This window comes from Aythya marila (genome assembly GCF_965140915.1).
Source record: "Aythya marila genome assembly, chromosome: 5".
NCBI classification, from domain to species: domain Eukaryota; kingdom Metazoa; phylum Chordata; class Aves; order Anseriformes; family Anatidae; genus Aythya; species Aythya marila.
Window position 1 is genome coordinate 54,849,736 of NC_139046.1, and position 72,089 is coordinate 54,921,824.

At 39.5% G+C, this 72,089-nt stretch overlaps 1 protein-coding gene across 10 annotated transcripts; it reads left to right on the forward strand.

Annotated features, from left to right (window-relative positions):
• The first annotated feature begins 5,070 nt into the window (after positions 1-5,070).
• Positions 5,071-59,282, forward strand: ANO5 (anoctamin 5). Of its 10 annotated transcripts, none has more exons than XM_082762743.1 (22): positions 5,071-5,253; positions 14,218-14,262; positions 16,934-17,004; positions 22,722-22,772; positions 29,140-29,253; positions 35,210-35,278; positions 36,448-36,732; positions 37,081-37,194; positions 38,638-38,804; positions 39,688-39,822; positions 41,060-41,165; positions 41,259-41,319; positions 42,453-42,604; positions 46,334-46,408; positions 47,065-47,287; positions 49,929-50,098; positions 50,343-50,440; positions 50,714-50,844; positions 52,337-52,542; positions 53,675-53,856; positions 55,005-55,110; positions 55,562-59,282. In XM_082762743.1, the coding sequence occupies exons 1-22, from the start codon at positions 5,193-5,195 to the stop codon at positions 55,781-55,783; spliced, it is 2,844 nt and encodes a 947-aa protein (XP_082618869.1). In that variant the 5' UTR covers positions 5,071-5,192; the 3' UTR covers positions 55,784-59,282. The 10 variants fall into 10 exon arrangements, with proteins under 10 accessions (XP_082618869.1, XP_082618874.1, XP_082618871.1 ...); XM_082762748.1 differs by having other exon boundaries at positions 38,689-38,804; XM_082762745.1 differs by having other exon boundaries at positions 22,725-22,772.
• Positions 59,283-72,089: the final 12,807 nt, after the last annotated feature.

Sequence of the window (72,089 nt, forward strand, 5' to 3'; positions counted from 1 at the left end):
TCCCCGGTACCTAACAATGTAATTTTTTCCTTGTGGTCTTTTTTGTGGTTTCTTTGTGTTATTTCAAGAAGGCTTTGATAGCAGCTGTAAACCGGGGAATCCAGTTATTGGAATGCAACTGCAAAATGACAGAACTACATGTGCTTGTGTGTGAAATGGGATACGGGCTTCTGTTAAAACACCAAAATACAGCTTTCTGTTAAGATTACCTTGGTCTCTTGCAGCTCTTTCAAAACATCTGTTACTCATGCAAAGGACACAGAACTGTTGTTCCTGTTTCATGCTTTCCTCCTCCCGGAGCAGTCAGCACCCTGCAGAGATGTGGCTGGGCTTAGCTGGGACCACACCCATGTAGTTTCCTTGCCCTAGGGTAGAGAACAAACCAGGCAGTTGATTTTAGCTCTGCTATTGTAAGTTTGCAGTAAATCAGCTCAAGGAAAAAGTAGATTGTAGTCTGCAGAGATATCTGTTTGTTTAAGTATTATAGGTGTTATCCTTACCTGCGCCACTTAATACAAACAGCTGACTAACTGAAAAGTGTGAAGTTAGAGAAAATGCAGTGAGTAACTAAGTACATTTGCATACTATGTTAAACTTTCTTTGAGAACTGCTTACATTCTGCCACCTAATACCGGAACTGTTTATAGCAGCCTCTTATCATTACCATTTCCTGATGATTTTTAGGGTTGCAAGGCAGCATGCAAATAAAATTAGCTGTCTTCGTATACAAATTCAAATGCCTGTTCCACCGGCAAGCATTGCTGTATTTCCTAGGTGCCTGACCCTGGAGTTTTCATACAGCTGTGTTTAGCCTGAAGAACTACATATGGTGCAAGGAGAGTCAGATATCAAACAGCCTCTGAGTAAAATGCAGGAAAAGTTTAGGGAACCCAGACTGAATCTCCAAACAGCAAAAATCTCCCTCAGGCTTTCTCTGAGATCAGGGGCTACTACATTCCTTTCTTTACTGTGGCAACTGTAAAAAAAAAAAAAAAAAAAAAAAAAAAAGCCAAGAAAGTTACAAGACTAAGTGGTAACCGGGTAACCGAATTGTCATGTTGGGTTTGAGTATCTAACTTCCATCTGAGTTCAACTTTATCTTTCTAAACCTCTTTGATATCTAGTTATACTGGTCTCTAGAGGATTACTTTCTTTCCAAATCACACTATTATTTATATTCTAAAGGGCTAATTTAAAGACAGGGAAAGAAACTGGTTGGCTCTTGTAAAGCCTCAAAGACATTTAATTGCTTGAAGAAGTGGAGGGAGGTGGTAACATCGGTTTCTGGGATGCATTCTGTGTGAACTGAAACCTTACAGCAAAGCAATCCGCCATGGGTTGCAGACTGAAGAGACTGGGAAGGAGATAGGATGTTTTACCTTTTCTTACTGTATCTGTTTCAAACTTGGGTTTTCTTACTCTTATCTGTTTCAGACTTATGCTCACAGTCTGATGTGAGAACTTACTAAAACTGAATATATACAAAACTTTCCTAAACAGAAGGAGTATGCACAATACACATTTTCAGTGGCAGAAAGTTACTGCACCTTCTGAGACTGTGACAGGGATATATATGTGGCAATCACCAACAATATGAAGTTTGACAAGAGCAAGAACTAGATTCTGTACCTGGAATGGGGCAGCCGTGGATATATGTACAGACTGGGGGATGAGAAGCTGGAGAGCAGCCCCGCAGAAAGGGATCCAGGGGTTCTGGTAGATGGCAAGCTGAATCTAAGTCACCAGCGTGCCCTAGCAGCCAAAAGGGCTGACTATATCCTGGGGGACATCAGGCACAGCATGGCCAGCTGGTCGAGGGAAATGATGGTCCTTCTCTGCTCAGTGCTGGTGCAGCCTCATCTTGAGTACTGTGTGCACTTTTGGGCACCACAGTATAAAAAGAATATAAAAATATTGGAGAGTGTTCAAAGGAGGGCTACAAAGATGGTGAAGGGTCTAGAAAGTATGATGTATGAGGAGCAGGTTGGTTTGTTCAGCCTAGAAAAGAGGAGACTGAGAGGAAGCCTAGACTAGGCCTACAGGTCTAGGTCTCTGCAAAGGGAAGGCCTGCTTGGTCTTCACAAAGAGAGCAGAGGGGCAGGAGCTGATCTCTTCTCTCTGGTAACCAGTGGTAAGAACTGAGGGAATGGCATGAAGCTGTGAAAGGGGACGTTCAGGTTAGATATTAGGAAAAGTTCTTCACTGGGAGGGTGGTCAGGCACTGGAACAGGCTCCCTGGGGAAGTAGTCACTGCAGCAAGCCTGTTGGGAGTTCAAAAAGTGTTTGGACAACGCTCTCAGACATATGGTTTGATTTTGGGGTTGTCCTGTGAGAAACCAGAAGTTGGACTTGATAATCCTCGTGGGTCCCTTCCAACTCGGGATATACAGTCTTTCTATGATTAACAGATATAGAATCTTGAAAGCACATGGCATCTTAACATTATAGATCCCCAAGTGGTAAAAACAAACAAACAAAATTGTTTATATTATATTCCTTTATGGTGGGTAAATAATAGAGAACATTTTTTTTTTTCAAAGCATCTAACTGCTATACATAAAAGCTTTATTTTCAACATGATTTAGGACCATATGTTTCAAAGATGCTTCGGTGCCAAAACATTTAGTCCTCTATCAGGACTTTTAACAGCTAGGATCTCAGAATGAAAATTGTGCTTTTGAACAGATTATGGGGTACTTATCTAAGACAATGATGGAAGCAGGGATATCTTTGAAATCTGGCCCTCCAATCCTCCCAATGTTCTGCACTTAAATAAGTTAGAAAATATGATGGCTCCTAAACCAGTTTCATGCTTTTGAAAAAGCCTTTATAAGGGGTAAGAAAAAAAAAAAATAAGGGCTGCAGATTATCTGCTCTCCTTTAGTGCACATAGTTAAAGATTACATTTTGCTGCTGAACATCCCAAACATAATCACTACTAGCAATTTCTGGCAATGCATACTAACTACACCTCAAGTCTACTATTTTTATTTTTTGTTTTATATATACACAGTATTAGAAACAGTGTTTGAACCCCAGACCACCAGAAGCAGAAATACGATGGCATTCCTGGTCGTTTTGATATTTAAGGAATAAAATAGTTCTGAAACTGAAAATAAAATAGTTCTGTGTGGTGCCCCATTTCTGTCTCTGTGTTAGCAGTACCTGTTGCTTGCAATGAGTCACAGAACTGAAAACCCACAAGGAAAAAAAAAAAAAAAAAAAGATCAGCTTAACAGGTTAACCTGACTCACTGCCTTACGAACGGCAGTGACAATGTAAGGTAAGAGTGAAAAAGGCCTGTGCCTTTTGTAGGAAGTTTGGTCCTAGATCACTTTGGCATACTCTGAAGCCCCTGAGTAAAACAATGGCTGTTTAAACTCAGAATATCCAAGAAAGCTAAATGCTTTCATGTATTGCATGTACCTCCTGTATGCCTGCCATGGACACAAGGCCTTTTGTACCTCCTGGGAGAGCAGATTTCTGTCCTGTCTCTGACATAAACCACTGTGTAATTTACATAAATTCAGTGCTTCAAGAAACCATGTACCCGACCCAATTACAGAGATCTGCAAAATCATCTCTGGAGTACTTACATAGCTTTAGATATGGTCAGCTTCACATGCACATGCTGGGTGGAGCTGGGAAGAGAAAGCATACAATTAGAAGGCAAAACCTAGCCATGGCCACTGAAATTGTTGCTGTTTCTGGCTCTTGTTAAATGGTGGAACTCTAATTGCATCTTCTACAGGCATAAAAGCATTTATCCTATATTTAAAGTTCTGATAAAATTAAGGGCTTAGAAAACACAGCCTTTAAACTGAACATTCTGGCCTAGTGAATTGTATGCTGTTACAAGTTGTTTAAATGCTTCTCACTTAGCAGGCCATTTCTGTAGGCTTTGTTCCCAGTACCCTGCATCTTGAGATTAAAAAAACAACTAAATGTTTCAGACTTTGGAAAGCAACCAGATATGTTTTTAGGTCTTGCCCCTGACTAAAAATATACTTCTTGAAGCAGTAATGCCATACAATAAAATAAAGGCCTAGTACCGGACGTAGACTGGAGTGCAGGCCCAGCACCTTAACTGAGGGACTTGCTTTACTTGATTAACTTCAGGATTGAGAAATTCTCCATGAAACTGATGTTGCATGCTAGTTGCTCAAGTAACAAAACCTGGTATGTTTGTTGCATACAATTGTTACATTGTCAGTACACGCCAAATAAACAAAAAGGTTAATCGGTAAAAAGGCCTCAAGATCTGCCTTGAGGGAGTGCGAATTAATAAAAACTATGTGAAAACAGTGTACTGGACAAACAGTGGAGGACAAACTACTGAAGAAAGGAGAAGATGGGGCTGTTAGGGACATAAAAACGACAGCAGCCCCAGGGCAACGTGCAGCAGCCGCCATCGGAGCCTTCTCTGAGGGCGTGGGGAGAGGCCTGGTTCCGAGCCCCTGAGGGAGGCCAAAGCAGGCTGGGCCAGACCGAGGGACCCGGACCAAGCTGGCGTTGCTTTTATCTCTTGATCCAACACCCAGAAGGAAAGGCTTGAGTTTCGTCTGCCACTTTCCATGCCCCGTTTTCCCTTCCTCAGGCTTTGTTCTTATTTCTGTCAGTTTCTCACCTACGACTTTGAAGACCCAAGGGCAGCTAGCCAAAACAATGCTTTTACTAGCATTGCTGTGAATCTGCAGTCAGGACAGCCGACAGGGATAGCCTTTAGAGCCTGATCCCGCAGAGGCAGGACGAGGAGAGCCAGCCCATCTATCCCCAAGGAGGAAAAAAGAGAACCCCCTGAAGTGCACGCTACTCTATCGCACTTCCTTCGTCTTCCCTCATAAAAGATCCGTTGTGATAAAAGACCCAGAAACAAAGACAGCCCCATCGCTGTATCTAAACCAGCAGGTCACTATCTGTCTCTTCAACCGTGAGGGGAAGGCGCTGGGCTGGTGACACCCTCAGCTACCACCCCCCCGTTCCCCGTCAGGGAGCCCCCGCCATGGAGCCCCGGCTTCCCGGGGCGGTGGCCGCCCCCCCCGTCCCGCCCCGCGGGCAGTGCGCATGCATGGCCGCCCGCCCGCCCCCTGACTCACCCCGTTCCCCACCGCCCCGCTGCGCTCCGGGAGGCGGCCAAGCGGCCGGGTGCGGGCGAGCAGGGGCCGGGAGGAGCGCGGGGAAGGCGAGGCGCCATGAACCGCCTGGGCAGGAAGGCGAGCGAGACCCTCATCGAGATGGCCCCGTCTGCTGACGGTAGGTGCCCGCCGGGCTGGGCAGGGCTGGGTCGGGCCGGGCGGGACGCAGCCGCCTGCCCCGTTCCGCTGCTGCCGGGCGCTGAGGGGCCCCCCGGCTGGGGCTGGGAGCTGGCGGTGCGGTAATGCAGGAACAGCCCGAAAACCCACACGCCCCGAATAAACCCCGCGACCCTTTGGCCTAGGAGAAGTCGGTGGGAGCCGTGCTGTGGCAGCAGCCGCGGAGGTGCGGCCCCCGCAGGAGGGAACCACCTCCTTGGGATCCGTGCCGGGCTTGGCAGCTGCCTCCTCTCCTTCTTGTGCGTTTGTTTTAGGAAAAAATAAAACGTAATGCTGTTTTAAACAGCTTAAGCAACAGTGTACGCTCGCAGGTTTCAAAATACTTGACTGATCTGTTTCAGACAGCTGGCAGCAATGGATAAGTGCGAAACTCGCCCAGTTGCGGTGGCAGCAGCGGTGATGCCCCAGCTGTGCCAGCCCAGCCCAGACTTGGCCTTCCTCGAGGAAGGCTCCCGAGCTGGCAGTCTGGCTGCAGAGCTGGGGCAGGCGGGGTATGGCAGCCTCCCGGCCTGCCAGCTGCTCTCCCAGCCCTGCACCAAGGCCAGAGTCACGGCCCAGGAGTGCTCGACCTGGGCTGCGGTGCTGACCGGGGGCTGCTCGGCTGGCAGAGCTTGGGATGGAAAAAGAGTTACAGAATGTGTGGTAACCGTGTAGGGAGTGATGTTGGAAGTCTGGTATGTAAACTGAACGCTGTAGTGCTCATTTTTCCCATGAGCATCCTGTGGGGCTTTTTTTGGTTTGTGTTTAGTCATAAACACTGAATGTAAGGGGTTTCAGTGAACAAGGATGACTTATTAGCTTATACTTTACAGTAGCACATAACTGTGCATCCAGAATCATGTCCCAGTTTAATTCGCTTTTTAATCAAACGTTTTCCTAAAACAGAAAAAAGAATTTCATACGGGCTAAGAGAGTAGACTTCTACAAGTTTGTTAATTGGTTGTGCAAATAAAAATCTGGTTTAGAATAAATGAGGTCTTCTTTCAGTTATGGCCTACAAAAGCTAACAACATGTATATATCACCACTGGGACATCTCAAAGATCTAAACATATGCTTTGTGCTCTGAAGGAGAAGGTGGTCTCTTACAGAGGCTTCAAGCCATAGCTGCCTGATGTCCACTCACACACAGTAGGGTCTGTGTACATAAATAGGAACAAGGCAGAAGAAAAAAAAAGTGCTGTGTCTTTTCCTTAAAGACACATTAATATCTGTAATGCACGTGTGCATTTAGTTCTGGTTTACTACAGCATTTCATTAAACTTGAATGCTGAAAAACAAGTCAGGGGAATGAAAAGCTACTTACCAACAGCAGTAAGTTGAGCATGCAATCTGTGTCTGGAGTTCACATGCCAAATCCTCTACCTTGAAGGAAGTTTTCTGGCTTCCTGTTGAATTACACCAGTATGAGGTAATAACTTCCACTTTCAAGTGCGTGATTTTGCTTTTTGTTGAAGCTGTGTGGAACCTACCTAAATATATAAAAACAAACAAAAAAAGTAAATAAGCAAATTCAACTTTGAACAATCACATACAAGTATCAAAGACCAGTCTGTTCTTAGGAATATTTCCTTGTCTATGCTGTTGTTCAGCATTGTTTTTTCTGCATGAGATGCTCATGCTCCTGCATTTGTGTTGGGGAATACACCCCAAGACCACAGATGTTCTGGAAGCCTGCATTTGGCTCGGTGCCGTGTTTTGAGCTGTACTGCCTTCACTTGTGTGGTTCTACAAGAACGTGGAGCCTGTGTGGGGAGGCCAAACCAGGCTTGTCCTCTGCGAGGCAGAAGGATCATTCATGTCTCCCTTCAGTAGCAGGGGCGTGCACTGAAGCCATAGCTCATCTTTCTAAGATTTACCTGACTGTTCTAAATTGTAATGTGCTCTAAATTGTAATGCCCACCGAGGTGGTTGGTCATCTTGCCTGTGTTCCCTCTGAGAAAGGTACCGAAACACCAGGAGAAGCTGATGGCATGACTTCGAAAAAGTGCTTGTGACAGTGTTGACTTCTAGTAATGCATTGCTATTTGGGATCAAGTGTTACTATTGTTTAAGAGCACGTTGCTTATTTAATTGAAATTATGATTTATACTAGTAATTTAAAATCAAAACATAGGCTTATGTTCAAAACTACATCTGTCTTTAATTACTGAGGAAATGTGTGTAATAATTTCCACTCCATTTGTAGAAACAAAGATGGGTTATCATGCTCCCACGGGACTAAAATGGAAGATGTACCAATACAATAACTGTTTGAAAATGTATTTGCAGATAATGAAATAAAAGCTCCAAGAAATTTGGGCATAATTCAGAATGTAACAGGCAGGTGAGGCAATACGCCATTAGCCCCACCAACCAATGTGTAGCTCCTAAATGGAATTTCTTTCCTGCCTGGGATGTGTCCCTGCAGTGGCACAGTTTAAGTATGTATTGGATATCCAAAAGGTAAACTTCGTTTTAGAAGAAAACTACAGTTTGTGGTAGGCAAGTTTGCTTTTTGGAACAGATCCCCATAGTTTGCACAATATTGCCTTATACCTGAGTGCACGCAAAAAGATAGTTTGCTGTGTTGCTTTTAATTAAAAGCTGAAAACTTTAACCACTGTAGAGGAGTGGGGTTGAAAAGGAATTTTACCCAGAGATTGTCAACTGGAAAAACAAAAAAAACAAGTTAGAATGATTTGCTCTTGGACTGGTGAATGAGACCTAAACGCTTTTCTTTTAGTTCATGACCCTGCGTATGAGAGTAAAGTCACTTCTGTCAACTTTTTCTGACTGGCAAAGTGGAGTAGCTCCAAAGGGAGCATTAAGTGCTCTCGCCTGCCTTCCTAACCCACTGGCAATTATGTGGGATGTTCAGGCCGCTTTTCTGAGAGCTGGGGAATACAGCTGAACTCTGTCAGCTAGAGGAGAAAACTGAGCTGGTTTTGCCATCTCAGGCCAATGCTTTTTAGCCTTTATATAAAGCAGGGTTACTGCTTCACCTTTGCAGGACTCATTGAAAAGCAGGTTTCCAATGCATAGGATTTTGCTTTGTGTCTGTCTTTTTTTAATAATAAAAAATAGGCTTTAGATTTGACTAAAATTCAAAATTATGAAAGTACATCTACAACTGGAGACTTAGTCTCTGCTGCTGGTCCATGAAATTTTATGACCTAAGTATGATATTGCATGCTGGAAAGTTTTTGTAGGTAGTTCTTTTCAAGTTATTAAACAAAATTCAAAGTTAGTTTGCTTTTCCAACTCCTATTGTACAGATAAATGTAATCTGCCTGGCATTACCAGCACCTGTACGAACAGAGAGCTTAGTTGAAATGCAAGGTTTTGTTGTTTGTGCTTGAGAGAAGTCTGTACTCCAGAGAAATGAGATAGCTGTCCTAAATTGGGCAAACACCTCAACAGCTATGTGCAAGTCATTAATAATTACTGAGACTCAAGGAAGAAACTAAGATAAGATGTAAGAGTTCTGCTGAAAATGGACACTTAAAATTAGGCTCAGAAAACTGTTGGCAGATATATCATCAAAATAAATTGTTCTGGCTTACTGTCTGTATATTAATTAGTGAGTTGTGCATGTATGCACATGGAGGAGATGTACAGGTCACCTAATACAAACATATTCCAAAAGTATTGGAAACATGATCTGGCACACAACACCTCTTGGCACCTTTTCATGTTACGTGGCAAGGTAGTAATGCAGTGAACTTTCCTGTGTGTTGTTTTATTGTTATCTGAAGGTGGAACTGAAGAGCAATATGATTGCAGGGGTTGTGCTTTGCTATCTAGCAGTACCTCTGTACTAGCAGTAGTTATGTTTGGGGGTAGTTTTTCCACGGGTGCATGTGTATAAATGCACCAAGGGGAAGAATGATCTTTGTGTTGTATTGCTAGGGGTGCTTCTTGCCATTACAGTTCTGTAAAGAGTTTTGAGGTGTTAGCAATCTGTAGAAAGATGAATAACATGTCAGGAGTTGTTTTTGAGGACTAATACTTCTTGGAGGGGTGGGGTTGACTCCAGTCTGGGACGTGGCTACTTGGATTATACTGTAGACACAGACATTTTTCAATGATGAACCTCCTGTATGGACCTATGGCTGTTAACACGTGCTCCTTGCTTTAGCCAGATGCATGCCAAGAAGAGGTGTGCTAGCAGACAAGTTGCTGCTGTAGGCCTGGAATAAGGCAGGTATTTGGAACCAGAGCTGAGAACTGGGTGCCCTGTGCAGCTGTGCTGAGCAGCGTGGTAATCTGTAATTACCTGTGCTAACGTAACCTAATACCATTCTGAATTCACCAATCTGGGCAGGGCGAGGGATGCAACATAAATATCTGCTTAAGGGTATTTCTCCAGAACGGCTGAGAAAATAGCTTAATTCTGTACCTAAGTTAATTCAGTATTGTGGTAATCCAGTAGAGGATTCAGAATCTATTTATATGTAGTTTGAATACATCCGAGGGTGAGCTGGGATTACTCTTTTCACACTGCATCAGGAGGGAACTGTGGAGGATGGTTCTGACTGTATCAGAAGATCCAGGTGAAACAAACAGGATGATGACCAGGAGAGCTAATGAAGTTCCAAATGCATTTTTTGGGGAAGTGAGAGTATCTTAAGGTGAAGTGCAGTTTTCTAACTGGAAATCCCACGTGACCTTACTTAGCCGGCTCCCAAGGGTAAATGTGAAATCTGAGGCCTTTGGCAAGGCAGCAGAATGCCAGCAAGCCATGTGGGTAGGGCTCACGATGCAGACCTTTAATTTTCTGCACTAACCCTGTATTAGAAAAGGCCCTGGGGTTTGTTATTCCAAAGGCTTTTCTTAATTATCAGGTAGGAAATCAGAGAGCCTATATTTGCCCAATTTACAGTGTGCTAGAAATATACCATGTGGAGAAGTAATGTCAAACAGATGTGGTTTTGAGGCTGCTGGCAAGTTAGTTGTCTTGGCTTACTTGGGTCCTGTTCATTAGCTGGTGCTTACATCAGAAAGTGCCAGCTAAGTGCCGGCAGCCCTGGTCTATTGCCCTGCACATTTTGTTGGTTGGTGGGAAATGGGGTGGGGGAGCTGCCCAGTGAAATGAGACACTGAAATGAGGTGTCCAGGTCACAAGCAGCTGAGGAATCCTGCCAGCGGACAGCAAGGCCTGGTTTACCATGGAGTGCTTTTTACTTGCTTAGTAAATACTGACTGAGTAAATACAAGTCATACATGTTCCTCACTTTTGCAAATCCAATCCCCACTCTGGTTTCCCACTGTTGCTCCATTTTGAGCTCCCTGTTGATGTGTTGCTTTTCTCTTACAGTCTCTACAGAAGATTTCTCGTGCAAGGATGGGAACATAATGCCCATCCATAGAGCAAGCAGTGTGTTGAGCCCCCTGCTGCTTCTAGTGCATGGCAAATGCTGGAAGAAATCAGAGATCGTGTTGCTTCTCTGTTAAATCAATGATTTCAGTGAAAGTCGGAGCAGTGCATTAATGAATAATGCTGTGAGATTTTAAAGGGGCCTCTGGGAACAGTAGGAAAGCAAGTCTGTACATAGCACCTTTTGAAGTGCTTGCCACTCTTGGGCTGTGATGAAAAGCAATAGCGCAGTTCCCCTCTCTTCCTCTTCTCTGGAGCGAGAGGGGCACGCACCTGGCATTTCCATGTATGCGCACAGCAGTTGCTCGAGCTGTTTGTCCGCTTCTGCAGTCAATGAAAAATGGCCCTCGACATATAAATAGTCCAAGTGCAAACAGGCACGGCTGTAGTCCCTCTCAAGTTGCCAGGACTTCTGCAGGCTGGCATTTTTCTACCCTGCTTTTCTAAGGTTTAATTGCCATCCTATTCACCATCACTTCTATGCACCTAAATGTAACCCAATGTAAAAACACCTCACTTTATCCAACTATCGCTCGTCTGGGCTTTCTCTTTCAATTACATTTGAACCCATTAATCACTCGGCATGTGCCATTCTGCAAAATGATGGGTCCCAAAAGGTATAAATGCTACCTTGGGTGCTCAGAGCACATTTGATGAACTTACACAGACAGTACTTGCAATACAGTAGTGGTTATTGCCCTAACCACATGAAAGTGTCATTCAAGTTCTGTGTTACAACACTATGCTTGTGGTTTTTTGCTAAAACTGATTTACACAACTTTTAGTTTTTTAACCCAGTCCCTTCTAAGCAAAAGGGAAGGTTTTATGGTCTTTATAAAAGGAAGGCAGCTAGGAGTTAACCTGATGTTCTGATTTAAAATACACATTTACTGTACTAGAGATTAGAGGTAAGGACTGCATCTTTTCCAAATTGTTATTGTTAGCATAGATTTTTCTTCCATATATTCATCTGTTTAAAATGCTGCTGTTTTTTATTTTACTACCGATGTGTTGATAAATACTCGTTCTGTGCAATCACTCATTAATAATAAAACAAATATTGTAAATTAATATGGCCATGAAGCAGGTTATAATTGAACACATTTTTTTCTTCCAAGGGGATCATGAAGTTCTTTTAATATGTTCCTAGTAAATGATCGTGGGTTTATGGAAAATCGAACGTGTTCATTGTTAAGGAATAGTTTTAAATTTGAAGGAGCAGCCCTGAGTGGGCATAAAGTACTTGAAGCATAACCTTGAGATTGAATCTTTGGCTCAGGAGTGCAGTTGTTAATCTTCGGATGATGCCAGGTGAAGTAACAGTGTTTATTTAACTTGCTCAGGAGCCAGCAGACTAGGTGGGACCTCATTTCCCCCAGGCAACGCAGTCATCGAGCTGGGGAGTCTAGTTGGGTCGTGCTGTGATTCCCCTCCAGCGTGTGATCCCAGGCGAGCAGGGTGCAGCGAGTCTTGCTTCACTGCACAGCTGGGCTGTGTCGTGTCAATAGGGTGGATTTGGTCAATATACGCATAAATTTAGTTAATAAGTTATTTTAAAGCCATGCTTTTCTGAGATATAGAATTTCTGAGAGATAGACTTAGAATAATCATTATAAAGCTTATGTGGAATAGATGATGTTATTTCAGAGCAGTATTCTTCAGTATGCATTTTTGTTAGTGATTCATTGCTGAATCAGACTCCCTGAGAGCAGAAATCAGTCAGAGTACGTCCTAGTCGACCATTACAGCACTAATCCCACAGCGATCTTGTGGGAGCACAGGACATGGTGCCATAAATAAGGTATTGATTTAGCAATATGTAATCATGTTTTTAAATTGATTCCTCTTGTCCCATCAGACAGGCAGACATATTGAATAATGGCAGGGCTTTATTAAGATGGTATCTTCAGGATATCCAGAAATAAAGTTTTCTTTCACTATTTGGTAAGGGTAAATAACTGTTTATTTTCCTTGGGGTCACATTAATTTTTAGTTTTATAAAATCGATATTAGCAGTATAATTAAAGAGAACTTCCCACATCCTATCATACGGTCGCAGAAGGTTAGGTCAGTTGAGCATCCAGTCTTTCATCCATTTGTCTGGTCTTAGACTTGCAGTTGTACTTGAACAGATTGCTTGCTTCCCTAATTTGTGGATACAGTGGTACCTTTGAGAAATTGTAAGCATGTCAGTGTCCAGACCATTAAGGCTTTTTTGTCCTTCATCACAGAATGAACAGACAAGTTTTGAAGGACAGCTTTTTGATTCCTAAATACTAATCATATTAAACTACTTTGTTTAACCGATAGGTTCAAATGCAGAATTAAATGGCTTTAATTATTTTCCCTAAAGTGCTGGGTTTGCTGTGTAGAGAAAAGGAAGTGATTCAGGCGCTGTGGACAAACTCAGACTATTCCAGAATGACTCACCCGTTCATTACACCCCGAGCCATTTTTTTCATGCTTGTGGAAATAATAAGATTGCATTAGTAAAAGTACTTTTCTGTGTGTGTGGAGCAGACTACAGTTATCCTAACAGGCCAAATCAGTCATGGTTGGATTCTCCAGTCTATTCTCCAGTATCCAGTTCAGAACGTTGATTTCTGTGAACTGTTTTGGATTACTGTTGATTATCCAGGTCTGTAATTGACGTAGACGTGGTCTGTAATTGTTCAGGGTGGCATACTGAGAGTTTATAAGTAGATTCCCTTGTGGTCGGGTATAGTTCAAGATAGCATATGTTAATAATACTGTGAAATTACAGGCATAGGAAGCTCACTCATTTCCAGCCATGTCCAACTCCCAGGATGCATATGTTTAAGGAATTAGAAATAGCTGTGCGCGGAATTGTAGGGCTGTTGGAGACCAAAAATAACATAGGGAAGGCAGCATTTCCTTCAGATACGACGTGCACGCCCATGAAAGGCCAGTAATCTGAGTAAACATTGAAACTATTTTAATAGATCTTGATAATCATCGCGTGGTTCTCTGATAAATTTTGAACAAAAAAAAAAAATATGTGGGCCCTGACCACAATTCGTACGAATGAATTTTGAAGGGCTGTGTATTTAGCAGATGTCATTCCTCTTGGTGTGCTGATGGCTTTCGATCTTTTTACATAAACTAGAGCGTGGAGTGTCGAAGAACAAGGCAGTTCCCTTAAAGATGCTGGTTTTATTGGGGTTTTATCAGTATGTATCTTTATACTTCACCTTTAGATAGGAGGATGCAATTTTTTGATTGTGTTTTAAAGGCCTTTTCTTGGCTAGGGGAAGCTATTAATGCCCTCCCTGCTGACGATATGGGGAATTGACATCCTTGCTTCTGTTGCCCAATGAAGGGCCTGGACAAAAGGGCAGATGCAGAGGTTTCAAGAGGAGCCTGCTGTGTGCTTTCTGCCTAGGTCACAGGCCTTCTTCACTGCTTGGTTGGTTATTGGGCCCTTACTGTAAAGGGTGGAGGAGATATATTAAATGGATTCATGTTAGAAGTGGATTGTTCTTAAAAAGGCTTTTGGTTCTTACTGAAGTGTTTTTTCCTTTTAAAGATGACATTGCGGTTCTCACCAAGTTCAAGCTGTTGCAGTCAGAAGGTATTGTACTAGCCAGCGTCCCGCCTTCCTTCCTTTTGTTTGTGCCCTCTGTTGCTTTTTTTTTTGTTTTTAAAATTCCAAGAACCTCTTGGAAATCAGACTTCAGTTTGAGTCGCTGATGTCATACACAGGCCATTTTAATTTTTTTTTTGCAGTGGGATTTACAAGTCGGTTTTTACTTATCCTCTTGGCTAAGCGCTAGCCTGGCATCTGCATTCGTAGTGCTTGTTGCAGTTCTGGGTTGCGGCTCCCTTACACCTTCCTACATGACATGGACATGCATTTTCTTGTACTGCTGTCTAGGAACCTGCTTATATGTTGTTCAAGGAGCAAACATTTAAGTATGTTGTATTTCTTGGCTTATGTTTTGCATTCTCTTTCTGCCTTCTTGTGTGCTGCACCTGCATTAATTCAGTTTTATTCCCCTGGATTAGAGCTACCAAGAGGATTTCTTCTCACACCTTTATTAGCTATGCTACTAGAAGAGCATTTCCCAGGAAAGCTCATAATCGTGCTTGTTCCCATGGTTCAATTTTCACAGCTACAGAAATCATAATCCAGAAAATACAACTGCCAAAGCTGTTGTAGGCTGCAGAGTCAGTTCAAGCCCTCTCAGCATCACTGGCAAATTGAACGCCACTGCTCTGGGGATGAGGTGCCAGGCTCCTGCTGCCACAGAAAGTTGGGTGCTAAAACCCTTGGGCTGTCTGCCTCCGGGCCCTGGGCTTGCTACCTTCAGCCAAAGCTGCAGCAGGCAACCTGCTTTCCTGTGTGATGGGCAAAGCAGCCATCGGAGTGCCGTGGTGGTGCTGCTTTTCTCTTGTTTCAGCAGTTCTAGGCAGCTGCCAAGTTTGCATATGCTTACAGCCAGTCCTGTATCAAGGTAGAGCCTCTCTCCAGGGATATCCTTGCAGAAACAGTTTCTCAAGCAGCCTGTTCTGGATATTTTGACAGTGGCTGTCCTTTGAGTAAAGACTTTGGTATTCTTATTATGATATTCTCCCATTTTGTGCCTTGTGTTTCTCTTGTATTGAATGTATGTGCTGTTCGGGAGGTAACCTGAATTCAGTTCTGTGCTGAAGCTGTTTCTCAATGCCTTTTCTGCGTTTGGTGTTCCATCTTGGAGCATAGTCCCTTTAGCATTTATGATAAATTTGAGTAAGAAAAATGAGCCTAAATTAGTTAGTTCCACATGCTTAATGTTGGTCTCCACACTTCTGTCAGTATATACAAACACCTTTCTCCATTTGTCTAAATAAGATTTATATTTTCAAACTACAAGATACCTACAAACACAGATTGTGCAGGCATGTTTTCTATTAATGAAATAGCATGCAACAGCTGTAGGTTTAGTATAACTGAGATATTTCTGCTGTTATGTATCATTATACTCCATTGCCCAGTTTCTCATTGCATCAGATGTACGTGAAGTTATGAAGACCATTATTGCTAAGCAAGCTTCCATACAGCTTGAGAGCATTTTTTTTCCCTTTATCTCTGTAGTTTATTAAAAACTTTTGAAGAACTGATTTTTATTCTGCATAGATGTGATTTTTGACAGGAAGTATTTGCAGCCTCTTTTTTGTTGTTTTTAAATAAATAAAAAAAATGGGCTCCTGTTATCTGTAGGAGTAAAGTAACTGTAGTTGTCTGGAAGTGCTCTGGTGTAAGCTGTGGCATTCTGTCCAGTCCAAGCTATGCCCATTGATGGTTCCTTGCTCTTTGATGGAGAGAGGAGCATGATAAATCCTTTTCTGGAAGAAAGAGGCACCTTTATTAGATTCCTGCTGTAGGCTGTGATGAGCTGTTTACAAAACCACTTATCCTTTTCCATTGGCGGGGGAGTTATTTAAATGACTGCTCTGTCTGACCAGCAAAAAGATGGTTGTGTACAGAATCTGCTTAGAGCAGGAGCTGAGCTTATGGGCTCGGAATTGCTCTCCAGAGGAAACTGTTGACAGAGGAGGTTCAGAGCCACAAACCCAGCCAACCTCTCAATATGATTTAGGTATTTAAAGATGCTCAGTGTAATTTCCTCTATCATGTTAACATTAAGTAGTAGTCTCCTTGGCAGACTGACTTTTCTGTGGGAAAGGCAGGGCTCAATGCTGCTGTTAAAATTAAGGAACTTTTTTAAGAAGGTTTGGTAACTTAAGTTGATATTCTTGATTCTATCATTATTATCTCCATTACGTGAGCATCTTTAATCATGAGCTTTACCATCATACTTTACCATCATATCATTAATCCCTTAGAAGCAAAAAACAGTTTCTAGCAAACAACCCCAGAGATAACAGAACTTTGAGAAACAAAGCAGCAAAGCTCCAAGTGTTGGATCCTCTTTAGACAGTAACTCATAAGACATTTGAGGCGAGAAAGAATTTTATCCTCTCAAATACGTGATTCAGCTGGATTTCGCTTGTCACAGTTAGAACTGTTTGTGTGACTGTGAGGTTACAGCCAGTTGGTACAGGCTGAGTGTCTTGTGTCTCAGGGTGTTCTTTTTTCCTTCAAAAATCATTTGTGAAGGTTTTATGCAGCTGAGTATCACTTTCCAACTGTTGCTTTTGCTTGTTCATAGCTCCGTGCCTTCAAGTTTCTCTTCGCTTTGAAATACAAGGTATTTTAAAAGGCATGTACTTATGTGGATGTTTCTTTGAATATTTTTTAGGGGAAGAAAGCAATGGACCTTTATGTGAAACACTTTCAACTGCAGGATCAGAGGTCCCAAGCAGCACAGAGGTAAGGTACAGTACAGGTAGCATTAACACTGCTGGTAAAAAGAGAGAGGAATAGTACTGTGAAAGATGAAATTAGTTGTGGAAAATAATACTGCTGTTAGATTCTCTCATATGTACATTTTTATCCGTGTACATGTTTTTTTTTTTCCTTTCTCCAGTGTTTTGAAGGAGCAAAAGCAAACAAGTAATGCTGCTACTCACTGAGTCTTGTAAGAGACTGCAACACAATACGACTAGCAGTAGTGGAACAGTCTGGGGCTTAACAGCGCTCCCAGTGTCAATCTTGAAAGAAGAATCACAAATTGCAGTGTTCTGATAATTGGAAAAACATAATACCTTTCCACAACCCCAACGCTTGGTTTTACATTATGTGCTATGCTTCTAGGAAATCAAGGCACTCTTACACTCCTGTGCTCTAGGTACTTCTTAAATAATGCAGTTGTTTATGAGACAGCCAATTAGAAGGGTTATAAGAATACCTCTTCCTTGCAAGATATGCAACCCAAAAGTTGGGTAATCCAAAAAGCATCAGCTGCTTGTTTTTCACAGTACCTCATTGCTTAATACATAAAGTATGCAGCATCTTACATACAGGTGTACGGATACTCTTCAGTTAAGAAATGGATCTAAAAAGAATAGTGAAAATACACGATCTTGAAATTAGTGTTTTAATTTCTGTTGTCTGATTTCTTCTTTATTATTGTATGTTTAAGGAACATATGAAGACTTTTAGTTAAAAATAGAAATAGCTGCTCTGTTGAAATGTGGTGTCTTATGTTTGCTAAAAGCATCCCCCAGAAATTATACTGTTGAATCAAGTGTTGACAAAACATAGTTCTGTTGAACAGCGAAAGCATAAAACATTTCCTCATATGCTTTTAAGAGGCAAATTTAGAGACAATCCTGTCAAGACAAAACTCTAAGTTCTTACATTACACAGATGTTTAGGTCTGCTAGCGCATGCAGCCCGATCATCCAGATGCTTTTATAAATCTACCAAGTTCCATCTTAAAGGACTGTTAGAGTGTTCAGCCTGGTACCTCTCCATCTACTGTGTGATGGACGTCTTTTTCTCCTGGAGAAGTTTTGAGCAGACAACATCAATTACTTTACTGAACCCAGGCTGACACTATCTCAGGTTACAGTGTATGAATCATCTTACTATGATAGGCAGCAGTTTGGGGCTGATTCTGGGTTCGTGTTGAGTGTCACTGTTTAGGTGAGGATGACGTATTTCACCAGGGCCTGAAAGAATTCACTTCATGACTTAGGATGTGGGAAAAGACAGGAAACATGGGAGGAAGGGTGTGAGAAGCATTATGTGTAGGGGCATGGGATTTGAACCTTTATGAAAGGTGGAACATTCATGATTCATAGGAAAGGAGGCTCTGGTCTTCAGGGTTTTCTTGTTCAGGAGGTAGTCTCCTTATGAAAAATGGGTCTGGTTATTGACTCAGAATCTCCTGTTGGTAAAATCATGACGCGTTTTTCTCTTTTTTTAGTTCCTTACACAATTACTTTTTCTTAATTTGTTCTTAAGTATCACAGAGAAGTGTCCTAGCATCTCAGCAGTTGACTTTAATTTTCTTCCACACTCCCCTTCTAAGAGGAGACAGCATACTTGGCTTTAGGTAGTTTGTTTCTTCAGGTCAGTTGGCCATCTGATGCTTGCTTACATTTAAGTTAGCGCTTTCTCTGTGTTTCACATCATCCTACCCCACGTCCCTTAACACGGTCTCATTTACCAAACTTTTGCTTTCTATGCACTGATGTGGCATAAAGTTACACAGTTGCTTTTAATCTTCTTGCCCAGTTTTATGCTCTTATCTGCCATGACAAGCTTAGTTCCTGATGATTTATGTCCTACATATCCAGGTGAAGTCTATCCTTAAAGTGTTTCCATGAATTGATTCCAACAGTAAGATAGCCTTTTTTTTTTTTTTTTTTTTTTTTTTTTTCTTTTCTTATAATGCTAATCCTTTATCTTGATATGTCATCTCAACTTCACTTTTCTTCTCTACAGACTGGAAGAATTTCCTTTCCATCAGTTTGTTAATAGCCTGTCTTTGTCATCCTTAATGCATTCCAGTAGGAGTTGAGTAGGGTCATCAATCCTGGCCTGTGAGAAAACCCATGCTGTCTCCTCTTTCCACAAGGACCCCTTAGAGCTCAGGTGGATGTGCTCTGTTTTTGTTTCGGCCAATAGTGCATTTCTCTATTTTATAAATTTACTCTGGTGACAGATGAGTAAATGTCTTGTTACTTAACCATAGACTTCAATTTATATTCCTTTCAACTGGGAAGTATTAACACTTGAAGTCTTAAAATTACTGGAATTAAATCCTTTTAAAACGGAAACGGAATTGATTCATAAAAAGATTAATGGAGAAGATTTACCTGACATTACATTCTGGTCACAGCTAGAGTATGCTTGCATTGTCTTTTCTTTTGGAAGAGCAAAAATGTAACTTGAAATAACAGTATACTTCTGCTCAGCAGTTGGAAGAAAAAGCTAAGGCCTTGATGTTGGTTTAGCAGTGGAGAGGGCAAAAAGATACCTAGCTTCAAATATGGAAAAGAGAAAACATTCATAGTTCAGTGGCATATTTTTATCTGTTGCAGTTTGTACAGTAAAGTAATCTGTACATAAGGAATTATGCAAGTAAAACTTAAAAAGGGGAAAAACAGTCTGTTGTGAAACCTGCCAACGCATATAGAAAAGTCAGAAGAAGTTTAGGACTCAAAAAGCAGTCATGTCTCCAGTCAGCAATGCTTTTGGTCCTTCCTCATACCTTGGCATTTGTGCTTTAATCTGCTTTCCTAATTTTACTGCATGGTTGTGATTTTTTTTTTCTTCATCTGCTTCTTGAGTCTCTTTTTTTCTGCTCTGCTCAATCTCCCACGAGGCCAAAAGAAGCAGGAGCACTTAAAGTTCAACAGTCTTCCATATTAGAAGCTTCACAGCATGAATCATTTCTAGATGCTTGGTCATGATGGGAGGCAAGGAGATTTCAGCAGACTGCAGAGGGGGAAAAAAGGGACATGATAGGGATGTTTTCATGTAGGCACTGCAAAGGAGACTGCTTCCAATTATGTCATTGTGAAATCAGTAACTCAGACAACCACTCCTGTTAGGGATAGATGACTGTCCTAATTGAATCTCTAAGTAGAATTTACTGAATTAGTCTTTATAGAGTTCCTGTTCAAGACATAAATGTCTCTTATAGTCCTTTCAGGCAAATTGGAAAATGAATGAAATCAAAACTGAGAATCTGTTTTTCCTCTGTACTTTATGAAGAGAGAGAGTATACTATGGGACAGTTCTGTTTAATAGCATGTTTTGTGGGAGATTGAATCACAAGATAGTTTGTAGTTTATTGAGATCTGTAAGAGGCGTTCACTGAAGATGATTTGTCTGCTGTTCCAACTCCCTAGTGTAAAGTCACTTAAAATATGTGCAGTGTATGCACGTGGACCTTGAGTTCCTCACCCTCACAGTTGGTTGCACTACTTTGCATGAAGCTGTAGGGCTGTGCCCCAGTCTGGCTGTAAGAAGTTAAAGTCCTTTGTTCACAGCTATATATTAAGTTTTCACCTTTTCTGTTAATTTCACACCAACAAAATGCTCACTAAAAATTCTGTTACTCAGTATTTTCTATATTGTAAGTTGATCATGAGAAGACCTGAGAACAAGCAGCTGTTATTCAAACCAGGTAGTTAGCAGAAGTAAATTGGCATAACTCCATCAAATGTATTAAAGGAATGTATTTTACCAAGATAAGTGGTATGACTCATGGATTATTTTTTTTTTTTTTCTTGAGAGCAGCAGGTACTACTGTACCTTCTCTAGTCTATTCAAAATGAGTTGATTTTTGTTCTGGAAAAATCCCACCATCTATGTACATTTCTGTCATTCTTGTTCAGTTTTCAATGCAGACCAGTGGATTTTTGAGTAGAGAGAAAAAAGAAGCACTATTATTAATATTGTGGAAACAGACCAAATTGGTTTCCAAGTCTAGTTGGACGTATGAAAAGGCTTCTTTCAAGTGTAACTACAAAACATATTCAGAGGAATATCTGGGAGAGAATATGCTAAAGCCTTCTGAGAGAGGATTGCGAAGTACGAAGGAGCAGCTGAACACTGCTACCACTAGTGCCAAAGTGTTTTACTTATTGGCTTTCATCTGAACAAAGTTGGACTATGAGAGTTTCTGAAAGCACTGCTTAGCTCTCGTTCTGAGGGCTATATTTTATCAAGGTAGAAGCCCTGTTGTACAGTACATAAATTTTGGCATTTAACAGAAAAATGGTCTCTCTACACCAACTTGAATGCGTAAGAAAAGGTATGCTGACTGGCAGCAGTTTTGAAACACTTAACCCCCATGACTCCAGTTAATTCATTTCAGACAATTGTACTGACAGCGAGATGAGTTCCCTGGTTTAACAGAAAAGCAGTTGACAAAATGCACAGGAACATACAGAGGGTTTTTAGCTAGACTCTTCCAGCTCTGTTGGCACTTCAGTTTACCAAGACTTATCCTTGAGTAAAGCAGCATGGGCAGCTTAGGGCCAGTGGGTGGCTAAAGCCTGCGCCTGCATCTGATCACACACAAGCTGGGAAGCTGTGAGCGGAGGGTGTGCAGGAAGGAGAAGTGAAAGAAAAGCAGAGGATGGGTGCTGGCTTGGACAGGGGCAGGTCGGGAGTCTCAGGGAGTCTCTCACAACACAGTCCTTCTTTCCCTTTGCACCATTTACACCGGTCTGTTGTGATTTTTTTTTTTTTTTTTTTTCAGAAGCAAATCAAAAGACCAGTGTGAGAACTTACTAACAGAATTAGACACTACAAACCATTATTCTTTCCAGTAGTGAAGCCTGATCTCAAAATCCCTTGCTCGAGCATTTATATAGCGGTGGGCCAGGAGCGCAGATAGCTCATGGCCATCTCTTTGTAGGATAATTGCTTTGTCAAGTCCTCTGTGGTGCTGGCAGTCCCATCATCCAACCCACGTGTGGAGCGTGGCCAGGGGACGTGGCAGCACCCTGCGGGCCCCCAGGCAGGGAAAAAAGGAGCACACGGGTCTGGTACAGTGCAAGTCGGGGGGGCCTCGCCTGGCTGTGTATCAAAAGGAAGCTGAAGTCCTCCCAAGGATCACTAGGGATAACCAGAACGGTTACTGATAGATGTTTGCCTTATCTACACTATGAGATTCATTATTTGTCTACTTGAATCCATTTTTGTTCAGTGTGTGCATGGTGTACAGTTTGTGTTGAAAGAATAAGTAGGCATCATATTTGTTCTGAATGCAATTGCAGAAGTCTGTTGTGTACATTTGGTCTGATGTTCAAATAAGTATTGCTAGAAGTTTTTGTTTATCAGTTTGTGAACTGCAGTCTGTGCCAAATTGTTTATGGACTTGAATTTTTATGATGGACATGATGAGGAATACTGTATAGCTTTTATTAAAAGTAATTCTTAATGTTTTAAAATCAATACTGGCCATGTAAAAGTCAATGGCAGTAGGCTAGAGGCCCTGTTGATCTGAGGAAGTAGAGATCTGCTTAAACTTTGAACAACTGGACTGAAAATCCAGCAGTCACACAGAACAGCTTTGCAGCAACCCAAAGCTACACAGTTTTTCCTGAAATAGCCTTTTATTTTAAAGCATCCTTTGCATCATTGCTAACAACGTTATGTTTTTCCCGTGATGCCACTGGCAGCAGGGTCTAAGCAGCACTGAGACTACTTTACTCATCCCTGATCGTCAAGTGGTAAGCAGTAAGAAACATTCATGCTTCCTTGCATGAATTTGTGTGGCGTCCTCTATTACCATATGCCAAGAAGTCCCTCACTAAAAAATTTTCCAGTTTCCAGGAAGCCATCCTTTGAAAAAGAATTGCTTTCCTAGCATGTGAAAATGAATGGGGCTTTTGAGCCTATTCCTAGGCAATGGCTCCATGAGCGCATAATGTGATGGCTTAATTGAGAAATTCAAGGTAATTAAAAGGGTTCAAATGGTGAATAAGAAACAAAATTGAAAAGTTAATTATTGGTGGAGAAAACTGGAAAGTTTGCTTTTTTTACTATTGTTTTGGGTTTATGGGATATAGGGTTTTCTGACTATGGTGTGACTAACAATGGGAGATCCCTTTTTATGATGATAATCTGCAGGGCTTTGAGTCAGCATGATACTTGAATGTGTTTTAACCAACACTGGCATCATTTGAAATGTTGAATATTTTTCTTATTGTAGTAAAAATAATAAGGAAAGGCCCATAATATCCTTTTATTGAAATTCTCAGAGATGGTAATTGTAGAGATTATCAAATATGTCGGAAAACTTGAAATCTCCGCTATTTTATGGAGAAAAAAATTAACTCATTTAACATAACTGGAGAAGTACATGCTGAGGTGTATTCAGATTGCTTGCTTACATTGGGTTCTGGTGTCTTACATTAACACATGCTCTCTTGGCATACTTTTTATTTTTCTTTGTTCTATTCTTGTTTCATTTGTTCTTTTTTGCAGAAAGGCTTTTACTGCATATTCAGATTTCAGTGTAAACATCTCAAGTGTCTTAAACTGCTTTGAAATGCATGTTTTTGAGCCTTCAGGTTTTATTGTAGCTCAAAATTGAGAGACAAATGTGCCAAAGGTGCAAAAATAGCTCCCCGAAGTAGGCGGGGCTTTTTTGGCTTCTTTTGGTGGCAAAGGTTATGGTTTTGAATGAAGCTGTGTAGCCTGCACCAAGCATAACTGGAAATGGTGTTGAGCATGTTGTTAAGGCACTCCTTGGAAGTGGTGAGTGCTGCAGCTACCTCGATTCCTCCAAAGAAGAAGATGGAAGAGAACTTCATGCCGAGTGCCTCTCTGGTCTGACAGCAGCTGAGTTCACTGTGCACGAACTGCAGTGGAATTTGCTTTTTTTTTTTTTTTTTTTGATTTTCGGTAGAGTGCCTGTGTATTTGCATATGTCATGTAAATGCATTTACAGGAGCTTTTTTGCTCTTCAAAATGGACTTCTATCGAACAGGTATGTTTTGAACAGCAGGACGTTACTCAGGATGTTTCTCCTGGAGCTGTCAGCATGTTTGCTGCCATGGAAAGGGCTGTGGTACACGAATATTCAGCTTGCAGTAGGAATGAGCGTGTTAATTTTGTTTTTAAGCCACAGATTGTTGCTTGCCCTTCCAGGTCTAGAGCTTTTTATTGTATTTTGGTTCACATTTCATTCCCTTATGTTTTTGTGATTTTTTTTCAGTATTCTGAATTTTTTTTCCTGCAGTGGGTTGTTAATTTATGAATTGCCTAATTGCTATATAATGTAGTCATACTGGTTTGTTACGATGTCTGCAATAAAAACTGATTGTGTGCATGATTATATGAGGTTAAATATACATTTACTTTGTAAACTGAAGCTTGTAAGCAAGCAAAATATTGCTTGTTTTGGTTTTCCTTGTAATCTCAGGAAGCTTTCTTCTCTGATAAAGTACAGTTATACAACTGCTAGCTGTGCTGATGGGGATATTATTGACATAATTGCATAGAATGCCCATTACTCATAGCCAGAGATAGTTCATTGTGCTGCATGTCTTGGATTAATGCTGGTTACCACTTTATTACTGAAATGACTGCTCTAAATGATCTTTCAACTCTGAGATACAAAAAGCAGAAGGTGATGAAAGAAGCTGACCCCTGAACCTCCAGCCCCAATGCTGCAGGGTTGGACCTTTATGAAATAGGAAACAGGAGATTGTTTGGGAAGTGCATTTCTCAGTGTACATGTAGGCCCCAAAGAAAGCTGCAGTTTTCTGACAGGTTAATCTCAACAGCATCGCTCTAAGCAGAGTTTCTCCATCTTTGAAGTACAGACAACAAGAGGGCTGGGATATTTAGTAGTGGGGCGTATTTGGAGGAAACTCCATAAAAGCAGAGAGTAAGCCTAGCAGTGTGTAAGGACATACATTTCTTATGTGGATGACCAGAAATAGAAATCCTTCCGAATCCTGTGTAAATACGTGGGATGAAATCATTCATGCCTGGTATAAAGGCACCTGAAAATACATTTGCTTTTCCAGCTACTATAAAAACATGAGAGTATTGAAGGAAAGATGACTGTATTAACCAAGGTCAGGTACCTATGTGTTTGGGTAGGTGAGTAAGGCTAAGGAAATATTTACTACAGTCTCTCACTCAGTTTCAATCCCAGGTTGTTTCTCTGAAGCACTTTCTGTTAAGGTTTCAGTGGCTGACGCCGCATCCAGCAGCTTGCTTCCCCCTCTGCTGTTAGTGGTGGCTGCCTTGTTTGCTTTGGACCTGCAGAAGACTATTTGAACCACCTGTGGGAGGGAGGTGGCCAAGGCTTATTCGTGAAGTATTTGGACAGTATTTAATATGTGCAGAAGTTTTAATGGATTTAAGTTCAGAGCATGACCACCTGCTGGCATTTATACACTCTACCCAAATCCATTTGGGCAGAAGTCAATGTGATATTTTTGTCTTGAGCTATGCTTTCTTTGTTTCCCTGCTGACGTTTTAATCTTTCCGGCAACCTCTCCTGTCTGAGTCAGGAGTTCCTGCTGCGGGGCTGCAGTTTGCCTAATGCCAGGACCGCAGTCCGGTTACGTGGGTGGTTGGTTGGTTAAGCATGGTCCAACGCACCAACCGCGGACAGATGTCTAGATGGAAGTTAACAATTCTGGGAACAACTATTAATATTAATGTAATTCCATGTGTATCCAGTTAATTTGTACTTAGGTAGTTATGTGAAAAAGAAAAATAAGCTCTTCGTGCTAGACTGTTACAGTGTTCAATTAGTTGATCTCTCCAGATGCTCTGGAGACACTTAGCTCTTACAGAGATTATTAGACTATTAAAATTGAAAAGTTCCTACAGGAAAATGAGTAGTTCTTGTAAATCTGCTTTATTAATCTGGTTTTATTCATCTTCTGGAAGTACTGGTAAATGCTGGACACTGTCAGTAACGATTTCTAGAGTCAATGACTTAGGTTGGAAGGGAGCTCTGGAGGTCTCCTTGGCCAACCTCCCATTCAAGGCAAGGACTTGAAATTTGGATCGGGTTGCTCAGCTGGGGCCTTGCTTGGTCACGGTGTGCTATCGCTGAGGATGGAGATGACGCAGTCTCTTTGGGCAACCTGTTGTACTTGTTCCTGCTCAGCCACTCCCTCAAATCCAGTGGGAATTTTCCTTGTTGCAACTTGCGGCTGTTGCCTCTTGTGTTTTTCACCATATGCCTCTGAGAGGAGACTAGCTTCATTATTTTTTTTCCTGCAATTCCTCATTGGGTATTATTCAATTATTCCGAAGCTTCTGCTTGCTGTCTGTATTGCGCTGAGAACCATTCATTTTGCTACTGGTATTACAGAAGATGCACATCACAGACTATCAGCTATGATGAGGTATAACTTAATAACTGGAGGTTGTCCAAGATGACTTAGTTTGAACACAGCTCTGAAAAGAGCTGCTCAGAAGTAAGATGTAGTCATTCATAATGTTTTATGATTCACAAATACAACCAATGCATATTATCAGCATTTCAGGTACTTCAGCCCTATAAGTGCACGTTTATGCCCAGCATAGCACGAGCATATAAGACTGATCTTTTTTTCCTTGTGAAATCCAAATGTAGCAAAATGGAAAGGAATAATTTATGGGCTTAATAGGTAGGCTTGTCATTATCCATGATAAATAATTCTGTGTAAAGAAGGAGAGAACTGCTTAGTTGCTGTTCTCAAAGCAGATCCAAGGCTGACTACTGCACCTTCTGAAATGGCTAATGACCGAGCTGGGCTCTGATACATCTTGGAAAATAAGCAACATTTGAAGGCACTAAAGATAAAATATAACTCCAGTTTTGTGGAATGACCTAATTATAACTATGCTCCCCAAAGAATTTGAGACATTTATTTGGCAGGAGCTTTTTTGAAGCATATTATTTTTATTGATTTTATTTTAGCATATATGGCTTTGTTGTTTGCTAGGACAAAGTCTGTGTGAGCATCCCTCTGCCTTTACACATTGGTGGTTGAGGTAGCCTGATTATGATGATGATTCCCTTACACATCACTAGAATGTAGTTTAGGGTTCAGTAATATTGAATAATGGAAGTACTGGTAATACTGTTTAGGTTTCAGTGTGGCTTTATGCACTAATCAGGTTAATCTAAACAGCTGCAAGTTATAGTCACTTATTTTTTACAGACAAAAGTGTAAGCACACAACAGAAAATGCTGTTCTTTTATTGGATTCCGTGATTTTTGTGAGCATCTTAGTCTTGCATCATTGTGTGCTGCATTTGGAAGCAAAAGCATTTTCAGAGGTAGCTGTCCTGATTTCAGTTCTTAGGAAGTAGCCTGTCTTAATTGGTCTGCTGTAAATATTTCTCAAGGGGAAGAAAAAAAAAAGAGAAACAAACAAAAAACAACAGAAGAATTGCTAAAGAGAGAAAGTAGAGGATTGTGGCGTTTTCAAGAAATAATTTATTTTAGCTGTCTGTGTTACTCTGACTTGCAGTGAAGAGCTTCGTAGCTCCCAAAAGACTGGTATAGCGTCAGAAATACGTGAATTCTCCAGAATGCATTTTTGCTCCCAAATGCATCGTTGTAATAGCAATATGTGTGCTCCATTCATTAGCCGGAGCTTTTACCTTTGCATTACATTCAAATAAACTTTCTTACTGGTCTTTTAAAATATGCTTAAATGTCCAAATAATGGCAATTAGGATTTTCAGAATTACTACTTTGAAGCACTTGAGTTTGTTTTTGAAATGAATGCCAGCACAGTTCTCCCTTTAATAAAAATAAATAAATAAATAAATCCATGGCCATCCTGTTTGTGGGTGGTTGTGCTTTTTCTAGTACCTGGAGGCTTCTTCTGGCTTGCTCAAGGCCACAGCCTTCTCGCTAACTTGAGGCAGGGGGTACCGCTGGAAGCAGCTCCAGTTGGGGTCTTAGAGAGGAGTGATGTGCTTACTAACTACTTGTTGGTTATTCCAGCAGAGTGGAAGGAGATATAATCTGTTCCTGAAGCGACGTCTCAGGGTAAAACAGTGATGAATGATACTGCAAGTGGCTTGGATGGCTGCAGTAATAACATGCTTCACTGTGTGATGTCTTCTGTTAACTGGGAGTTCACAGTCGCAAATATTTTGTGCTTTTTCAGAGAACTTTTTCACATGCATCTTGATATGATTTAAGAAGGAGCAGACAGAGACATATTTCCCTGAATTACTCTTTTTGGCTCCTACTCAAATAAAATGAAAACCCAATTTGGTCCTTTATTATTAAATGTCGATTTGCTGATGGATGTGGTCTAACAACAAAAAAACAAAGCTTCTTTAGCATGAAGTCAAATTTAGTCCAGCATACTACCTTCTAGAGCTTTGCTATATGAACCTCTAGAGAGAGACAATAGTCTTTATTTGCTTAATATTAATTGTTTTAGCTTACTCATCAGAAAAGATCATCTTATTAAACCAATATTCTGGCATGCTGATATGAATGAAAACATGAAGTTTAATTGATCTGTTAGAATATTAATTTTCCTGTTGCATTGATGCATTTTATTATCTTATTTTTTCCTCAGTTTTGAAATGTAACCCCTGTATTGTTTGTGTGCTAGTTTTGTATGTGATCCTTGCTGGGACATATTTCTCTGTGGCGGTTGACTTTTTGAATTGTGTTATGTAGAAGAAAATGCATGGAGCTTACTTTTTGCCACCTGCTTCAAGTTGATGAACTGTGCCCTAGGACACCCTGAACTAGGTTGCTTTGGTGTAGAGTGGTGTTCCTACTAACAGCAGAAGCAATTACTTGTCGTGATCATTTGTGACACTTCCTAAAAACTGTGAAAGAATAAACGATAGCAGCTCACTGGCTACACTAACATATACAATATTTATCCTTCAGACCAGTCATATACGTGCGGTATTTGTGGATACAGGCAGTTAATTTGGAAATGATTTTAGCTGCATATAGGCCTTGTTAAAACTTGACCGAGTGTACCTTGAGCTATGAAGAAACGGAAAAATGGAGGCAATTTGAGAAAACTACTTTGTCCTCTGTTGTTTTAGAGCAACAGCAATACTTGATTTTTAATTATATACCTATATCTTCCACAGATTGATAAAAGACATCAAAGCAAAGATTCAATTTTCTTCAGGGATGGAGTCAGGAGAATTGATTTTGTTCTCTCCTATGTGGATGATCTTAATAAAGAATGGGAAAAAAAGCTGGTAAGTTTGCTTTTCTGAGATGTTCCTGATTCTTATCTATCCTAACCTGAGTATCACATTGCAAAGTTTTTCACATTAGTACACTCAGCTGGAATTGAACTTTGTAAAAACATTTTACAGAGGCCGAAAAAGCTGTTCTGTGTATAGAAATTTGTGCAAGTTACTGTTGTGCATTGAGACTCAACTTTACTAGATTTTTGGAGGCCTTATTTCCTGAATTGATCACTCACCATTGATTAAGGCTGCTCAGTATATCAAACAATCAGCTTAATGCCAAGTAACGCAAATGATTTTGCTTTCTTCATTTAAGTCTAATAAAAACTGAGGCTTTGGAACTGTATCTGTAAACAATGTTAAATGAAGGGAAGTTTCTTCTTAATAAAGCATTATCCAAACGAGAAGTAATGATAACATTGTTTATATATTTTATACAAATGGGCTGTGTTTTGATTATTCACCCTTGCCTTCAGTTAACAGAAAACTAGGTCCATGTAAGTATCCGTGTAATTTTCCTTTTAAGAACTGAAATTTTTTTTTTTGTTACTCTGTGTAAAACAAGTGCAGGATCTCCTCTTTGAGCTTTTGCCTGTGTTTGGTTTGTCTCTACATATATCCTCATTGCTTTAGTAAAATATTTGAAATGTCTTTCACAAGAGAGCTCCTGTGGAACAAAGCACAGCATAACCACCTTCTAAGTAACAAGCAAGTTTAGGCTCCCCTCTGAAGTTCCAATTAGTCATCATCCTTGAACTTGTCAGCAAGACCCAGTTGCCTGAATGGTAACAATTGGGTGGACGGAATCAATAAATGACGTGTTGGTTCCTTGCTCTCACTGACATTTGAGCAATACTTGAATTCAAGCTATTTAAAAATCCAGTACTACAAGATGCGGTCAGGACGAATAATAAACTTACATACAGCATAACATTTTTAAAAAAAAAAAAAAAAAAAGGCAGGGTTTTTAATGAGTTTGTTTCCTTGTTATTTGCTGCGGGTTTTCTGAGCCAGAAAGGGTTATGTTTGCACACTACTCTCTAATAGATGTTTCCAAAGTTTGCTCTAGAAAAGAAAGGGGGAGGGAAGCAAACCACAACCAAAAAGCCATTCTCACGTAATCGCATTATTCTGAAAGATAGGGCTTTCTGAAGAAAATAAATTATAGCAAAGCTTAGGACAGAATCAGAAGCAAAACTGAAGGTCTGTGAAGTAAAGAATGTTTTTCATCTATATCTTGTCATATTAAAGTGTTTCATAATTAAAAATGATAATTTCCTTTGAACAAAACGTGCAAGATTGGGCTGGTAATAAATAAATAAATAAATGCTTACTGCTTCCTTTATGGAGGAAATACTGCTTTCGTTCAAGACTTAGGCTGCCTGTACTTGTATGCAAATATGATCTAGTGTAGAACACAGCCCCTGCCTCTTACTCCTGTTACCGTGAAAAATCAAGAATCTCTGTCATCAGCTGTTTGATGCCTTTCCCTGCTTGGGCATCTCTCTGTCTGCCACCTTCAGTTACTCGTGTTGGGAGACTTGCTTGGGAGACCCGTGTTACATTATAGCTGTGGCATCCTAGGTTTATACAAAGGCGTGCTTTTTTTAAACTCACCCTGCTGCTTTATCAGGCTTTGTCGGGCTGTAATCCTAGCTAATTTATTTTTCTACCATAAAACAAAATGCATTTTAAAAAGAAGGGAGAGGAGGCCAGTCAGTGTAGAGAGGAAAAAGATATCCATGCAAAATATGTGAAAGCAATTCTTAAAATAAACATTTTCCATTAGTCATACTCCAATAAAACATGGGAAGAAATGGAGGCTATTTAGGTAATATTTCAAGTTGGAAGGAAAATGGAATCATAGCCAGACGAGAGACCATGTACCTGGGTGTCATTATTTACTGAAGGATTGACGTGGAGGGGGGAAAACCAAGATAACGTTGTGGTTCCTCTTGGACATAAAAATGCTTTTAGTTATGAAGAAGCATCTGTCTTGGAGGAGAGTAGTACACCTACATGAAGTTTTGTGAGATTTCATTCTGCATACATCTCTTACCAGCAGGAGTCGACAGCACCATGAAAGAAGGCCTTGGTTTTGTGGCTCTGCAGGTTAGCTCTGTGCTCCCAGACTGGGCAGGTGTGGAGACGTCGGTGTTACGGTATATCAGTTCTCATGTAGTTCTTGAGAATCTGCAGAGAAAGTGAAATTTACTCTATTTTTATGCTCAGCATAGGCCTTGATACAACGAATATGCCAGTAACTTAATACAGACATGTCAGCTCAGAAGTACTGTGCTGTTGTATTTGTTGGAACAAAATCCAAATATTGACGCAGTGCAGCCTTTGGAATTTGCTTGATACTGGACTTGTGGTTGTATGGTTGTTGCTGGAAAGAAACGTGCTTTTCTTCTACTGTAGTACAATGATACAGCAAAATCTAAGAGCTTAGAATAGAAATGTTTACAGGAAGAGAATAACAGTTGTGACAAAGGGTTTTGTTTCCTTGTCTCGAGGAAACAGCTTTATTCTGCGTTTCTAAGAGAGGAATGAAAAACTTCTTTGTGTGCTTCCCCATGGCTCTGATACAGATGTAAGAGGCGGTCTGTTCATCTTCTCCCTTAGCTTCATGCAGAACAAATGCATTAACTTATTTGATGTTCCCCAGAACCTCTCCAGCTTAAACTCTGTTTTGAATTTGCCTTCTGTAAGCTACAGGAATAAATCCTAAACGCAAGGTCTCTGTAAACAAAAATGAAGATTACATTTTTGTGAGACAGAAGTTGTATTTTCCTTAAAACCTCTAGGAGACAGCAGTATTGTATTTTATCTGTATATGAAATATATGAGAATATGGAAAAATGAATAATTTTTTAAAAACATGTTTAAGAAACTATTCAGGTAGGGCTAGGCGTGATCTTTATTGCCTATACGCGCATTTCTTCACACACACACACACACACACACACAGACACACACACAAAAAAAAAACAAAAAACAAACCAAAAAAACAAAAAACAAAGCACTGAGACTTTGGGATCTCTGGGCAGAGTAATTGTTGCTTTCTGTGTTTACTGGAAGCAAACTCCACCTGTCCCTATGGGACACGGAGACACAAAGAGACATTATCTAGACCTCTCCAGCTTTTCAGCATCTCTGGGAGAAAGCAGGAGCTGCTCTGACACCAGGTAGCCCAAAGCCAGGGAGCCAGCAGCTGCAGCAGGCTCAGGTGCGGGCTGCTCCCTATGCAGCCCGTTTGGGTGCGAGCTGGCAAAAGCCCGGTGCAACTGGGTGCAGAATTCATGGGTGCTTTGCAGCATGTGGCTGTTCCTGCAGGTGGTAGTTGTTTCCCAGTGCCCTACGTGAGGCTGTGGTCAGAAGGCCGAGCATCCTGACATGCTTTTGTAAGGCTGGCGTTGCCTGCCTGAAGGGAGGGGAAGAGTAAGGAGGGAGGCAGGGGTTTGACTAAGCAATGTGTTGAATACTTTAAAAGGGTTATTTTTCTGTTTAGTGATTTATTTATTTTTTTTTACTTGCAATAGCGGCATTGTTACCAAGGAACAGATCTGGAACAGTTGTCTACATATCTTGAGTAGCTAATTATCCAGTGATGCATCTGCACTGGGCATATTAGTGCTGGTGGACTTCGGATCTTGCTTTGTTAATCTTATCAGGAGGGTTCATTCTGCTGAAGCATGCATTAAGGCAAAGTCATCCTGTAGCAGCCTGGGGGTTAGCCACAGCGTGCTGGGAGAGGTGAAGGCTGTATCCCCCACTATCCTTTGTGGGCCACAGTGGTCTCAGAAAATGTGGTTTCTGCCTTTTGCAGATGCTTCTGGGAGGTTTAAGAACTGTATTTAAACAAAACGTGGGGAGGGGAACGAGCCCACTATCAGTGGCCTAATCACGGGATTATCTTCCATCAACCCCCTGTGACAGCAGGGCAGGGTCTGTAGTGTAATCCCAAGAATGTGTCCCGAGTGTGGCTTTTTAGGGTTGAGGGAGCGAGCTTACGATTGTTTTGTGTATATATTAAAAACACAAAGTGGCACAGGGCCAACAGTACATTTTGTCCAATGTAAGCCTTTCATAGCAATATGAAGAAATACAGCATTTGACAGGAAAGGGGAGTAATGTTTTAGTTTTGTTTGTTTTTCTAGCAGATTGATTTGCTTTTAAAGATGGCTGTTTCAAGTGGCTGCAAAGTAAGTACAGTATATTCACGTCTTTCAGAGAAGGTGGCTTATGAGAAGAGAGCAAGGTGGTAAAAAACGTAATTTCTTTTGGAGCAGTTCAGTTTATCATCCTAAATAAATAGTAAGAAGAATTCAGTAATCAGGGCCGTACCCTTTGGCTCTGTCTATTGCTGGGCTGCACAGATCAAGGAGGAGCTGACTGGTGAGCATCTGGTAGCACAGAACCCCTGGGCTGACTTGCTTGGATCTCTCTCCTCCAACATATACCAGGGCAAGAATGCATGGCAGTGTGCTTTGTTTGGAGAAAATGTAAGCCAGGACAGCACATAGCTTTGGATACGAGGCTTGAATGTCAGCTTTTATATACCACTTCTGAATGTAATTATAAATCACTTGCTAGTTGTATTGTTTTCTCTTAGATCAGCAGGTCAGCAAACATGTTCTTTGGTGTTAATACAGGTACACATAGGCAGGTTTGTGGGATAGATTAATTAAAAGAAATACACGGAATTGTGTTTGCCTCAGTACGCCTCAGGATTCACATGATTCCAGAGTTCATCTAGGTTAGTGTCTAATTTAATAACTAATGATATTTGGCAAAATCGGATGTTAGAGGTTAAAATGCAATGCCAGTAACACAGTAGATGCAGCAACACATTTTAGCATAGATCTGAGGGCCATTAAACCTGTTCTTCAGTCTGTATTCATTAATCTGAATAGTTCATGCAAACTCTGATGTAACTAGGTCAGCTTGCTTCTCACAGAAACACAGCAACATAAAACGGCCTGAAGACTTTGTTTTTTTTCCTTCTTGGTGTGTGTTGTATAAGGCTATGGTAGAGAACGTGTCACACATCACTGCAGGTTTTAGCTAGAAATCAATTGGTTGTCTAGCTAGTGCTTTCTAATGAGGCTACAGCTCAATATTTAGTATGACTTGTGGTTGTTCTGGCAGTTCTTCAGCAAATGTTATGTAATTAAAAGGAAATTAATTCAGTCTCCCAATAGGAGCAAAAGTTCTGCAGAGAAGGAGGGGAAAGAGATCTTGCCTAAAGACGCTGCCTAGGGATTACTTGGCAAAGAAGCAGAGTTGAAGCAGGATACCTCGGCATCAGACTCACAGGGGTCATGCACCTATCACACACTGCCACAGGCAGGTTTCCTTATCTCTGCTTCAAGTCCATGCTGATTTTATACAGACTAAGCACGTGTGGGCTTACACGTGGTGATTTTGTACTCTTATCTAGTTTTACAGCTAAATAGTTCATGAGGCATACTGCTTGAATGGTCTGCAATGGGTACCCGAACATCTGCACCGGGTAGGGTCATTAAACTGGTGACGAGATGTCACTGTAAACAATAATAGAGCAGTCTTCTCAAACACTTCCAAGATTTTTCTTTTTATCCAGTTTTTCCCATTCTCTTAGAAGTACTGCTGAATTGTCATAATAACCCTCCTAACAACTCAGAAATGCTCAGTGCTCCAGAATTGAATTGTCAGCTTTCCAGGGTGGCACAGCTTACGAGCCTATTCCTAACTAACACGTAAGTTTGGTGTAGTGGGTCAGCACAATTCCCCTTGTGCTGCTGAGAGTCTACTGGTGTGCTGCAGCTGGCTTGTGTCTGCTGGGCTGGTTGCTTTTACAGAGGTTGTGTAGAGTAAAGGGGTCTTTATCAGGATCCCTGGAAGGAGCTGAAGCCCGCAGTCACTGATCAGTTATGTTACTGACTTCATGGGTGAGTAATGTGCGTTTATGTCTCTGCAGGAAAGAAGAAAAGAATTTGAGAGCAATCTGCAGAAGGCTGGTTTAGAACTAGAAACAGAAGACAAGAAGGTAACAAATAAAAAGGCATCTCAAGAAAAATTTGTACTAAAGAAACCTGTAAATGACTAAACATAAAGCACTTTGCCTTGTTAGAAAAATGATGAGATTCTAGCAGATTTCATGGAGCGTGACTAGCTTAAGTGAAAAAAAGTACATGTGTCTATTGGAGATATTTTTCCAGGCAGGCTCTTAAGTATTGTCTAAAGAAAGGTATTTTGTTTCAGGAAGAACTAAATGCTTTCGGTTTTATAACAAAAAGAAAGCAGTTTGAAAATAGCTGTGAATTCGCTTAAACCACGTAAATAAGAAGTATGTTCATAGCTAGGTTTAATCTCAGCTAACAACTTGGAATTCGGTGACTAGATTAACACATGCTCACTGGCTGTTGTAATTACACTGAGGATGCACCCTGGTTTAACAACATCAGGATGGTTGATTAGTGTCATTGTTTACTTTGTCAGTGGAGAACTGAGGGTGCTGACAGTCAGCACCTTTTTTTTTCCTGCCAGAGACTGAGTGGAGCAAAATAACTTTTTGATGAAGTTTAGGCTCTGTGACATCCACAGATGGAGATTCATTGAGCAATATGTTAAAATATGATTGCTGTTATCTCCTCTGTGTGTGTGTGTGACATGCTGAGCAATGCTACAAGGACATGCGCTGTGGGGTGAGGCCCGCAATAAGATTATTCCTTATCGTAGGTGTAAGGCTGTACCAGATATTGCAGCTCTTGATGGGATGTTGTTGCAAGTAGTCTTGTGTGATCTACTCTGCTCTATGAAAACTGCCCCCTCCAGGAAACAGAGCAGCTTTAAAATCTACCACGGTGGCCTGAAGGACAGCTGGATTGCCAAGTGGCCAGCCCTGCACAGCAAACCCTTGCATTTTGAATGCACTCAGAATGTAATGAGTGTGTTCAAGCCTCAGAGTACAAGATAAATGTAGTCTGAAAAGCCTTTGTGAGCATTTAGGAGTGCACAGATTATTTGTGTCTTCAGTCAACCACCCAGATAGGCTATTCAGTGTTTAAAAAAAGAAAGTCCTAAAAAAGAAAATCTTTTTTTTGAAAGCTTAGAAAAATATTTAAAAGGAAATAAATTGTGTATAACAAGTGTTCTGATAAATCTTTCAATAAAGCACAGTGTAGTCTGATGTCAGATTTAACTCTTCCGGGGCAGGAATCTGAAGATGGCAAGATTTATTTTGTCAAGATCCATGCCCCATGGGAGGTTCTGATCACATACGCAGAAGTGCTGAACATTAAAGTTCCCATCAAGGAAAATGATATTCCCTCGATGGTGGAGAACCCCTTGGACTGTATGCTTACACCATTCAGGCTTCCTGAGAAGGTGATGCACCCTGAGCCGGATTATTTCACTGCACCATTCAGCAAGGAGAAGCAGGAGCTGTACCTCATTAACGATGAGAGCACTTTCTTCTCACCATCCATGAGAAACAGAATAGTACGTACATGAATTTGTCTACTTCCATTTACAAGTTGATTTGCACTGACCGTAGGAATATACATGCAAGGAAGGAGTATATAAAGTGTTATCTCTGTGGGTAAATACGAGGAAGCCACAATATCTGCTCATTTTTCTTAGAATGCTGAAATAATATTTGTGAGAGTGGATCTTCTAGACTTTACTGGGCAGGTTTGCCCTTCGCAGTCTCACAGGGTCAGGCCTTGTGAAGAAATACTTCTTCCTTTGTATATTCTTGCAGATTATACACAGTGCACAGCCACTGTAGGGTTTTGTTAAGTAGCCTTAAAGCAGGAAAGGATTGAATTTAATGTGTTTAAATCTCAGGTTAATTATATTCTTACACGTTGTCCATATGGAACAGAAGAAGGAAAGAAAAAGTTTGGAATTAAAAGACTGCTAAATAATGGCACATATTCAGCTGCATATCCTCTTCATGATGTAAGTATTTTAGCTTTCAGCTCCCTCGAGCATTTCCCAATGTTTTAATCTTTTACCTACTGTGACATTGCCGTTTCCAGCAGAAATGAAAATGTACTCAAACCCTTCAGTTTGTCCTGGTAATTGATTCTGTTTTACAATTCACAAGAAATATCTGCCAGCCTCACCGTTTGGCTTTTATGTGCTGAAATGTTTCTACCTACAGATGAGTTTCTGGGGTGTAACTGAAAGTCAGTCACATAATTTGTAGCAAACTTAATGCACAGGAATATACTATAATGTTTATGATACAGATTATGCAGTAAAATGTTAGGAAGATCCCTTTTTAAAAAAGAAAAAAAGGATAAATGGACATTCTGTAGGTTTACAGGGGATAAGTTCAGCTGATGAGAGTCTAGGCTGTACTGCTGCTGGAAAGTACGTCATAGTGTTGGGAGTACCAAAAAGCAGGTAATAAAGAGTAGTTGTACAATTACCTTTTCTATACTCATACAATCAACCTTAAATTGTTAAACAAACTTCCCAAATCATGAGATAGCCTTACAAATAATTGACAAATTATTTAATACTTTAAAATAGTTTGAGAACGCAAAATTTGTGTTACTTATACTTCTTGATTTCTACTTAAAAAACAATTTGCATGCTTTTCTTGGTGATTAAGAAGCATTCAGAAAAAAAGGAAAAATAAGATCACAAACTGAACTGTCAAATGTTTCTAAACAGCTGAGTTCTATGGCATAAAATTAAAAGAGCTATGAGAAACTGTGGTAATTTTATGCCATTTAATTTCTAGGAAACTGACCAAGATCCTATGTTTCCTTGGTATTTGGCGGGTAGATACATGATAGTGATGACCACTACTGAAGTCAATTAGTGTCAGAATTTCATTTTGCTCCTCCTTGCATTCCAACTTCAAAAAACACAGCACTGAGTGCATTATAGTGCAATGTCTAGAGGCTGGAACCAGCTTTGATTTATATCCCCCTAGGTTACAGCCCTCCGTGAAATGCTACTGCCAGTGGAATTTATATTGAAAGCCTGATTCTGAACTACAGAAAACAGGATTTAAATTTACATCATTTTTTAGTGAAGCAGGAGTTAAACAGTGGTTTTCTATTTCAGAGAAACTTGAATTTCTGCAGCTCCATATGCTACACCAGTGTAAAGGAATGAACCATTTATTGCAGTAATCTACTGGAGCAAACAAGTCCACAGTGCCAGTGTTGTACTAGCACAACATTGGTGTAAGAAAACATGAAGTGGCTACATAGTACAGGTCAACTTCATGTTGAAAATGCATATTATCTTAAAACATTACATATATGAAGAGGTTGCTATTTCAAGTACTGAAGCGATGTGTGATTGAGTGAATATTAGATTATCTTAACTGGCACAAAATTAAGAGGTGTACATCATTATTAATGCTCGCTTCTTTCAATTTAGTGTTTGAATCTGTCGATGAGCTGTTTTGCCTTTCCTCTGATTTGCTCACAGTGTCAGTACTGGAAAAAAGCAAGTGATCCAAACTGTGACAATGAGAGGTACACACTGTATATGGAGTGGGCCCGTTTCTTACGGTTCTACAAAGAGCAGCCTTTGGATCTCATCAGGTAAAATATCATATGGGTTTTATCATATTTATTTGGTGTTCACTGTAATACAAGCTCATACTGATTTGTAGATGTTTCCAGCTGGGAAATTCTTACCACTTGTAAGATGAAGATCTGATGAGAATTGGACACGTAATTGGGTTGTAGGACTTTGGAGGACGCAGCATATTTTTTTTTTACTAGCAAATGGAAATGTGCTGTGCTGCATATTAAGCCTCATACAACCTAGCCAGCACTCCTGATAGATACCTTATAGATAGTTAGATGTAGATGAAGACATATAAAGAATATCTTGAATTTCATCATAAATATCTGCCACAATTTTTTAAAATGGGTTTGAAATTTGGAAATTTCAACATAGTTCTGAAAACATATAGATAAAATCAGTTTCTGAAGCTTGACTCTTAATTCAGCATTAAACCACAATTGAAACTAACCTTACCCAACATTTCTTGAATTCAACTCACATTTATATAACAACTGCATTGCTTTATTCATGGGTTACAGTTAGCACTTCCATTACACAACCAGTTTTGTCTCTGTGATAAATTACTCTTTAATTCTAACCGTGTGATCAGTATAAAAAAAAAAAAGTAAATCTTGCTTGCTTTATCCTATGGAAAGGATTTAAAGATAGTTTCCTGCTGGAGTGGGGTTTCAAAGGAGACCATGTTTTGTTCTTTCAACCTATATGACTTGCAACAGCTGGCTTTCAGTATAATATTTATGAGCGTATGTCCATGGATTTTCTTATTTTACCTGAGAATTTTGCCAACTGTTTTATATTGATTCTGGATAGTTTGTTCTACTGCAGTTTTAAACTGTGCTTTGTATCCCCTACTCAGTTGTGATGGTTGTGGTTTTGTTTCTTTGTTGTATTCAGGAAATACTACGGTGAGAAGATAGGAATCTATTTTGCCTGGCTCGGATTTTACACTGAGATGCTATTCCTTGCAGCAGTTGTCGGCGTAATCTGCTTTCTTTATGGCTTGTTTACAATGGATGAAAATATGAGCAGGTAAGCTTAATGTTGAAATCTCCTAGCCTTATAATGGTAAAAGTTAAGCAGTATGAAAACATCGTTCATGTAGAAAAATAACAAATTTTTATACTCAAAGCAGACAAATTTATTCTTCGGCTATCTGTATTGACCTAAACAGTGGTGGACGGCCTGTGTAGAACTGGTAACTATTAACTAGCAAGACTTGGCTTGCAGGTGAAAAGCAAAATTTTATTGCAGTTTGGCAACAACTTCTTATATAGGATTCCATGCAACACATAAGATCTACAGAATACCACTGACGTTTCTCAATTTTTTTTTCCAAGTGTTAATTGTTGCCTTATGCTTTTATATTTGAATCTATCTTGCAGAGTAGTATATTGGCCTTTCTACGTAGGTTATCGTTTTTACTGACTACCAAAAGCACGAGTGTGGTACAGATCAGCAGTATTCTACTGTCAGAGATGGCTCAATGATCTCAGAAGCCAGAGTTTGCTTGTTTTAAAATAAATATTGTATTTGTTTCTTCAAGGATCCCAAGATTTACTACATTCAGGGATGTGGTGTGATGTTTCATAGCTTACTGTTTTTTATAAGGATTTGAGAAAATGTTGAGTTTTAAGTGTAAAAGATAGTTTTATAAATTAAAATTCAGCAACAGGCATTTAACCTACATTTCTACACAGAATATCACTGCACCCATTCTATTGTATCATGCCATTTTGAGACTTACGTGTCTCAAGCATAACTTATGTTCAGAATTGACCTGTGAATACTGCTATACATGTTCAAGTATACGCAGGATCGTAAAATTCACTCAGTGTAGTCGTTAAATTGAAATAACAAGTCACACTAAAGATATCCAAGTTGAGTTAACACCTCTCCTTTTAGAAAAGGTGTTACGAGCACATTACTAATTCGATGGAAAATAACGTGGCTTGTATGTCACCTGAAAGCAGTGCAAGTGCTGTACAGCTCCTTACACACCTGATTTTTTTTCAGTAACAAATCAGAAAGCCCATACCAAGCAAAGAGCTCGTTCTTTTTCTTGCAGCAGCTGCTTCAATGTGGCTTGCCCTGAATGACTACAAGTTAACACCACTGATAATGACGAGTCTTAGCATATTCTCTGTGAAGCTGCAAATACTGAGCTTTGAACAAATCCAACTTGGACGCTTTTCTTTTTTGGGGAGTGACTTTTATGTAACAGCTCTTAAGATGCTACAAAAACACTGTGCAACTTTTTTGTCCTCAGCAAAGAAATCTGTGACCCAGCAATTGGAGGAGAAATCATTATGTGTCCTCTTTGTGACCGAGAGTGTGAGTACTGGAGACTAAACACCACCTGTGAGTCCTCAGAGGTTTGTATTGGGTTCTTCAGCCACTTCTCGGTTTTGATCACTTTTGATCAGCATTGTTTTGTTACTGAACTGTTCCTATGTGTTCTGTTGCAGTATTCCCATTTGTTTGACAACGTGGCGACTCTATTTTTTGCAATTTTCATGGGCATATGGGGTGAGTACATTTGCTAACAAGTTTTAAGTTAAGTAATAAATAGATCTTGGCCAAACTGCTTGGGTACACTGGAGGTGTGAAGAAGAGAGGGTGAATGGCTTCGTTTTAACATTCTGCCTCCCATGCAAAAAAAAAGACAAATACATATATGTGTGTGTGTATATATATGCACATACACACACAAATAGATGAATATGAAATATACTTAAATGTTCAGTTGGGATACAGTGCTTTCAGTAATGCACACAGACATTTGTGCGAATGGAAGGTCAGTTCTTGTATATGTTATCAAAGGATGGAACTACAAACCTTTTTCAAAGATATCTCAAAACAATTTTGAATAAGCTGATTTTGTATGGCTGTTTTCCTCAGCTTTTCTTGGTTTTAAGCATGGATTACTCATTCAGGAAGTACCATCAAAAGACTTTAGAACTGCACAAGATAAGGTTTCCTGTGATTGTATGAACCATAAAGTCTCTCCAGCTCAAATAAGAGCCGTCAGATTACCAAAGGTTTATATTTTGAAGTAGTTTATAAAAGGCCTTTTGAGCATCATATAATAGTATAAATTTTGTAGTTGTTTATATACGAAATCAGTTCTCTCTGATATTTAAAAACAAACTTAAGCTAAACTAATTCTTGACCATGAAAAGCATAAGACATTCCCTGTCTCTATAATGATCACAATATCAAACAATCATCAAAAAGCAAAACAAATCCTTCAAATGTACAGTTTGAAAACAATTCTGCTGATTTGTAGTAATTGTTCATGTGTTATACATCTATGTGCAAGCAGTTAGTTGAATTATCACAGTTCCTCTGTTAGTTGTGTATTGCTATTTGCATATGAGAATTAAAACTACTTGAACATGGTTGTCATAACCATGGAAATAGCCTTTTTCTGTCTTGGCACCTTCCTTTTCATCCATTTCTGGAATTAAATTAATTAACATAATTAATCTGTGTTATGGTCTTAGCTTTGAAATGCAATAGTCATTAAAAATAGATGGGTCACATCGTGAGAGTAAATAATAGACTGCAGAATAGGAGTCAATGTAGAACCAGGTTTAACTTGGTTCATAAAATTGTTTGCTTTTCTATTAAAACTATACTTTAACACTTCCAAATTGCAGTTACTCTTTTCTTGGAGTTTTGGAAGAGGCGGCAAGCTAGACTGAAATATGAGTGGGATTTGGTTGATTTTGAAGAGGAGCAGCAACAACTCCAGCTGAGGCCAGAGTACGAGGCAAAATGCACCCAAAAGAAGAAGAATCCTGTGACTCAGGTAATGTAGCTTACTGGTAGTGTACATTGCCTGAGTGGACATGAATGCAAATTCAGTTATGTACCGAAAGATAATTTTGATAGTGCTTGAGTTCTGTATCTAATTGCTAGGTAAAAATTTTTGTGATATGTAAGCAGCCCTACTTCCTTACTGGAGTAGGGCAGGCCCTCAGCTACTAGATCTCCACACAACATTTGTCATGGCAATCAGCATGGCATACATTTGTAGAACATGATCCCAGCTACACCCTCTACAGCCTCACTGAACGCACTGAATACCAAAGCAGCATTTGGTAACACACTGTTTTCTCACTGAAGGCATTTGCTTGGTGACTACTGAGCTTTGCTGAAAGCAGCATAGCCTTGTTATCGTCAGTGAGTCCTGCAGCTGACAGCCCTGTGTTTCAGGGCACAGCACCATCGTAGTGTAGCTGCACTGCTTTCCTGTCTGAGGTTACCAGTAACTGCGGGTTCTCAGTACATCAGCCTCTTGCATGTGACAGGCACGTCCCGTTAGACCGTGGTTGTCTTCCTGCAGATGTCTTTGTTGTCTAGGTTTTTGACAGAGAGTAAATTAGAACTTTTTTTTTTTGCTTCTGGGGTGTGTTTATAATCTTCATTAATTATTCTCTAATGATTTTAATTTCCACAGGAAATAGATATATTAAATCGGGAATACAGAGGTGGAGTTTACATCTTTCACCATCTGTATGGTGTTCTTCACACATCAAGATATCAGGCTGAAATCTTCACACATTTAAAAGCATCCTTTCTCACTCCTTTGCAAGAGCAGTCTTATTAATCTAAAGATTTGCAAGCGTGGCTAGTTGTGTTTTTTTTCTTTTGGCACACAAACACGTTATTTGGCAAACACTAGAGAAATGAAAGTTGCTGAAGACTTTTGTCTGAAATCTAATAGAGATATAATTAACCGCATTATTGAACTCTTCTTAATTTACATTTAATTTAGGTAAGGAGATATTTGACAAATTTAGGGATTGGTTGCATTCCAATACAACATCTACCACCTTAATTTGAAGTATTTTGAAATCAACCTTGCTTTTCCTTGAGCTGTCTATAAATAATTTGCTTTCACTAGTCATGAGTATAATAAGGTGACCCAGTCTTCAGAAAAGAAACAGAATCTTAGCCAGAGCATTGTTCTATAAGCAGTAGGCCTGTCTTTCAAGGCTGTCTACTTAATTATTAGGAGATACGAGAAGTAAAATTAGCATATACAAGTTTTTTTTCCTGTCTCTCCTTCTCCTTCTGCACATACAGTATTAATGCTGGTGTTCTTATACTAGCAACTTGTATGCTGTAGTCACGCAGATCTTAGAGGAGAAGCACTATGATTTTGAGCGCATCTCTGCCAAGGTGTTGTTTTCTGCAAACTCAGGAAAATTCCTTCAGGCAAACCCTAATTTTTGATGAGCTAGTTCAGCTAATTGCAAACAGATAACTACCTGCTAGTTTGCAGATACTACTTGTTAGTTTGCCTCCCTGTGTATGCTTAAGTTGAAAACCTCCACTTTCTTACATAACTGCACAGTAACAAAAACCAACTGAACCACAGTGGTTCAGCTGCAGTGGAAGGAAAGAGCAGAGGGAATCACAGAGGCAGTTCAGGGCCCTCGTGCTCTGAGATAACGTACTGCAGCAGTTGTGTGAGGACAAGGAAGTGATAGACTGTCTCGTGAGCAGTGGTTACAAGTGGCAGGGTCCAAAACCTGTAGTCTGATGAGGTGAATTGGCCACAGCCGATGGCAGCCCAAGATGGCATGGGTTAGGTGCATTTGTGTAACTGTCTTGAGGGAAGAGACCATTCTCTCTCTAAATTCATGCAGATCTTGCAGATGGCTTATTTGGAATTGATTTAGGAAAGAAATAGAAATTGGACCTTGATATATTTTTCTTATCGAAGACTGAGATAGTGCACTGTTCTGTTCTTTATAACTATGCATTAACAGCTGCCATAAAAATTCAGTGACTGCATAATCCTCTATTTTATGACATACACATTTATTACCTTGGTAGATTTTCAGAAGCTTTTGTGCAGCAGGGTCTAGCAATGATCTTTTATCAGTGCCCAGTTACAGCAGATCATACAGCTTAGCCACACCTTAGCATAATTCCGTTTCATTAGATAATAGGTAATACTGAACAGTAATTGAAAAAAAATTAATTCTGCAGACTGGGTAAGATGATATGGATACAGGTCACTGAGTTTCTTGTGTCCCAAGGCTAGCTTTGCTTCTACCAGAAAACTATTTCTAAATTACTCCTGGCCATGATTCAAGGTACAAGGTGCACAGAAATAGAAATTTGCCATCTTCAGGATGGAATTAATATCTCATTTGCTATTAAAATTGTATTGGTATCATCCTTACAGTGATGATACCATCCTGAACTATTTAACTAGATCATAACTAAAATCTGCCTTTGCTGATTACAGTTGAATCTCTATTTAAATAAATAACATTCCATTCAAAATTCCTCAGTCATTGCATATTATTGCCTGTATTGTGTTCCAAAGCAGAAAACTGTTCAAGTAGCCTAGAATGCAAGATATTTGTTCCCTAGTATAGAACATAAATATTTATTAATGCATAATAGGTATAAGACATTATGAGCCTATTTAAAGTCACCTGATAGCTATGCTCATAACTTCTCTTCAGCTGTTTTTGTGGTTCTATTGATATAGCCTCAAACTTTTGCCATAATAATAAAAAAAAATGTAATAATCAGAGGCTAAAGTATTTATTGATAAATGTGCTTAATAAGTATACTCTAGGCAGATACAGGCAGTATATTTTACTTTCTCATGAGAGTACAGCAAATTACACCTGTAACAGTCACATCTGTATCAACCTGATAATTAGCTAAAGAATATTGCCATCAAAAAGCAACAGTAGAACGATTGATATTGTGCTGGCCTGTAGCAATCCAAGTTCCTTCCTCCAAGAGGAAAAGAAGTATGCTACAGTACCCTGGCCCAAAGATTTATCAAATTCAGATTACTTGCCGCTAATTTTTTTCTATTGGCATGGATTTTGAAATAATCATTTCTTAACATGTGATCTGGTATTTTAGGAATTAGAATTGGTTGCGAAAGAGAAAACTTTTCACGAACATGGCAAACTGTTCTTGTGCTATGTGGGAATACTCTTTTGGGTAAGACCTAGCTGCCTGATGCTGCAGCAACGACTGGCAACTAATGAATGCAGCCATTTCTTCAATACAAAAATAAGTATATTGAAGGAGTGGAAGAAAATGCTTTCTGGCTGTGTGGAAAAGCATGGTACATCCACTTAGATGATCATTAAGAAACCCTGACACAAATGATTTGTTAAAAACCAGTCCAGTTTTGAACTCAGTGCTGTATGGCAGCTGACCTAGCATTACAGTTCTGCCCTCTTCATGCAATGAAGCAGTTGGTCTTTTTCCTTCAGCTACTGACTGATTTTTGCAAAGGTTTAACCATTCTTTCCAGGTACTGTCTTGACTTCTAGCATTGTTACAGCCACTTTCGTCCTGATCTTTTTGGAATTTTTTTTTGTTCAGCACATTCAAAATGATGTCATACCTGCCCTTGTAGAGAGAGGGGTTGTGAGTGGTTTTCCTTGGATGTGGTCACTTTCCCACAGCTATTGAGAGCTCTGTGTGCTGCTTGATGTTGGAATAAGTTTATGGATTTGTGAACTATGCTGTGCTTGCTTGACTGTTTCAGGAGATGGAGCCTTACTTGCCTCTAACTAGCCAGGCTGTGCGGTTCTGCATCTCAGGAACTACAGTGTTGTTCTGGGTGAGCATCTTCTTTAAATTATCCCATTAACACTTACCACAGTTACTGATCATCACTAATTATGGCATTAACACATGCACTAATGTGTTAGCTTCCCTTGGATTATTGTCCTGCTGATTTCCCGTGGTCATGCAAAATGCAGTTCACTTCAGTGGACAAAGATAAGAAACCTTGAAAATCTGTCATTAACTAGTAAATTGATGTGACGTTTTATAATAGGGCTTACTTGTTCTCTGGCTTATATGCCATTACCAAGCAACAGTGGAAAAAATGTGCAGTAAAGGTGAAAAAAATATATTATTCACTACAATGAAGTTACAACATATTTCTTTATAGAAATAACTGTAGAGTGAATTTCAGGGTGGACAATACAATCTAACCTGTCTTTTCCATCTCCATTTTTGAGTTTGTATCCTTCTGCACAATTTTTTTGAATGTCTGCTTTACTTCTGTTAACAAAAGAATTATCGTAGCCTTAATGTGTGTAATATAACCAAGTGTTTTACCTGTGGTGTATTTTGCTTTCCAGTGCTGCTAAACTCATACCCTTAAGAATAAAATCTAGAGTATAAAGCATGTTGATGGACTTAATTCAAAAGGTGCATGAGTTATAGCTGTACTGAGGTGTGTGTCTGACATCTCTGTCCTTTCCTTAGGTGTCTCTGATCATAGCTAGCATGATAGCCGTGATTGTGTATCGTCTTGCAGTGTATGCTGCCTTTGCCAGCCTCATGGAAAACGCTCAAACTCTGCAGCCCATCAGTGGATTACTGACCCCTCAGCTGGCAACTTCGGTCACAGCCTCTTGCCTGAACTTTGTCATCATCATGATACTGAATTTCATATATGAGAGAATAGCTATCTGGATTACTGATATGGGTAAGCAGTGTAAATGAAGACAGAACTCTGAAGGAGTGGCTAGACCTTGGAGCTATCTAGAAGAGAATCGCTTTGGTTGGAAGGGACCTGCAAAAACCATCGTGTCCAACTGTCTACGGGTTCTCAGTAATTTTGGACATGAATTTGTGGTTAGCAACAATGACTCAGTTGTATCCATGGCCATGCTAAACATTTTCCTTGCATTTGAATAGTTACCATAAACTTCTTTATCGTATTACAATGTTTGCATATATTAAAACTAGTCAGGCAGAGGTGATCACAGTTCAGAATATAATTAAAAATTCATTGTGCATTACATTAGAGTCACCAAACAGAGTTAAAAATGTCCTGACTTCCCAGTATTTCAATGAGAAATCCTGAGGATGTATTCTTAAGAAGAGATTGCAGCTTTTCAACAGATATTGTTTCTAGACAAAAGATGAAATAATCATGTTTGTTACTTTGGGGGGAGAAAGGAGAGTAGAAGAATGGGGGATAGGGCAGTGTAGATATTTCACTTTTTTTCTTTTTTTATACACCTCTTAGGTATGGGTTTACAAATTTGGAATTAGATTCATGGCAGAGATGAAGTAGGTTGAGGAGCAGTTGGGCCGAGGATGTGTCATTGTGGATACAGCCATTGGCAGCATTATTTTCGGAAGACTTGCTCCAGAGCTGGAGAAGCCTGCTGGAAGGCAGATGCAGAAAGATCTCTTAGTTTTGTGGCAGGTTTTGTTCGACTGCTGCTTGCTTGGTGGATATGTCCTTCCCTAGGGACCTTTCTATGTATTTTGTTTGTTTGCCCTGAACGATTTATACATCCAAGGCCTTTTAGGTGCTTCACAAGAAGAAGCCATGCTCACAGAATATTCAGCAGGAATGGGGCATGTAGGGAGCTGAAAATTATTGGATATTTGCGGTATGTACCGCTGTCATAAAAACAGTTGGGTGATCTCTTCTAATGACATTTTACAAGTGGAATTAAGAATTGGAAAGTGTGTGTTGCAGAAACTTACTGGGATGTTGTATTGGCTTCATTTTGATTAATTCTGGCCCATCTCATTTCAGATGTGTATTGCTTACCTCACTTGGCCTAATTAGACCAAGGAAAAACAGAACAAGTAATAAGTAAAATTGCCCCTAGCAAAAATAACAAATTTTTAGTAGGTTTTTTTTTTTTTTTTTTTTTTTTTTTTTTTATCTTGAAAGGCACGATTTATGAGCATGAAGGCTGTTATGTTGTTTTCCTGCTTCGAAGCGTGGAGGATTGATTTCCCAACTGTCAGCCCTGTCAGCAGTTAGCCGATGCAGAGGGAAAGTCATTTATTTACTTCTGTGGAACTGCTGCCCTCCTACGGCAGCTTTAGGAGCCTGCAGTTAAGGTTTAGAGAAGTGGCAGAGGATAGGAATATGAAATGTTGACTACCTCCGTCAGGAATGTCTGTTCTAGCTCCCTTAACTCGTAAATTCTTGAAAAAAAGACTAGGCCAGATAATGCTTCTGGACAAACATGTACAACCTATCTCTTCTGTTCCGGACATTGAGTATCTGATGTAAGCATTTGAACAACCCACTGACAAGGAAAACATCTTCATGAGCTGCATCCTAGGAAGACCTCCTTACCTTTCTGACTACTGCATCCTCTACAGTGCCCTGCTTTTAGGATCCTAGTAAATACTGCCTGTTCTTCAGTCATGCAAACTTACGCCAAACTTGAAAACATTACTCAGATGTGAAATAACTGTACCATATGGCAGGTGAGGTCAACGTGTCTGCCAGATCCTGACCAATTCATAGGAATTTCAATTTTTGTGGTTTATTTTCTTCCCCTTTCTTCCAGCTTAAACTGGTTGCATGTTACCATTTTATAAATACTGTATTTAGGGCTCTCTGATACCTTAAAAATATAAATATGATGGAAAATGTGATTATGGAAGCAGCCAAATTTCAAGCCAAGTCTTAATGATGTTAACTGCTGCCAAGATGGCAGAATCATTTAGGTTTGAAAAGACGTTCAAGAACACAAAGTCCAACCATCAGCCTGACCTACTGAGTCCCATCAACTAAACCACATCCTCGCTTATTGCCACCTCCACACATCTCTTAAATACCTCTAAGGAAAGGGACTCTACCGCTTTCCTGGGCAGCCTGTATCCTCACCCCCACTATGAGCTTCATAATTTGGAGGCCTGATGTCAATTTAAGTTGCATACATACTACACATTGAAGAAGCAGTACTGTAACATACTCTTCTGCCACAATGCAAAAATATTCCTTATCTTGTGCATTGCCAACGTTAGAATTATCATACTCTAGGAGCCCCTGCTAGTTGATGTTTGAGATGCAGCATCCCCAAATAGTTCATCTCAGAAACAGGCACAAGTGATAGCAGATAGTATCAAGAAGCCAATAAACATTTCAAGAAGGAATTCCGCCTGCCTGCCTACTCAGAACATTGCATTGTCATTAAGGGTAGAGTGTCTGAGGACAGGTGCTTCATCTGCTGAACTACGTTTGGAGGGCTGTTTTTGTTTTACATTTCTTCTGGGATGTAAAGGCACTGTGGGTGATAAGTATTTATGAAACTTTACCCTTTTAAGGGCATAAAGGAAAATAAAGTTACTGTTTTCTGGTTTCACAGAGATTCCCAGAACTCATATGGAGTATGAAAACAGGCTCACTATGAAAATGTTCCTGTTCCAGTTTGTCAACTACTATTCATCCTGCTTCTATGTGGCATTCTTCAAAGGGAAGTTTGTTGGTTACCCAGGTGCATACACATACATGTTCAATCGCTGGCGAAATGAAGAGGTAGGAGTTCTTGATCATGACATTTTAGCATGCACTTTATCAAGCATGTTGAGCATTTAATGTCCTTCTCTAACAGCCTTGGTGAAAAGGTTATTTTAACCGGCAGTCCAGGTGAAAATTAAGCATTGTCTTAATAATCTTTAAGAACTTCTCTCCTTTCATTCACTTATAGAGCCTAAGATGTATTTTATCTGGCTAATGTCAGTTATTCATGTCCATTAATCCTCCAATCTGTCTCTATCAGTGTGATCCTGCAGGCTGCTTGATTGAATTGACGACACAACTCACCATAGTCATGGCTGGCAAGCAGATCTGGGGAAATATCCAAGAGGCCATTGTACCGTAAGTTCTCTTACACTGAGTACACTGAGATACCTGTGTTCTGGACAGAGGAAATTATTGGAAACTAGCGTTGGCTAGTGAGCATTTCCATATGACAAATTTATGAAAAATAGTCTATGCAAATTAACTGCATAGGAAGTAGGCTGTTTTATAAAGGCTTTTGCCTCTTTTTTGAAAGCTATGTTTGTAAAAATGTATTGCAACAAGGAGTTTGTTTAAAAAAAGGGATCCTTGATCTACTTGTCTCATTATTAACTTATTCTGCATGTGCAGTTGGATTTGTAACTGGTGGGGACGACGGAAAGCCAGAAATAATCCAGAAAATTTGTATAGTCGCTGGGAGCAGGACCACGATCTGCAGACATTTGGAGCCTTGGGCCTATTCTATGAATATCTAGAAATGGGTAAGTGTAAAAATACACATTTGGAATGAGGACAAGGCACTTTGTATTGACACTTAGGAGAAAAGTTGTTGAAGGTTGATGGCACCATTTTCATATGGTAAACAGTAAGGGATTACTAGCTGGAAACGATAAAATAGGCCAGCCTAATTTGGAGAAGGAAAAAAAAAAAGCTGTCTCTCTATCTTCAAATGCAGATAGAATTTCATAGAAACACTGTGAACACTGTTTCACTCATTCAAATGGTGAACATTATTCTTAGTACAGCCAGCTGTCTCAGTCTGTATCCCGTTCTTGTTCCCAAGCACATTATCAGCTGATGTCAGTGGAAATTCAAAGCATGGGATGAATGCCAAATATGCTGTGGGGTCTAATGCTGCGGATGTGAGATCTATCAACCAGATCAGAGAGAATCCATTTAGTTTTAGTTTGCGCTATGCTGTGATACTGTCCAGTAGGCCAGCAGAGGGAGCGCAAGTAACAGAAAGCTTTTTTCAGGGGTAATGCAAACAGGATCAGCATATGAAATTAGTTTACAAACCCTGAGAAATTAGAAAAAGAAATTCAGAAAACTAAATCTAAAGGATACGTTTTATATATATATAAATATATATATATATATATAAAAATATATATATATAAATATATATATATATATATATATATACACACACACGCATACATACATACTTGTCTATTAGAAGGACAAAATTGGTTCAAAAGGGGTCCCTTGTAATTTTTAGTATTCTAGATTGACTACAATACTAGTGAAGCTATATTATTGTCATTTTGTACACTTGGTGATGTTTCATGAAGGGCTGTGATCTCATGAAATTCATACTCAAAGAACAATCAATTTCATTAGTCATGCCTGTTAATTGATTTCTTTCATTTTGGTAATGACTAAAGTGATCATTTATGTATTTTATTTACAATTCTTAACTTGGTTTAAGACTCTCCAGTGGAAAATTGGCATTAATATTTTGTCAAAAGCATTAACAATAGGTGGAGGTAAGGTTGTTATAAAAATAGAAGTATTTCCTTATTCTTATTTAAAAGTCTAACTGATGGGAAACCCTTTAGGCTTTTACTTAATCTGCACAAACTGCAGGAAAAGAAAAGTTGTTTGTTTTTTTTTAACTCCTCTCATGATTCAGAAATTTGATGTGTGAGTATGTTCCCCTTCCCCTACAGCTAGTTGCCATTCATGAGAATACAACCGCAGCACCATGAAAGCATTAGTATCCAGCACTGCTGGCAGCACCATTTTTCAGGACCCGAATCTCCCTTCCCTTTTGGTGCTGCAGCCTTAAGAGACCAGGCCTGGGACTGGGGCAGTTTGTCACTTCCCTTTGGGCAGGGCTAGAGGAAACTTGTTGTGCAGCCTGACAGAAGTTGGCCATTTGTCTGTAAGGGCCAAGTTGAATGTTTCGGTATCATCCCAAAGGTGCTCTACTAGGGGCAGGTGTTAGTGATTGTCTTTTCTGCCTTGCAGTCATTCAGTTTGGATTCATTACGCTCTTTGTGGCATCCTTTCCTCTGGCTCCGCTTCTTGCTCTGATGAATAATATCTTGGAGATTCGAGTAGACTCCTGGAAATTAACCACTCAGTACAGAAGACCTGTGGCTGCAAAAGCACATAGCATAGGAGTTTGGCAAGAAATCCTGAATGGAATGGCCATCTTGTCTGTTGTCACTAATGTAAGTAAGCTAACTGCACTAAGTCAGCTTTGACTTTTTTTATGGCAGATTTAAAAATCGCTTAATACTTTTTCTCCTTCATCAGCAGTATTCATTTTATCACATGCTACCCTATGGAGATAGGATACAACTGCGTGGGTGGTTTGGTTCGTCTGTGTGTTGATGACGTGCATCCATGTTTCATTGGACCATAATCTTTCATTCACATGAATTTTTTTTCAGCATTTTGTAATGGTATAATCTAGTTTGAATCTTAGTCCGATGAAGCACGCTGATCATCCAGAGGGGACTATGAGGGACAAGAGAGGTGGATTGGGTCTGTTTACCAGATGACATTTCTCTCTCATCATTGTAAGGCCTGTTCTGTGGGAATGCTGCTAGTTCAGCTGTTCTTGGATGCCCCTATAGGGGTGGTGGTTTAGGGTACTTCTTATACATTGGAAATAAAATGGTATTTCAGTATTTCATCTTGAATGTAATGTGAAGCAGACCGCTGGGCAAAAGAGTTGCTTCTTTATAATGTAGTGTATTCAGCTGTATCAGATCTGCAGATGTCTTAGGCAACAAAACCACCTGCAGCTATTGCTGAAGTATAGATTCAGAATGGCTCAGGTTGGAAGGGACCTTAAAGATCTCCAACACTCAAGTAGCAAGGTAGCATTTCAAGTATCTCATGCTTCCAAGCAAAATGTGCCAGAAGTCATTGTTAACTCTTTCAATACAGCTGGAGAAAATGGCTCCCCTTTTTTCATAGAATAACTTGGCTGATTCACTCACTGAATTCAAGTTTGTCTATTTCTTGGATGAATTCTAACCTGCATCTCTTTTTTCACTAAGGAGTGTGGTAAATGCTGACAGAAGATGATTCAGTTGAGGGCTGATAAAGTATGGGAATCTGTCCTGCATTTCATAAAGCAGTTGATAAATTAGTAAACGAGAGGAAAGGGAAGAATGACTTTGAAGTCAGAATACTCTTCTAGAGAAAAAGATATTTGGGATTTGGTGCCTGTTAGTGTCACCCTTGCTCAGTAGATCCTGGTTTACACCACAGATGGTACCAAAAAGCCTTTATGAATCTGCTCACAATTTTTGTGTAGAACTTGCTTAATTTCTTGTCCAAATTATTTTTCAGGCTTTTATTGTTGCATTCACATCAGACATGATTCCTCGTTTAGTTTACTACTACGCTTATTCTGAAAGTGACGACTCACCGATGTCCGGATACATAAACAATAGTTTGTCAGTGTTTCTAATCTCTGATTTTCCTGAGAGAAACAAGCCTAAAACGAACCCAGAACATTTTGTCATATGCAGGTTGGTGGTGTTACAATGATAAATATTTTGTGCCTTTATTTAGAATATAGTAAGAAAAAAAAAGTTACTGCAGATCTAATTAGCTTACTGGAAAGTAAATCATGTCTTCTCATTTTTCTGAAGTGTAAGACATAGCATTTAAGCTATTGAAAAGGCAGTGTTTGAGATGGTAAGAGATCATGCCCGTAATTAAAAAGAAAAAATTTTAAGAGACTCTTATGGCTAATGTGGTTTGCCTTTGTTTTTTTTTTTGTTTTTTTGTTTTGTTTTTGGTTTTTTTTTTTTCTGGTTAATTAAGCTATTGGTGTTTTTTTTGTTATTTTTCTGAGTGATGGAGGAGATTGATGTCCCTAAGGTTGCAACACCAAACTGAATTTTCAAGGTATTTAGGCTGCAATGCCTTAGTGGCCAAGGAAGCATCATTATGGGGCAGTTCAGACTCCAAAGCTGAAAATAAGATGCGGTCTTTGAAGTCAATTGTTGCCATACTAAATATCTCTGGAATTGTGGTCCATCCTACTTTCATTTATAAAAATAAAAATGAAAAGAGAAAACACTACCTTCTTACCATAAGAATTATCAGAAGCTTCTGGAAGAATTGGGGAAGAATTTCAGAGAAGTCTGTGGTAAAAGAGAAGCATTTCAATTTGATTTGGTGAAGGAAAAAAAATCAAGTTGTTGCTACAGCTTTATGATGCTTCAGTTTTAAAGACGTGGGAGTTTTTATCCTACTTATACATGTGAGGAGTGTTAAAACACAAATTCCAGACAGTGCTTCCTTTAAGCCCTGCGTTATTTCAGTATGTAATCTGTCAACATCTGTTGGATTTATTTAATATTTGTCAATTATTGTGTGATAAATCTCATCATTCCTGCATTATTTGATTATTGCTTGAAAAAAAGAGAAAGCTGTGTATAAAAATTTCACACATACTCATCTATATTCTGTTGCTGCGAGTGGGGATGTTTAAGCAAACGTAAGAGGCAAATGGAGAGGCAACCTTTTTCTGCAGAAGGAAGCAGACCATTTAAAACAAGATGAAAAGGTTCCTGAAGAGACAGCTGTATTTTGCTGTAAGTGTCACTGAGCTTGTAGTCTGTCTCAGACTGAATGACATTTCACCTTCGCATGTCTTTCTATTCAACAGGTACAGAGACTATCGATATCCTCCAGATCACGAGAAGAAATATTTACACACTATGCAGTTTTGGCACATTCTTGCTGCAAAACTGGCTTTTATAATTATTATGGAGGTATGTTACCTATGTTACTCCTTTCTGAAATTAATACCTTTATACATTTGTTAGGTAGCTACTAATGTTACAGAAAACAGAATTGCTGAGAGTACAAAAGAGTTTCTTCCTTAAGTAATCCCAAATACCCATCCTAAATGAATAGTCTAAGTAGGGCTTTTGACATCAGTAAGTCAACCTCAGAGTAAGAGCAGTAAAAACAGCTGATAAGGACACTATTGGATTTGATCCGTATTGAAAATCCTAAAAGCGTTTTGTGGTGATTTATGTAGGATAAAAAACAGCTAAAGAAGCACACATGGGTATTAGAAAGTGATGCTAGGAATTCAGAACCTGACACTTTGCTGTTGGCTTTGCTAATTCATAAATGGTTTGGAAGTAAACTTTGTGTGTAACAGGAAATGTTTTAATCTTTGTGCATATCTCATATACACAATATCATTTTTTGCAGCATGTTGTATTCATCGTCAAATTCTTTGTAGCATGGATGATTCCTGATGTCCCTGCAGATGTGAAAGCCAAAATAAAACGTGAAAAGTATTTAACACAGAAAATCCTACATGAGTATGAGCTTGAAAAACTGAAGGAGAGACTGTGTCAAGGTGATAAACGAGCCACAGAAAAAGAGTTCATTGCTACAGAAGGGAGAATGGAGTTATCCAGAGCAATGTAATTGAAAATACAACTGTTTGGGATTTAGCTCATTTTAGCTTCTTTATCTGTGATTTGCTCAGTATGCATCAACTTGAAAGCTATAGGACAGGTTCAACCCTTTGCTTTCAGCCCAAAGATTTTAGACTTTTAAAGAAAAGTTGTACTGAGCATCCTAGGTTTAGTAAATCTATTTAACTGTAAGACTTGGGCACTGCTCTCAATTTACCTATCACTTCAAATAGTCATGTAATCCTAGAATCTAGATTCCCAGTACAGGGAGTGTTATGCTAAAAGGGCTCACAGGATATCATACAGTCACCACCATCAAGCCCTTCCCGTACTGTTAAATGCAAACTTCGAGGCTGTATCCCAGCTGAACAAAAAGGATGTATCATAGAAGATTCCTGCTGTGGAAAATGCTGAGAAGGATGACTTCATGACATGATCATTTAAAATCAGACAGCCGATAAGTCCTGATAAAAGGCTTGGGTTGGGGTTTGGGGCTTTTTTGTATCAACTTGGTCTTACAAAACATTTGTTCCTGGCTTTGAACTTCTGTATGCTTTTTAGAAGGATTTTTTTGTTGTTGTTGTTTTTAAGATATACTGGCTTAATTCCACTTGGAATTATTTTAGGGCACAGAATTCAGTTAGTATCTATTACTGAAGGAAAAAAAAACGCCATAGTTATATTCATTAAGATAACATCTGCCAAAGAGTTCGCTCTTTAAATGCAGATTTTGTGGAACCCTCTATTTAAAGTGTTTTCTAAAAGATGTATGCAATTTGGAGAAATGCTTATTTCTCCATCTCAAAAACTGCCATTGGAAGAATATGCTCGGCATAAGTGTTGGCCAAAACTGCTCCTTTGTTTACGTTCTTCCCATTTTTGTGAATGTTAACAAAAGGTGTGGTTTTAAAACCATACGTCTGTGCTTGATCCATGCCATAGAGTATGATTTCAGAGTGCAGTGGACTGGGGGCTGGACTGCCGCACTAACTGATCTATCTACAAGACTGTTCAGAGGTTAGGATTCATATTCAAAAGATTTTAAGAATACCATGTACTTTGTTTACATTGTTCCTGTCCTTATACATAGGAGTCTTTCTTTAATCTTCAGGAAGGAATTGTTTTCTGTTTTGTCATGGGATTTTTCTACAAAGTTATTAAGGTTATAAATAGATAAATACTTGTGCAAAGTAGCTACAATCTGTATATGAATGTGCCCTTGGTTTATACATTTAAGCAGTTATGCATTTTGATGATTTCGCTGTATATTTAAAACATATCAACACCTCCACGCTTAGTGCCTTGTTTATTTGCATTTGGCAAAATGTGAAGATGATCACTATGTGGAAATGTGCATTTCCTAAGTGTGCTTGCAGGCATCATGATACTGTGAACCTGCACATGTAACTATAGAGTTAGCCAAACAATGCCTGCCTTGGCACACTTCTGTGTGTTAGTGCCACGCAGGCCATTCACAGGAAACAGTTCATACCTAGACTGCTTAGATAAACTAGCACCAGACTGTTGAGTTCTCTCATGCTGAAATACACTAGCTAGAGAGATTAAAGATGTTAATATTTGCACTTTGAAAGTTATACTTCATTGCAAGTATACGAGAAAAAAAAAATCAGATATATCATATTTGTATTTGATATCAGCCAAATTATGTACTGTTTACTAGATCCACAACCTACGGTTCCTATATTTCATTTTAGCAGTGTCTTGAAATATTTTGGCTAGTATTCTTAATATTGTAAGAGTTTTAAATTAGTGTCTTCAGTGGAACTGTTAATAACTAGCAAAAGTTCTAACATTGAAGTGCCTACCTCGAACAAACATCACATGGTTTGGCTGCCAGTCAAGGAGTTGAAGCAGTTGTACATTTCTTTACTTTTCTGTAAATTATTCAGCTTTGTTCTGTAAGTTTGCTTGATAAATCACACATATTGGCAATTCATGTTTATGATGAACTGACCATGTTCTTAAATATTCATATACATTTGAAGAAATGGATATACTGCAGGAATGCATGTTTAAATAAGCTATCTCTGCTGCTTAATGTGTAAGCCAAAGAAGAATATCATTCACCATAATTACATATGTGACACGAGGATTTATATAATGTTAGCACTTTCCTGCTTCTTACATCTATACAGTTAACTAAATTGCTTAATTTAGACTTTTTTTTACCGTTAGCAATGCAAACAATTGTTTCAAATAGGAGATGCAAAATGACAGTTCTATGCAAAATGTACAGATCTGATTGAAGCTGAAAGCAGATCTGAAACAACTGGCATTAGATGCACTATTTCTGCATATGGAACATGAGTTTCTTCAGATCCTGTAATAGTGTCCTCATGTACTACACTTGAAAAGTTGTCAGCAAAATAGCTGCATTGTGAATGATTCTTGCTATCTAAAAGCAAGACGGAGGAAAACAGGGAAGCAATGTAGTTTGGGATACATGCAACAGAGAGATGCAGAAGTCCCATGTGAAGACCTTGAATTTGATTTCATGTTTGGGCCCCCACTCTTCGCTTCTTTCAAATTCGTTTTTTGATATCACTTCCTATTTGATGCTATTGAAACATGTTCTGGGTATTTTGTATCATGCAATAAGAAGTAAAAAAAAAAAAAAAAAAAAAAAAGGTATCTACTTATTTAAAATATATGTATCTAAAAATATATAATGACATTTCGTAACATAATTTGTTGGTGTAACAGAAACTGTTAAAGAGAAAATGTGTTGTCATATTAAGAGCTAATGTCAGAAAATCTAACACCTATTTCTGTCATCACTTGCCTTTACTTGTCATTAAGCAGTATTTTGACAAAAGATTATTAGCATGATTAGGATTATAATGGTCCGTGTACACATATTTCCTGAAGTGTTCTTGAAAAGTGACAAAATAAGAAAAAACGGTCTGGGCAGTTTTGGAATGCGCTTGTTCTTACTGTTAGAATATTTGGTTTTGATGTGTTTAAAATATGTATCTAAAAGTGTCCTTTAACCAAAGCAAAGCTACTTCTGTGTTGGAACTACTGTAGTTAAAGCTACAGTAGATTGCTTCATTAGAGTTAGCTAGAACATAAAATTGGCCTTTCAAGTGTAATACAATCAGGGATTTTTTTCTTCCAGTTCAAATTTAGTATTTTTACATTAGATTGTGTGGTATGATCTAAGCAAATGACTGCAAAATGAGTGCTACTACAAAACACTATACTGTTTATTTCTAGAAGATTTTGTTATGTTTTTACTTTTTTATGTAAGACTATCAGTTTGAGACAATGGAAAGAGTGAAAATATATGGACTTCAGTACTGTTCTGTGTGTACTGCTTGTTTTAACTTGTACCGTCATGTAATCAGAGTGGCATTTCTGTCAAAGTATGTTGCCGATATATGATACACTAATGTTGGGATAATTTTTTAAACATTGCATTCAGCTAACTTATATATGTACATTTAATAAGATTTAAACCTTGCAAATAAAGCTGTGTTTATTTTTAATATGCTGTCAACTTGTGGGTGTTTTTGTTTTGTTTTGTTTTTTAAATCAAGAATTCAGCAAGTTAAATGCCTTGAGAGCCTTCTGGAGAAAAGTATTCGTAAAGATTTGTTCAACTCATTGCAGGATACTTGGATGCTGCGTACAGGTTTCCTGCAGTGGTCTGAGTTTAAAAAAAAAAAAAAAAAAAAAGGTAAGAAAGCCTACATCTGGTTATCATCTTCCAACTGTACATTCTGTTAAGAAACTAATACCAAGGGAAATGTGTTCTAAGTTCTGCATATATTGTAAGCAGTGCACATCAGCTGAGATAGCATGCATGTATGATAGCTACCTCATGAGTCATTGTAGCTTCCCAAATTCTTTGTTAGAAGGCCACAATTCAGTGAACAAGATTGAGTACTTGCATCTTTCTTAAGGTATGGTACAAACAGCATGGTAACCTACATTCATTTTTCATCCAGGCTGCTTTTTCCTTTATTTTTTGGATACAGTTTTTATTTTTCTGGTATCAGGACATGAGGTGACCTCTCAAGCTCTCAGTCATGCACACATTTTTCACGCACAGCATGAGTGGTTCACACGTGTGCTTAGTTAGCTTGGAGGATGTATACTGGAGAATTAGAATAGAGCTCAAGATCTTTTCAAGTGATTGGTCTTAATGTTCATAGATAACTCTACATGTTTTAAAACTTTAATTGTGGCACTGGTGTGGGACTTGGGGTTAAATCACAATGAATCACTTGCCATCACTAGTTAACACTGGAACTTGTTAACCCCATTATCAAAACTGGCAACACCACCCTCCAGGCATACTTGCTTTCTTTTGAACTTTAAAATAATAATTTAAGATAATCACATGAAAGAAATGCATGAGATGAACAAAACGATTTCATTTGCACTAAAAAAAAAGGCAAGGTGCAATTACATATTATGCTATTGCCATTGTTTGTTACTGAGGTGGGATAGGTTACTTAATTAGGTATCAATAGGAATAATTAAGACAGATGGGAAAAGAAAACAGTGAATAGAAATAAAAAGACCAAGGGAGGTGCTGTTGCTCTGCAGGACATAGGGGATATTCTTGCATTATAGAAATATTAAAAGCTTTCAGGCAAATTCAAGATTTGCTCTTGGAGATGGGCTCTTTGCCCACACTGAAACCTGTGGCAAATGGGTAAGGACATTTAATTGGGACTATGATTTCATCCAGAAACAATTACATTTTATAAGAATGGCATGAAAATTTGTCAGATACCCACAAATCCTGGAACATACCTGTTTGTCTCCATGATCAAAAATTGTAGTTACCCTTATGAAGTCTTAACTTCATTTCTCTTGTACTAACAGCAGTGTTTGGTGGTTGGCGGCATTTAATTTGCTCAGTATTGTCAGCTACACATATTAAAGGGTCTTTCTAAAAATAAGTCCCTATTTATGCTATGCAAAAAATGGTAGAGAGTACTGAATTGGAAGAAACGTTTTGAACACAGGCATTTGTCTATTTTGTACGCTGCATATTTCTGCTCTTGTAGGACTATATAAGTAACCCCCTTCACCAGTAGATTATTAGAAAAACAAACAGAAAGCCTGGGAAGAAATAGTATCCCAGAATTTGAAATCTGCACATTTCATGTCTGTTTCAAATGCATGGGCTTTGCAACACTTAAAATATCTTGTCTAACATGACTCAGATTGTTCAAAAATTAAAAGAAAAACTACATTTCTGAAAATAATCTCTTAGATGTGACAGTGAAAATACCTTCAGGTCAGCATAACTCTACCACTGGCAACTCCTGCAAGCTGAAGTCCCAGATGTAACTAAAGCACAAGTTAAAGAGGCTACTAAATGAAGCTGGGGCAGGGGGTGGGGGTCCCAAACCTCTGGTATGGCAAAGAGATAGGATTAAGAGGGCTAATGCAGCCTGAACAAAGGACTAACGCATCAAAACACTTCCTTCCCTACTTCCCTATACAGAGGGGAAGCAGTAAAGGAGAAAAAATGATCATTACTGTTTCAATGATTCAAGTATTCTGGAAATAACTTCGTAATGTAACATCATTCAGTCACAGATATCGTTTCTTGTCTGTCCTTCTGCCTACTCAGGGTCGTCACAATTCTGCAGCAGTCTTTAAAGGCATCCCTAAAAAGGAAGAGCTAAATTAAATCTTGTTCTGGTTTTAAATAATCACTTTTCCCTACCCAACACTTACATCATTCAGATGCAGCTCAGGAAGTTTTTTGTGTGTGTGTGTGTTTTTTTTTTTTGTGTTTTTTTTTTATATATAAGCATGTGTACTGAGAAATCTGCTGGGAGCTGAGTAGGATGTGAAATTCAGCAGCCATATCAATTTTTGGAAGGCGCATATGCACATTCCCCTGCAGCAACCAGTGACTATGCTTTCTCAGTCAGAAATGAGTCAACCTAAAACATTTAGTAAGTGTATGACTCTTCCTTAATTCCTCAGCAATGCTGTTAACTAGTCAGAAACACGTTTGTGTTCGAACTGCTGCCTGACTGAGCTTTCTCATTTGATGGTCCAAAGGCCCACAGCTATTACTTAGCAATCCTGTGCATTAACTGAATGGTTGCTGCCAGAAATGAATAGAAACCTCAGTAATTCTGTGGTCAAATGTTGCGTATCTATCTAGCCTAAGTAGAAATAGAGAGATTTAAACTCAGGTGGCTTTTTAATATATTATGTAATTTAATCTGAATCGTTGTAGGCTGTAATGAAGATATTAAACTAAAAGCACGGTGCTCTTGCTTAAATGGTAATGTTTGCCTGCATGATGGCTCTTTTCAGGACGATCATTGTTCTCTTGGTATCAGGCTCTGATATAAATGTGTGTAGCCCAAAGGCTATGGCTGTAAAAGACCATGGAGTTACTTGAAATATCAACTTCTCTGAATGACACCTTTAGCCAGCCAGGTTTAAATCACTGTGTTTAAAGGCCAAACAACAAAAGGTGGGACAGTCAAGTTATAAAGCTGGTTTGCTATAGGAGCAGAGCAGCTAAAGAATTAATTAGGTCTACAAGTCCAATGATTACAAAACAAGCTGCAAATACATACAAGACCTGTTTCTACTTACATGCTACTGTAAGAATGGGTAAAGTCTATGAGAGCTACCACAGTATATGTTTTTTCCAGCCATCTGTATTAAGCTGTTTACACCCTAATGCCTACATGGCCCACGCTCCAGTGGTGCGCTGTGAGCCCTCGCTTTTCACAACACGGGCACTCTACCCCCACACCATAAACAAAACCCTGCCTTCTGGTGCTGTTCACATGGGTGCACATCTGAAGCAGCCTCAGTGAAACACCACTGTGGGTCACTCAGCTGGCTGTAACACTGAAGCATCGCTCCTCACTAGAGCTTTCCTTCTCCCGGAGCTCATTTACACAGCCTCAATGTGATGCATGGACAGACAATAGGAAGAGGGAGGGAAAAAAAGTACAAGAACAAGAACAATATTGTCTTGCTGTGATTTTCAAATGTCCCTGCTCTGTTCCAGGTGTTCCTTCCAGCCTCCCACCATAACTGTCTGTAGGCATTGCAGCAGGGGCACTGCTTGCTAGAACAAAGCAGTGCAAGGAGCAGCTGGTGTTCCCAGTGCCCTGCCATTTTACAGCCAGACAGAGAGGGAATTTAGCAAAGTGTTTTCAACCTGAATGATGTGGGACAGCAGAACTACTTCTCTAGTCAAGAGACGTTACGTAAACGAGCCTTTTAAACACTGCCACAGTGTTCTTTCAATGCCAGAGTGTATTTGAAATGCTTGATGTGGCTAGCAATCTGGACCATACCATCTCCTGCAATGAAAACCAACAGTGGAAAAGTTCTGTATCAGATTGCCCCTGGCCACATGCGTCCCTTGTGCTGATGGCTTTTACTAATTTGTCTCAAATAGTTCTTGCAGCAGTGTAACAGGAGGCCTATGTTCAAGAAGCATGAGCTGCATGCTAGGTGGCTCTTTTAACGTTTCCAGAGGAGGAATAGAAGTACTCCAAAGAGAACATTTTAGTATGAAAAACTGAAGGCTGGATTCTTTGCCTTGCTAGAGTCTCATCACAACAGATGTTCTTGCTCTTGGGTTCTCTCGAATAAACACTTCTGTTGACATTATCCTGTTAGCAGAGTGACAGCAAACAATCATGGTAAGGTTGAGCCTCTTTTCTGGTTGTGGTCCCTATATTATTTATTCTTCAGCTAAAATCCTGAGTCCATCTGTACTGATGAAAATTTTGCTACCATTTTCCAATATGGCCAAGAATTCAAAATTTCACTGTGAAATCCAGATTTAAAAAAGGAGCTGGAGTAGGTGGGCCAAGAGATTTACATAAATGCAGCTCACTATGTATATAATGGCAACTGTTATTTTTGTGACCACCAGCAGTACCAGCATTTCCATGCTGCAAGGTGTCTAGACTTTGTGCTGCTGTAAGCAAGCTACAAGTGAGTGTATTACAATCAGGAAGGATTCCCTGCTTTCCCCTTTCACATAGCATTGCTTCTGTATCATGACAGCTTTTTTGGCTTCCTCAGAAGTGGCAGTACTAGCAGACACCGAATCCTAGGTGCCAGGTCACACTTCAATTCATCTGCTAACAGTCTTCCTTGCATGGGCTTCTGGCTCCCAAATAGAAATGCAATTCATGTGCCTCCAGAGCATCCTCCCAAGATGCTGTAGAGTGTGAGGTGTGCGTGTCAGGATCCCAAACTGCATGAACATTTCAAGAAATATCCCTTGTGTCTTGGCCAAGAACTCAAAGCACCCTTTGTTAATGATGTTTCCTGCCACTTCAATCCACTGGCGTGTGCAGGTTCAAACTAAAGGAACAATGACAGATGATCCTGCAGGGTGTGTCTGGGGTGTTCTCCTGGGAAAAAGCAAACCTTCCAGCACTCTCCTTTTTTTTTTTTTTTTTTTTCTTTCATTTTTAATGGAACAGTCTGTTACACCATCATAAAGGGATTTTTCACAAAGATTTATAAATAGAAAAATCTCCTGCTCTGAGAGAGGGAACAACGAGATCCTGTGTGTTTCATGGTACAGCACTAAGCTGCTCAATGCTTTTTCATTACATTGTTGTTGGGCACTCGTCAAAATAGCAAATTATTCTGTGGCTACAACGAGCCTGTCATGATGACTCATGTTTTAATTAGAGGATGCCATAATGTGCCAAGCTGCCATGTATCAATGAACAACATTCAGCTTCTTCATCAAATGAGCATGCTCTCCCTGGTAAAATAATACGGTTAATGGGGTCACTACTCTGACTGGAGTTCAAGGAGGTGATACACATGGAGGAAATCAGCACAGGAAGAAACCTGCTTTTTACTTTTTCTGTAAATTCCAAGTGCTAAAGTTATCTGCTGAACTTTACAGGGAACTGATTTTAGCAAGGAACTATGAAGTCCCTATTAACAACCTTATTTTCAAATAGGGGAGGGTGAATAAATGGAGGTGTAATGGCTCAGCAACTGGAGAAGACAGAAAAACTGAGTCAAGAAACAGGCTTGAAGCCAGACCACGTAAAGAAACATGGACACTTGTTAATACTCAGATGTGTATAAGCCTTTAAATGTAAGTACTAGTCTGTCAGCAAGTCTCCCCTGCCTAGGAGAGCGGAGCCAATTTTATTAGCAGTTAAGACAGGAACTGAAATGGGGCATCCAAGAGGTTGATTCTGAGGGGGAGGGAAAAGTGGGCTTCCTTCTACTTTTGCAGCTGGAAGAAATTAAATGCAAAGAAAGCATTTGGAGCATTTGCTTCACTTCCAGTGCAAGGGTAAACTCTGCTTCAGACATCCATCCAGCGTAACCCCACACCTCCCTGTGCAAAGAGCAGCCCCCCTTCTCCTGGATACACCACCGCTCACCAGTGATTTACTCATGCATCCCTTGTTTCCAGGGACCTGACTCATTCCTGGGCACAAAGACAGCCACAGGAGTAAGCACTTTTGTGAAAGAGCTTAGTGTGTATGATGAGGATGGGGCAAATGCTGAGCTAGGTACTCTCAGTTTCATTTGTGGAAGGAACAATTACAACTTCCTAGAAGGTTATCATGGTGAGTTTCTTAACTCCAAAATAAATGCCAGTTATTTGTGCACAAATGCACAAAATTCTCAGTCATTCAGAAGCTTTATAATTAAGCCTGTAACCTGGAAAAGGGTTGACATTATTTAGCACAGGAAAAGCAAATGCTACAGGATCAATGTCTTCAAAGAAAACATTCTGTGTTACTTTTTTAGAGTGCTGAAGTGGTCCCAGCGTTTCTCTGGCAGGACCAATCCAAAGGCAAGGCCAATCCAAAGAAGTAGACAGGAGTTTTTCTGTTGATTTTAATGCCTTTGATCAGACCATCGTGATTTGCCAGTGAAATGTCAAACACCTAACAGAAATGAAGACAGGCCTATCAGAAGTCTGTTCTCAAAACTAGCAATACAGATACAACCAGCCATGGCATGCTCATGCTAGCTGCAATGCAGAGAGCAGACTTCTGTCAGGTGAAGTGGAATCAGCATGCTTTATGTCTCTGCATTTGGACAGAAAAAGAGACAGATTTTGTTGAAATGCAGATGCCACCTTGGATACTGTTCACAGGACTCGTCTCCATGGGGTTTGCCTCTCCATATGGACAATGGCTAGCCGTGCCGATCAGTGCACCAGTTGCTCAGACATCTCCAAACAGCAGAAATATTTGCTCCATCTATGCAGTTTCCAGCTTCGCCTCTCTCACACTCCTCCTTTCCTGCGCAGTTTCTTGCTGCCTACTGCTCTTTGCTACTGTTAACTGCATGTTAACTGCAGCAGCATCAGTACGCTGACAAATGGAGCCCTCCTTTCCTTTTCTTAAGAGGAAAAAACTCACCAGGCTTAGGTTCTCCTCTCTGATTGTTTTTGTCTTTATTTCCTTTAACACTTGTGCAGAAAGACTTGCTTCCTTTTGAGAGCACGTTGGCATCCACCGAGGGGGTGGATGTTTTCCCAGGATGGCAGTGCACAGCCTAAATGCTTGCATCAATCCTTTCTTCTGCTTCTTGGCTGGGGGGCATTTTGGAGAACAGTTTGCCATCAGAGCGGCCTCCTCTTTTTGGAAAAGCACAATTCAGAAAAGCCAGATACTAAGGACGTATGTATATTCATTACATCTCCATCCTCCTGCAGCATTAGCTGAAGAGATGAAAACTTTTGTGCCATTGAAATCAACGGCAAAACCTGATTGCCTTTCGAGATGGGATTACACCAGAAACTGACACCAACGCTTATATTCTAAAGTCTATTGATTCAGGCAATCCCAAGGATCACATAAAATGACTGCAGGTGATAAAACTGTCCATCTCCAACCCTGAATATTCTTTAATGTTGAATACTGTGAAGTAGGCAATGAACAGAGCTAGCAGAAAAACTAAGCCCTTGAAAAATCCCATGCTTTCACAGTTTTCTTTTGAAGACTCTCAACTGATTTCTTCATCAAGATGTATTCATTTGTTTCTGTTGCTTCTTTCAAACATCACATGTACTATTAAAAACGACAGTGAAATGAATTAGAACATTTTGAACCCCCATTTTTGACAACTGAAATGATTCCTTTGGCTTTCTTTCCAGATTTTTTACCCTATTTTTCTAAGATAGAATATTTCCAAAAAAAAAAAAATCTATGTTGACAGTTTTTAAACTAAAAAAAGCTTTAAATCATATAAGATTTTCTTTATGCATGATTAAGTGTGCCTTGGGGAATATTTAAAAAAAAATAATAACAGAAGTTTTCACTATTTTAATATCATCAAAGGCAACAAGTTTTCTGCTTCTTGAGATTCTCAATCTTCCGTCTTGTTCTGCAAGACTGAGTTGCCAGTTCCAACACTCAGGTCACGCATGCTTAGTTTACTCAGTCCTCCCTCTTGATGCACAGGGAACAAAGAATTTCTGAACCTGATTCCTCTTGGAGTAGTGAATCACAGGAAAACTGCTGAAGTTAAACTTTGTTTAAGTATTTGTTACAAGTATCAGAATAGGCCTAAATGTTTAGCAACATGATCAAAAGTTCATAATTATTTCAATTTTGAATGTGATCTTTTTCTATTTATGTCCCTCTGGTCTTTGGCAAAATAAAGAGGTCTAAATTAATAAAAAGCTTGGAGAAGAATTTCCTACTACAGGGAAATGGGAACTAGATGGGAAAATGAGGCATAGAGCATTTTGGAAAAAGAGGAAATGTATGTGACACAGACACCCACTTTGCCCCCCACAACAGGCCTAGTCATAGTATGTTTTCAGGCTGATAACCTGCCTGTGGTGTGGGAAAGCAATTCCAGAACTTGCGTCATTGTAGAGATTTCCTGCAAAAATGCTAGAACTTGTGAGAAAGTCCTACTGTATTTAAGATCATGTTCCTTGAAAGTAAGTTTTAGTAGAGAAACCTGGGCTCTTTTTTTACACAGTCTGACCTTCTCTGTACCCCACATGGGCTCTAGAGAGAATCCTGCTCTCTCTTTCCCTCACTAGTCATATTTTCCCATTTCCTTCAGGCTGTATAACTGGTCACCCAACCTTTTAGTGAAGCCAGATTAATGAGGATCATTTTGAAGTCTATTAAAAGTGCTGCAGAGTATAGGGCAGCTTTTGAAAGACAAGTAATCGATTTATGAAGCCTTTTGGAAAACACTAGTCAAGGTACAAGACATGAGTGAAGGAAAGATGCCCGTGTAGACTGGGACAGCAATGTGCTGCATGAAGTCCTTAGGTGTAATGTTAACCAGATGCAAAAGTACCTCTCAGTGATTTATGATGTGCACTGATGATGAAGCACGCACCATTCAGAGGGTGATTAATATGCTTGTCATAAATGGAAAGAAGGTGGCAGCTTGCCAAGAAAACTTGTCTGTGCGAGCAGACCAGCTCAATTGGCCGAGAGTGACGCAGTAATGTGAGACTGATTCAACTCACTGGAGATTTTTATTAAAGATAAGCACCTCCAGGGAAAGGTGTTTCCATGAGCCATGGGGCCTCGCAGCACATGGAAATGTGGAAGAGAAAAAGATGTGACTGACAGAATGGATTTTTAGAGACTAATCCTTTCCCAGCCATTCAGTTTGGGGATCCGTAGTTATTCTAGATCTTTGATTATTACATTATTATTTATAATAGAAAGTCCAAAAACCATGAACCCTGTCATTCCGTAGGCCACAAAAGGTAGACACTGTAATGATTCTGATGCATTCAGCCCTTCAGAAAACATTGAAAAAGAAAGGAATACATACCAAGATATAGGTGTGAATGAATTGGCAGTCCCAGACTAACTTTGAATGGATGTATACATCACTCCAAAATAAATAAATGCATAAAACAAAACAAAAACAAACTAAAATTAAACCACCAGCATTCTACACAAAGGAAATCATTAACTACTCTACCTGCTACTCCTGATTCCAGTCTGGGAAGCTGAATCTGCAATAGAGAAGCTGAAGACTGAAGGTACACAAAACCTGGTCAAATCTAGTCCTAAAGGTGACTTTTTGCATTGGACCTGCAGATGGTGGAGAAGTGGGGTGGGAGAAGCATTGTCCTGAGCATAGTACTGCTGACTGTCCAGTCCCTTTCATTGGCAAATACAGAAAGACAGACATAATAGATAGAGCCTCCAGTTCTGTACAGCTTACACCTTCGTTACCAAAAGAGTTAGAAGTCTATCATGATAAAGGGAAAAAATTAATCTGTGTAGAAAACACATGCCATGATTCAGATCAGTGCAAGTGAATTTAGATTTTTATTTATTTATTTGTTTGTTTGTTTCTTTTTTTTTTTTTTTTTTTTTTTTTTTTCTGGAAATAACCCTGGTTATTTTATTGGAGTTTTTATATAAAGCAAGACCTACAGTTTGGAACTGAAGGAAAATATTAAGTGAGAGAGAACATGAAAACAAACAGCTAAATTTAACAAGTTATGTGTTGCAGAAATTAATTACCTAGCTGCAACCCCCAGGGTGTGATCTCAGGACATCTGGCAAACAGCAATAGAACTGTGCTCATATTCTTTCATATTTATACACAACTCAGTCTTGATCTTTGCTTGGCTGTAGTGTAATGCACATTTTTCATTAGTAAAGCAGGCTTAGTGTCTAAGAAATACGTATTCCTCTGCAGGGCTTTTAGAACAACCAAATGGTGAGAGGACTTTTGAGGAACTAGCATCACTTCTGCAAGGAGACTGTAGAGGATGTGAAACTGTCTGGGGGGCTTAGCTAAAGATAGCCTGCTGGTAAAATGCAACATGCACTTTAAAGTTAGTTCCATGCAGAAAGCCTAATCCTGAATTCCCTTTTTGATACTCCACAGAGACATGCCTCCTGCTGACTTATGGAGGGGTATAGCCCAAGCAGAGACTTTAATATTTGTCTTTTCTCCTTTAAATTGTTATTTTCTAATGTATTGAGAAGTATCTGTAGCACTAAAACAAAATAGCTAGCACTGTCTCATAAGATCTTTCTATCCACACTCCAGTATTGGCTTTGACAAACAGAGTGGGATCAATTGCTCATACACCATAGCATACAGAGGCAGCATTAATGGTAAAACTGATCACTTCCACAGCTGTGAAAAAATAGGGCATTTAAAAACTGCTCATTGGATGGTGGAAGCAGACAGAAAGTCTTTATCACAGGAGTAGCCAGGAAGTTCCTCAGCTACAGAACATGAGTCGTAAAAATCAGATGTGATGCAGCAAAAGTCCATGGTGATGGGCCTGTATGTGTCTGCTGCTGAGGTGAGGACTGTTGGGCTGAAAACTAAATGGCAGAGAAGTGTGTTATGGCTTTCAGAATTAAAATGCCAACTTAAGAGACGGATAAGCAAATCTTGGGCCTGCAAAGGGCAGAAGGTTTATATATATGTAAAGTAAGATGTAAAATAAGGGTCCAGAAGAACAACGCTCATTTCAACTTGCACCTGTAGAGCCTCCTCCTGCCAGAGCTATGCCACTGTAATATAGCTGTCAAAGCTAGAATCACCCCATGGCATTATGCAGCACACTTGGAGCTGCAGCTTCCTCCAGTGGCATCAAGTAGTTAATCCATCAGACGTGTGATGACTTATTTATAACAAACAATAAGAAAAAAATAGACATGAAATATTTACACTGAAATGACAGATTATAAAATGAAATGAAATGAAATGAAATGCATATGAAGTCTAAACTTGAAGGTGTTCCCTCTGACATTTAGAAAAGGGATCTGAATTGAGAAGTTGATATTTTAGTTACATTTAGAGATCACAGATGTTTTGAAATGGATTGGTAGAGTGCTTTGGCATAAAGCTAGCTATGTGATACACTGATCTTCCCCTCATCCCGTGGAACATAGTGTAATCACCATTGAGCTCATTAGCAGTGCCCTAAAATAAAGCACAGGTTTTCCTGTCATCTTGAATTATGTACTGCTCTAATGTTTTGGAGGGAGGAGAAACATCTTAGGTACTCAACACAGCAACAGGAATAGCCTCTCTGTGCTCACATTACCTCAACAGTTTTTACAATCTTTGGTTTTCCTTTTTATCTTGTGGTAAGAAGAAGGACACTTAGACTTTTATGCTTTCAGATGCATAGGCATATTGTCCTAAGAAGGTATCTAGTATTTATCTTTTAAAATATTTATTGTATAAAACAGGTGAGACCTTTGTGATTTATACAAAGCAAAGGATCTGTTTCTCAAAAGTATTATCAAGGACACCTTCCACTCTTACTGAGACCTGAGATCTACAAAAGCAACAACATCAAGAGCGGGTTGTTTCAGTTTAGCTTTCTAATGAAATGAGGCTTGCACAATTCACTGTGTCAGTTTCCCTTTGTCAACACTTTGAACCTATTTCAGTCAAATAGGCCAGAAACATTGAAGCCCCAGAGTTAAGAGTTTCCTACAAGTTCCAGAAAAATATTTTACCCAAAGCATTTTTGTATAGGAGAATAAATGAAACACAATAAGGGAGAGGAAAGGGCATGCCGGTGACATTACAGGAACTAAGGATGCTGACAGGAAAGCATTAGGGAACATGCAGGGGAGGACTGGAGTTCACATATGTCCTGAATAGGTCCTGCTGTGAGGAGGAAGTAGGAGAAAGCTAGGATTGCTGAAGACAGGTAAATGGAACCTCAGAAAATTGGACATATTCACTCTGATGTTCATATTTGATTTTATATTCTAAATAAAATTATGAGAGTCCTTTGATGAAAATACTAGTTACTTGAGGATATGCTGGCATTGCTATCTTGGATTAGTGTGATTTAATGCAGATGTGAATATAAGATATAAGAACCCCATCAGATTCCTTAATTTACCTATTTTGGATCCAGATTAGAGATGACTATATGGGGCTGATTCCACAGGAACTAAAGAGATGAAATATGATCACTTTCAGTCTTGAACTCATGTGATGGTTGTCAGCTTGTCACGAAATGAAACAAGAAGGAAATACAGGACAAATGGAAGTTGCTCTCTGTGAAAAACCTGGTTCCTGAGAAGGCAAGAGAATCACTGGTACCTTTCCACAAGACTCCACTGACCCCAAATATAAACTAAAAACATATGCTTCCTCCTTATTATTATTATTATTGCTACAGTTATGCACTGTTTCAATATCCTTTTACATAGAAGAGCGATGACATAGCAGCTGAAAATACACAAGTGCCCTTAGATCACTGGAACTTGTTCTGGCACAGCCTAGTGGTGATGATGAAATGTGTTGCTTGTCTGTATCACCAGCAAATTATGCTTTGTGGATGTAGTTTACTAATTACAGTTTTACAT

Bases quoted from the DNA above. Each gene is read 5' to 3' on its own strand.
- ANO5 (XM_082762743.1), top strand. From the start codon at position 5,193: ATGAACCGCCTGGGCAGGAAGGCGAGCGAGACCCTCATCGAGATGGCC. The intron at 42,605-46,333 runs GTAATGTAGCTT...TGACTGTTTCAG, and splicing joins AGAAGAATCCTGTGACTCAG to GAGATGGAGCCTTACTTGCC. The intron at 50,441-50,713 runs GTAAGTTCTCTT...CTGCATGTGCAG, and splicing joins ATCCAAGAGGCCATTGTACC to TTGGATTTGTAACTGGTGGG.